A 72089-nucleotide genomic window follows, 5' to 3' on the forward strand; every position below is an offset into this window, starting at 1 on the left:
TTTCCTAAATGTATTAATACAACATTTGAATGAAGAGCCCCATGTGCTAAAAGTGGGAAGTTAACTAAGAGTGAAAAATAGGAGTCAAATAAGTACTAAACTTTCTCACTGGTGAATATAAATTGTCCTTGGCGATTACTGAAAGACCTCCAGACATTTTGTTGTGTTCTCCTAGGCATTAGGGCTAATCAGCAAATTGCTTGACATCTCCTCAGGGAGAGCCTCAAAGGTGAGGGAATCCATATATTGTTCTCACAGATGTGTAACAAATAGAGGAAGGAGTCAACACAGAAACTTCATTACAGGTAAACGTAATATTTCATGTGATACAGTATGCTACCAGTATCCACAATATTTCAGTGACATTTGCCAAGTTCCACCTTAATTCTATGACATAGAATCTACATTGATTATGGGATGAGGATGGGGTGGGAACTGAAATAAATTACATGTATTATATCCTACTTGACCAGCTCCTCACTTACCCATCACTATAGCCCTGACAGAGACATAAAACCACAGTCCAGAGAATATGTTTATATGAGGAAGAAAATCTCTTTCAGGTAAGTTACTATCACTATTAGAAACAAATAAACATTAGAAAACTCCACAAAACTATGTATTTAACATTTGAGAACTCTTTCCAGGTAAGATAGACTCATTGAATTATTGACTCTTCGTGAATCTTTCCCCAAAACTGTGCACACTGTTTTCCATTACACATGGTCATAAAGCGTTTTAATAATCCACACTATTGACCCAGATTAACCCTTAGTAGTTGCTGTTCAGTTGCTAAATCCTGTCTGACTCTCTGCGACCCCATGGACTGCAGCATGCTGTGCCTACCTATCTTCCCCTGTCTCTTGGAGTTGGCTCAAATTCATGTTCATTGAGTTGGTGATGCTATCTAACCATCTCATCCTCTGCTGCCCTCTTCTCACCATAAATGAAGGCATTGCAGAAACTGAAATTACAGACATATATGTCCTATACACGGACATACATGTCCTATAATAGTCAGGTATGTCCTGGTATGATTCACCACATAAGCAAATTTAATTCCCACTGTGGTCCATTATGCATTTCTTATTCATACACTTATTCATACCTGTCAGGTGTGCTAAATTTGAGTCAGTACCATCTGAAGGAGAAATATCTTTCACAGACTATATTTTGAGTAGTGGGTTATATGAATGTTGGGAATTTTTGGATTGAAAATTTATTGTATCTTTAGTATATGCATTATATTCTAGATAGCATATTAAAAAGCAGAGACACTACTTTGCCAACAAAGGTTCACCTAGTCAAGGCTATGGTTTGTCCAGTAGTCATGTATGGATGTGAGAACTGGACTATAAAGAAAGCTGAGTGCCAAAGAATTCATGCTTTTGAACTGTGATGTTAGAGAAGACCCTTGAGAGTCCCTTGGACTGCAAGGAGATCCAACCAGTCCATCCTAAAGGAAATCACTCCTGAATATTCATTGGAAGGACTGATGTTGAAGCTGAAACGTCAATACTTTGGCCACCTGATGCAAAGAACTGCCTCATTTGAAAAGACCCTGATGCTGGGAAAGACTGAAATTGGGAGGAGAAGTGGACAACAGAGGATGAGATGGTTGGATGGCATCACCGAGTCAACGGACATGAGTTTGAGTAAACTCCGGGAGTTGGTGATGGACAGGGAGGCCTGGTGTGCTGCAGTCCATGGGGTCGCAAAGAGTCAGACACAAATGAGCAACTGAACTGAACTGAACTATATCCTAAGATTGATGAATTTTTAAAATGCCATTATGTGGTTATATCTTATAAAGAATAAAAATAGACCTTTAAGGAATAGTGCAATAATTATCCATAATACCTAAAGTTTTATGATTGCTTAGCTTCTCAGTTTTGCTTTGTTATCTATATTTGCATATGACTGTCTAGTTGTCTGTGTTTCTTTTTTTATTTATTATTAATTATTATTATTACTATTATTTTATCTAGTTGTCTATGTTTCTATACCTATACTATAGTGTTTGTCAACCCGGATACTATTGTGACTACTGGCTCAATAATGTTACAGGCTGCATATTTGACATGTTAAGATATTGAGCTCTTTAACTGACCTATAAACATTAGAATCCAATAGCATTTCAACTCTCACTTATGAGAGCCAAAATGTCTCCGACAGTGGAAAAATATTCTTGGGGGAACAAAGTCACTCTAATTGAGAATAGCTGATCTACCTTCGTACTTCCTTCTGTCTCTATTTATGTATATTTTAATGTGTGGCAGGTGGACTTACTTTTAAATATTCTAAACTGGAAATTTAAATTTATCTTACTTACCAGTTCTGCATACTAGCCCATCTAAGAGGATATTTTACACCAAATCTATTGACCCTGCTGCTGTGTCTACCCAGAACAGGTTTCCTCATAAACCTGGATGGAAACACATAATGGAACCGTGCTGAGCGAATTCATCCTCAAGGGGATCACAGACCGCCCCGAGCTGCAGGCTCCACTGTTCGGGCTCTTCCTCATCATCTACGTGACGTCCGTGGTGGGCAACTTGGGCATGATCATCCTCACTAAGGTGGACCCCAGGCTGCAGACACCCATGTACTTCTTTCTCAGACACCTGGCTTTCACTGATCTTGGTTATTCAACAACTGTGGGCCCCAAAATGATAGTAAATTTTGTGGTGGATCAAAATGAAATCTCCTATTACTTTTGTGCTACACAGCTCACGTTCTTTCTTGTCTTCATTATTAGTGAGCTTTTCATTCTGGCAGCAATGTCCTATGACTGCTACGTGGCCATCTGTAACCCTCTGCTTTACCCAGTGGTCATGTCGCAAAGGGTGTGCCAGGTGCTGGTGGCAATGCCGTATCTCTATAGCGTATTTGAGTCTCTTCTTATCGCTGTAAAGATATTTGACTCATCATTCTGTGGCTATAATGTCATCAGGCACTTCTACTGTGACAGTCTCCCCTTGTTATCTTTGCTCTGCTCAAATGCAAATGAAATTGGACTGATTACTCTCATCTCAGCTGGTTTTAATTTGATTTTCTCTCTTCTGATAGTTCTTGCGTCTTACTTTCTTATTCTTGCATCCATTCTCAGGATGAGCTCTGCTGAAGGCAGGCGCAAGGCTTTTTCTACCTGTGGGTCTCACCTGACGGTAGTCACAGTATTCTACGGGGCTTTAATATTCATGTATGTGCAGCCAGAGTCCAACCATTCATTTGACACAGATAAAATGGCATCTATATTTTACACTCTCATTATCCCTACGCTAAATCCCTTGATTTATAGTTTTAGGAACAAAAATGTAAAACATGCCCTACAAAGGATGTGGAAAAGACTATGCAATTCTTTCTCTTCAGGCTTCTGTACAATATGAATCCTATACTTTAGGTGATGGGCTTCAAGATGTTCTCTGTGTGTCTCTAAAAAGAATAAAAGTATGGAAATGTTCAGCACATATTTAGAAATTGCCTTCCAAGGGCTAATCATACTTCTATGTGCTATATATACATTAGCACCCAGAGCGGGGAAATATCTGCCTTTCCCAAGGGGAAGAGATGAATTACAAATATAATTAAGCAACTAGCACCATACCTTAGAATGAGTTAGGACTCTGCAAGGGCAAGTAAAGAGAGTCAAATGAGGAACAATAGCATATACAAAAGGATTCAAAGAATTTTTGTTATTCCCAACTATTAGAATAAATTTCCTAGTGTCTACATGTGTTTGTGCATGTACATGTGGTTTTATGTAAGCACATACTTCTGTTTTCTATTCGCTGTACTTTTCTAAGGCATGTGTTAAAATTAAACTTATGGTGGTTTCTAGGAGGCTCAGTGTAGTACAGTGATTTGAATTCATCATTCATCTCAATTGATACAGATGCTCCCTTATCACGTGGAAGATATTAGGATCCTGCTCTGCTCTGGTCAGTGAAGTTGATTTTATACATGAGCCCTAGAAAGCCCTTAGACTCAGCACATTTAGCAATTCAGTAACTCACAACATATTTATCTAAATCAGACCGTTTCTCTGTAAATTCACGTTCAGTCGCTCAGTCATGTCCAGCTCTCTGCTACCCCATGGGCTGCAGCACACCAGGCTTCCCTGCCCCTCACCAACTCCCAGAGGTTGCTCAGACTCATGTCCATCAAGCCAGTGATGCCATCCAACAGCTTCATGCTCTGACGTCCCCTTCTCCTCCTACCTTCAATCTTTCCCAGCAGGGGAAAGCCTTCAATCTTTTCCAAAGAGTCAGTTCTTCGCATCTGGTGGCCAAAGTACTCTCTGAGCCAGATACATTTTCTTAATTGTTTTTCACAATATTCTATACTTAAAAGTCACTAAGAGAGTGGGCCTTAAGTATTTTCACCTCAGAGAAAGGAACGGTAATCATGTAACATGAAAATGTTAGCTAGTGCTAAATTGTGGCCATATTGAACTATATAAATTCATCAAATCAACATGTTGTGGACTTTAAATTTATACCATATTAGCTGTCAATTATGTCACAACAAACCCAGAGGGAAAGAAGGTAAATTTCTTTGAGAGTTTGCCATGGAAGCTTTGAGTTATATTTTTATATTTTATTGGGATCTTGATTCCTATCTGCTTTTTGATCAAACAAGATAGTTACATTTCCTTATCTGTCTGAAAAACAAAAATATTGCTTATTTAAAATTGGTGTTTTAATTATTTTTGTACTTTTGCGTAAGAGGTCTACTCTATGCTGAACTAGCTTTGTGCCTTTGTTATGGGATAACCTTCTTCAGTATTGGTTCATAAGAGTGTGTAAAAACTCCTTTACTATATATGTATGCATATATGTGTACTATATTATACATTGTATTTAATATATTTTATTATATTCTATAATTTTTATTCTATTGTTTGATTGCCATGATTTGATCATCTCTTTGTAGTAAACACAAGACAAAATTCCATGATTTGGTCAATATTTCTAAGACGAATGTAATAAGATATGTGACAATTTGTTATATATATAATATGTATAAAAATATCCTCTTCTAAATTGTCACTTTTTTGTTTAATTTTTTATTTTTAACATTTATGAAATTGTATTTACATCATATAGAGACTGTACTGTTCTTTGTTCATCATCCTTAAAAACTCAAAAACATTTTCACTAAATCAAGAAAAAGGCAAGTAGGACTAATTTTTCCCATGATATTGACATTTTAATGGAGGTGGTATTCAATATGGTAAAGAAAAAAAAAAAAAAACAGTCCATATTGGAAAGAAGGAATTTAAACTGTTTATTAGTACATGATGAGATTGTACAAGTGGAAATCTAAACTATAAAAGAAAAGCATTGAATTAAATGGTGAATTAAGAATGTTTCAAAGAGAGATCAGTACACACAATAATTTTTATTTCTATATACTACAAATGAAAAATTAGAAATGGGACTGTTAAATGTTGTTATTGTTCTGTCAACAAATCGTGTCTGACTCTTCATGACCCTATGGACCGCAGGACGCCAGGCCATTCTTTCCCTCATTATCTCCTGGAGTTTGCCAACCTCATGTGCATTGAATTGGTGATTCCATCCAACCATCTTATCCTCTGTCACCCTCTTCTTCTTCTGCCTTCAATTTTTCCCAGCATCAGGGTCTTTTCCAATGAGTCGGCTCTTCACATCAGCTGGCCAGAGTTTTGGAGCTTCATCTTCAGCATCAGTCCTTCCAGTGAATATTCAGGGTTGATTTCCTTTAGGATGGACTGGTTTGATCTCCTTGCAGTCCAAGGGATTCTCAAGAGTCTTCTCTAATACCACAGTACAAAGGCATCAATTCTTAGGCTCTTTATGGTCCAACTCTCACATCCATACATGACTACTGGAAAACCTTGTTAAATTGTTAAATACCTGTTATAAATTCATCATAATTATGAAATGTTTAAAGATACATACAAAATATGCAAGCCTGTATGGTAAAAATTAGAAAATATTCCTGAAATATATTAATGGAGGCATAAACAAATGAGATCTTACCATATTTATTTACTGATTTATTCAATATTAGGTAAATATCACAATTTCTCAAATCAAACACAATTAAAATTTAAGCAGAAATTCTTTTTTGATAGGAATTGAGAAGCTGAAACCAAAATACATAAAGGAGCTAAAATCAAACCATACAGAGCAAAAGATCTAGAATAGCTGAACTAACTTTAAAAGCAGGAATAAACTTGCAATATTAGCATTAAGACAAACAGTAATGGTATACAGCCTTATTCCAAAGCTACAGTAATTTTTTTAAAAGTCTGCTCCTGATATAAAAATTTGCAATATATATCAATGAAGAGATATTGATAGATCAGAAATAGATTCATGTGTGTATGAATAATAAATGTTCCATAAGTTAAAGAGAAAAACAGAAAAAAGCCATTTTGTGGAGAAAGCATAGACTTTCAAGTTCTCCTCTCATCTTGTTTCTGTCCTGAGACCTTGTAACCAGTGGGGGCATTCCCTCTGGTTTCTGCTGGCTGAAGATGCTGGTTATCAGACTTGTATCAAGGCAAGCCAGCTGACTGGGGCCAGAGTCATGACGTGAGAGGCAGCATTCCCTTGTCCAGCCATACCGGTTCTCAGGGGAGTTACCCTTAAGAACAAGTTCCAATCCATAAGAGAACTTTGTCACTCTTATCTTCATTGCTGGAAAATATCCAGTTCTGGAAAAATCCAATCCCAGTATTGCCTACCTGTTGTCATAGCTGGAGGCACACAAAGGACTTTGCTTTCTTAGGCTATCTTTGGAAAGAACTTTGGACCTTGGGAGAGGAAGCTACACATTTTGCCTTTTTTTAGAATGTCTCTTGCTTCCATAGATAAGCCATGTCATCATTGTTTAGTCACTAAGTGTGTCTACTCTTTATGACCCCATAGACTACAGCCTGTCAAGCTCCTTCTGTTAGTGGGATTTCCCAGGCAAGAATACTGGAGTGGGTTGCCATTTCTTTCTCTAGGAGATCTTCCCGACCCAGGGATTGAACCTGTGCCTTTGCATTAGCAGGTGGGATCTTTACCACTGAGTCATCAGAGAAACCCATACAAATGCCATACAAAGGCCTATTATTAATACTTTTGAGTTAATAAAAAGGCTTGGGCCTTCCCAGGTACCTCAGTGGTAAAGAATCCTCCTGCCAATGCAGGAGACCTGGGTTCAGTCTCTGGGTCCAGAAGATCCCCTGGAGAAGAAAATGGCAACCCACTCCAATAATCTTGCCTGGAAAACCTCATGGACAGAGGAGTCTGACAGACTACAGTCCATGAGGTTGCAAGAGTGGGAGCCACTTAATGACTGAGCAAACGAATGGGTGAATAAACAAAGTGTGATTCTTAAATACTCAGTGAGTGCAATCACTTATATGCTAAAGTGGACATATATCTTTAAAACATGAGTTTGAATACTCCAACTTTGTCTTTAGGTGTTACTTTCATATTGCATTTGACCTGCAATGAGCTTTCAGTACAAAATTGATTGCTGAGATAAAGCAGTGAAGGCTCAAACAAATCACATACCTCATTGGATGACATTCAAATTTAGAGTCAATGTTCTAAAAAATCCTATCCTAGACACTTAAACCAAAACATGGGTAGTTGGAACATCATCAGATTATCAGATTATTGTTAAATTAAAGAAAACGTGGATGTCTCAAATTGATAAATTAGCATCTTTTTATTAATGGAAATGTGCAAGACACTGGGCTCATTGAAATTATTGCTTTTATATTCCCAGAAAAGTGAAAGTGAAACTGTTAACTGCTTCAGTAGTGTTCAAGTGTAAGAAAAAAAAGAAAAAGAAAAAAAAAACACTAATAAAATTCATAGAAATTTCAAAGAAAGAAATGAAACATCCCTATTTGCAAAAGATATGCTTTCTAATAGATAATCTCCACAAAACTATGGAAAGTAAAACAATCTGGAAAACATGAGTTCACAAAGAAGACAAGATATATGATTAACAAAAATTATATAAAAATATTTATATATACATATAGGTATTAATAAAATAAGACGATTTATAGTCACTTTATAGCTAATGAAAATGGACATAAAAACTATCAAAGCTTGCACAGGATCTGTATGTTGAAAAGTATAAACCCCAATTTTAAAAATCAAAGGAGATTTGAATAATTTAGTAGCTATATTTAGCTCAGATCTGTATACTTAACATAAAATTCTTCCCAAATTGATCCATAGATTTAATGCAAACCTAAATAAAATCTCAGCAAGATTTAGTGCAGAGGTGATTTTATACTGCATTTTATTGAAAGGTTAAGGGCAGAACATAAATGAAAACACATTTTAAAATTTAGTATAACTAGGAAAAAACACTCCTTCATGTTAGGATTAACTATATAACCAAATAGTCAAGATTTTGATATTGGTAGAAACACAAACATATAAATTAATGGAACAGAATAGACAACACAGAAATAGATTTTTACAAATAGTTCAACTAATTTTTCCTAAAGTTGCAAAGGTAATTCAGAAGAAGGGGTGTAGCCTTTTAAAATCATTGTGCAGAGGTAGTTAGGGATATGGGGGGAAAACTAAGCAAGCAAGTAAATAATGTTGACCTAATACAATAATTAGCTCAAAATGAAGAACAACTTGACTGTCAAATGCTAAACTATGAAATACTTGGGGCTTCCCTGGTGGCCCAGTGGTAAAGAAACTGCCTGTGGTGCAGGAGACTCCAGGTTGGGAAGATCCCCTGGAAGAAAACGGCAATCCGCTCAGTATTCTTGCTGGAGAATCCCATGGACAGAGGAGACTGGCAGGCTGCGGTCCATGGGTTCACAACAGAGTCGGACATGACTTGGCAACTAAATAACAGCCACAAATAAAATATTTAGATAAAGCAATAGGGGGGAATCTATATCTAGGATCTAGGTCTGGTGAAGAGCTCATAGCATGCATACGTGCTCAGTCCCTCAGCTGTGTCCAACTGTTTCAGACCCCATGGTTTGTAGCCCACCAGGTTCCTCTGTCCATGAGATTTTCCAGGCAAGAATTCTGGCGTGGGTTATCATTTCCTTCTCCAGGGGCTCTTTCTGACCCAGGAATAGAACCTGTGTCTCCTGCTAGGTAGGCGGATTCTTTACCACTGAGCCACCTAAGAAGCCCATATTTAATTCCCTATTTTTCAATAACGAAATAGGACAATGTTTAAACATTTCTATACCATCATTCATTTGAGAAGACCACTGTGGACTTGCAGACTTAATGGGCCTGCTCTAGAGATAGGTTTAATTAAGAGACTTCTATACTACGAAAGGAAAGTTAACCAAGAGTTTAAAAAAAAATAAGGTAGGAAAGAATAAAGAGGAAAGAAATAATTGCCCTAGAAAATTGAAAAGCCAATCTCCAGACATTTTGCTGTGGTCTCAGGACTTTAGGGATGATCAGCAAATTCTCTGACACTCCTCAGGGAGAGTACCAAAAGGTGAACGAGATCCATAAATTGTCCCCCTTAGCCATGTGAGAGCCACATGGGGGAGTCACGACAGACTTCACTGCAGGTAAAGTGACAGAGTGTTTCATGTGATGCCGTGTTTCCAACATGCTGACAGCGGTTCAGTGACAAATTCAAAGTTTCACATTAATTCACTGGCAACGCCTGAGCAAAATGAACCATTTCTGATTCAGTTCTCTCAGGAATAGGACTCCTCTTCTGTCTTTTCATATTAATTATTTGAAAATATTCGCATATTTACAGACTAAACTCTGAAAAGCATTTCTGAAACATCATCGTGATGCCCATTTATACCAATAACGATATCTCCAGTGGAAGGCAAAACCAAGAGTAAGTAAAGCAAAACTAAAGATGCGTGAGGGTGTCCGTGGTGGCCCAGCTGGTAAAGAATCTGCCTGCAACAACCCTGGTTGCTTCCCTGGGTCAGGAAGACCCCCAGAGAAAGAAATGGCAACGCATGGCAGCATTTTTGCCTGAGAAACCCGTGGACAGATAAGCCTGGCGGGCTGCAGTCCAGGGGTTATAAGAGTCAGACACGCTTTAGCAACTGAAACACCACCACTGCCAAAAACACATGAATATTTAGAAACTGGCAAAAATAAGAAGCCTCATGTATTCAGTCTCTCATTGTGATGTTCTTCTAAATGCTTATTCATTTAGTGCTCTGGGTATTTTTTGGTGACTGTTTCAATATCATTTAATATTTAATGATTATGTACTTCAGTACATAAATATGATTATTTCTGGATCCCTTGATGAGACAAAAGAGCATTTCCTCCTTACAATGAGATGTGGAAATTGCTATTTGGTTATTAGCAGGCTTTTAAGTACCTAGTTTTATGGCAATGGTGCAATTATCAGCGTGTCCTTTAATTTCAAGTGTAATCTGATCGCAAATTAGATAAAACTATCTCACAGGGCACAACTTTAAAAAATTGACAATCAGGATTTAAAAAAAATGTTAAACTATGAGATAGCTATTTGGGTCTATCCATAGAATGATAAAGCTGTGACAAAACAACCAAAAACATTTCTATCATTTCTTACCTTTACAGGAACATTGGAATTTACAAAGTCTGATTTTTTTTTCAGCTTTTCAGCTTGCAAAACGAAGACAAGAAAACAAGATTTATACTACTTATTATTACATTTATTGAAGATATTCCTCTACAGTAACTGTTGAGTGATATACATTTCATGTTTCTGATATTAGAAAATTGTTTGCATCAAGTCCAGGTAGACTATCAGGAGGTCTTAAAATTGTAAACAATATTTTAAGTGAGCAAAATGCTAATTTCATGTAAATACTTTTATATTTAATGTTATAAATTTTTAAACTAATTTTCTTACAGACCACTCAGAAACTGCAGTCACTGATAATTTATTGTAACCAATGTTATTTATATTTTTTAAAGGAGGTGTTTATGTTTTGCACCTAATAATCCTCTTACCTTGATCTGCCATTTAGCTCCTACTCTTGTGAGTTGGTTGCTTAGATGTATCTGACTCTTTGAGACCCCATGGACTGTAGCCTGCTGGTTCTTCTGTCCATGAAATTCTCCAGGAAAGAAGACTGGAGTGGGTATCCCTTCCATTCTCCAAGGGATCTTCCCAACCCAGGGATTGAATTCAGGTCTCCTGCATTGCAGACAGTGTCTTTATCGTCTGAACCACCAGGGAAGCCCACCTCTTATTCTGGTATATTCATACTATGTTTATTATTATCATATTCAGATGCACTTTTATTTGATTTTATAAAATGTTGATTTGTGTTTTGTGTTACATTATCATTTGGTGGAGTTTTGTGACCTTAAAATACAAAAAAAGTTAAATAACATATAATCCATGTATATCTATTTAATGTATTTTATTCACGTCTACAATATTGTGGGGGGCTTCCCTGGAGGCTCAGTGGTAAAGAATGCACCTGTCAATGCAGGATCGATCCCTGGGTCAGGAAATGGCAACCCACTCCACTAATCTTGCCTGGGAAACCTCAGGCACAGAGGAACCTGGCAGAATACAGTCCATGGGGTCACAAAGAGTCAGAAAGGAGTTAGTGACTAAACAACAGCGTCATTGTGTGACATAGTAACCTTACACATTTTTTTTTTTTTTTAAAAGCACAGCATCTTCTTTTCCAAACGGAGTTTTTAATGAATCTTCATTATGCGGAAAAAATGCCAATGGCTCCTCTTTCTTTCCATTTGCTTAGATCTCCTCGCATTCTCCTGGGTTCTTGCATGACAATGTATATTTGAATTGTTACATACAAATTAATATATGCCAATTGTAGTGAAAATGTTCCTAGGGAAAGATTATGTTTTAGGAAAATTTGCATCATAATGAACTTTCATTTTTGCTATCATAATAAATCAAACTAGAACATAAAGAACCCGCTTTATGGACTTCAGAGGTCCAATTTTAGTCCTGCAGAGGGGAATAGTGAAGGGCCTGGAGTAAGTTAAATGTGCTCCATTCTACTTGACCTAGTCCTCACCTATTGATCATTACATCACAGACTTGACAAATAAGACAGCGTCACAGTACAGAAGAACTGACACACAAATTTATAAAGAAACTCTCTTTGAGCTAAGTTATTGCCACCATGAAAGATGTATATATATTTGTTTTTTATCTGATTTCCAGGTAAGCTTAAACATATTGAATCCTTTAATCTTCATTTTTCTCTCCCAACCACCCTGTAAAGAAATATCAGTTTTGCATAAGAAAATAAATATTTTCAGATAAATTATTTGCCCAAAGTAATCATTTGTATATAACAGAAAATATAGCAGAGATTATATATATTTACTGGAGAAGGAAATGGCAACCCACTCCAGTACTCTTGCCTGGAAAATCCCATGGATGGAGGAGCCTAGCAGGCTATAGTCCATGAGGTCCTGAAGAGTCTGACACGACTTCACTTTCACTTTTCACTTTCATGCATTGGAGAAGGACATGGCAACCCACTCCGGTGTTCTTGCCTGGAGAATCCCAGGGACGGCGGAGCCTGGTGGGCTGCCGTCTATGGGGTCGAACAGGGTCGGACCCGACTGATGTGACTTAACAGCAGCAGCTGCAGCATATCTATATACATATATGTCTCACATGTTTTTATAGAGGCGTAATTCTCACTGTAATCTATTATATTTTTCTTATTTATACAACTGTCCAATATTTGTTGTCTGTTCACTATTTCAGTCTGTATCACCTGAACAAAGGATTTTGAGGGCTAGGCGTTGAAGTAACAGGTTCTATGAAAGTGAAGCGAAAGCGTCCAACTCTTTGCGACCCCCAGGCTCCTCTGTCCGTGGAATTCTCCAGGCAAGAATACCGGAGTGGGTAGCCATTCTCTCCTCCAGGGGATCCTCCCAACCCAGGGACCAATCCCGGGTCTCCCACATGGCAGGCAGACTCTTCACCATCTGAGCCACTGGGGAAGCGCACTGTGTTCTTTACGCTTTGGAATTTATGGCTTTACATTTTTATCATAATTCTCACATAGTTGAATAATACAATTCTTATATGTGCTAAGCGATATGATTAAGTGGTATTATCAAGTATAATTCATAAATATCACAATGTGGTTGAATTACATAAATGAGTAGTAGAAAACTTTAAATGTGTATCATATAAGTTTATATACGTATAAATTTATAGATGAATCACACTTTTAACTTTATTTCATTTCTAATGTACTTCTATGCATACATTTCTGTATCTTTATCCATGTGTCTATAGGTATCCACACCTACATGTGTATCTATATGTTTATATGGGGCTTCCCAGGTGGCCCTCGTGGTAAAGAATCTCCCTGCCAAGGCAGGAGACATAAGAGACACAGGTCCAGTCCCTGGGTCAGGAAGATCCCCTGGAGAGGGCATGGCAATCCACTCCCGTATTCTTGTCTGGAGAATCCCGTGGACAGAGGATATTGATCTATCTCTGTGTTTATGTCTAGGTATACCATCTATGCCTTTCTTGTTTTTCAGCTTTAGCACTGCTGAGATTTTGGGATGATAAGGGTGCTATGAGATGTTTAGAAGCATAACCGACCACGGACCATTATGCGCACGCACTGCTCACCTTGCACTTGCAATAACCAGTGTGTCTTTCAGATGTTGACAGCTGTTATTTGCTTAGTAAAAGAACTCCTATTTGAGAACTAATGAATATCTCAGACTCTGTCTCTATCTTTATTTATGCATATTATTATACATAGGATATGGGATTTTAAAAAATATCCTGTTTTGGGAAGTTAGGATGTATTTTACTTATACAAGCTTCACATATGAAAAATCTGCCAGGTGATAATACATGAAATCTGCTTACTATGCTTGATGTCTCCACCCAGAATACATATCCTGATAAAACTGCATGAAAACACAAAATCTTACTGTGCCAAATGAATTCATCCTCACGGGAGTCACAGACCGCCCCGAGCTGCAGGCTCCACTGTTTGGGCTCTTCCTCATCATCTACGTGACCTCAGCGGTGGGCAACTTGGGCATGGTCATCCTCACTAAGGTGGACTCCAGGCTGCAGACACCCATGTACTTCTTTCTCAGACACCTGGCTTTCACTGATCTTGGCTATTCAACAGCTGTAGGACCCAAAATGTTGGCAAGTTTTATTGTGAGTCAAAATTCAATCTCCTATTATTTGTGTGCCGCCCAGCTGGCTTTCTTTATCATGTTCATGATTAGTGAACTTTTTATTCTGGCCGCAATGTCCTGTGACCGCTATGTGGCCATCTGTCACCCCCTGCTCTACACGGTCATCATGTCACAAAGGGTGTGCCGGGTGCTGGTGGCAATCCCCTACCTCTATAGCACATTCGTGTCTCTTATAATCACTGGAAAGATTTTTAATTTGTCCTTCTGTGGCTACAATGTCATCAAACATTTCTACTGTGACTGTCTCCCCTTGATATCTTTGCTCTGTTCAAATACGCAAGAAATTGAACTGATCATTCTGATCTTTGCAGGTGTTAATGGGATCCTCTCCCTTCCAATAATTCTTATGTCTTATCTGCTCATCCTTGTAGCTATTCTCAGGATGAACTCTGCTGAAGGCAGGCACAAGGCTTTTTCTACCTGTGGATCCCACCTGACAGTGGTCACTGTGTTCTTTGGGGCTTTGATATTTATGTATGCACAACCAGAGTCTAGACACTCCTTTGACACAGATAAAATGGCATCTATATTTTACACCCTTGTTATCCCCATGTTAAATCCTTTGATCTACAGTTTGAGGAACAAAGATGTAAAATATGTGCTACAAAAGGTGTGGAATAAGCTTTGTAACAGTTCCTCTTAAAGCCTACGTACAATTCCTATCCTTTAGGTTCTGGGCTTCCTTTAGATTCCTGTCCTTTAGATTCTCTATGTGTCTTTAAATGGAATAGTGAGCACAAATAAGTTCAATGTACTTTTAGAGATTGCCTTTTACGTGCCAGTAGCACTTTAATGTGTTGTACTTACACTAGCACACAAGAAAATATCTGCCTTATTTGACTAAGAGAGATTAATCATAAATATAATTAAATAAATGTTATTATACATGAGAATTAATGAGGACACTACAGATATTCAAGCAGGTAAGGAAAGTGGGCATGCTGTGTGTGAGAAAGGAAGAATGGTAGATATAAAAAGTGAGCTTAAATGATTATTGCTTTTCTCTTTTTCTTTGATATAAATTTATTTATTTTAATTGGAGGCTAATTACTTTACCATATTGTATTGGTTTTGCCATACATTCTCAGCTACTAGAATGAACTTCCCCGTGACTATGTCTGTATTTGGGCGTATGCATATGTTTTTGTGTAAGGATAGCTATCTGTTTGAGCCCCCATACACTTCGAAGGCATCTGAAAAATTAAACTTCCCTGGAAAAGGACATGGCAACCCACTCCAGTATTCTTGCCAGAAAATTCCATGGACAGAGAAGCCCGGTGGGCTACACTCCATGGGGTCACAAAGAATTGGACATGACTGAGAACACAGCATAAAACTTAAACTTACTGTGGTTTCAAGGAGGCCCAGTGTAGCGCGATGATTGGACCTCAGGGATTATCTGAACTTTCCCAGGTGTTTCCATACTGCATGGAGGAGGCTACAGTCCTGACCTGTTCTCATCCGTGAAGTTGCTCTCATACATGAGCCCTAGAAAGCCATTAACTCAGCACAGTTTGCAATTCAGTAACCCACAAAATCAGCACAATGTTTTATTTCAACCAGTTCGTTCTCTGTAGCAGTGGGCATTCCAATCAAGATCAATTTCCTTGATTACAGTTAGCAATCTCTACTGTATGCCTGAAGGTTAAGAGAGCAATATTTAAATGCTTTCATCACAAAAGAAACGGTAATATGATGGAGGTATTGTTGGTGGTGGTGTTCAATCGCCAAGTTGTGTTCAAGTCTTTGCAACCACATAAATCTCAGCACTCTAGGCTTCTCTGTCCGCCACTGTATCCCATCTTTATTGTTTAGTTGGTAAGTCATGTCTGGCTATTTGAGACCCCATGGACTGTAGCCAGTCAGGCTCCATTCCATGGGATTTCCCAGCCAAGAGTACTGGAGTGGGTTGCCACTTCCTTCTCCAGGAGATATTCCTGACCCAGGGAGTGAGCCCGCATCTCCTGCATTGGCAGGCAGATTCTTTCCCAATGAGCCACCAGGGAATCCTAGAGCTTGCTCAAATTCATGTCCATTCAGTCAGTGATGCTATGTAATCATCTTATCCTCTGACACTCCCTTCTCCTTCTACTGATGGAGGTATTACATCATGCTAAGCTATAATCATGCTGCAGTGTGTAAGCATATCAAATAACATATTGTACACCACAAACTTACACAATGCTGTAAGCCAATTATATCTCAGTGATGCAGAAAAAATAAACCTCTTGAGGTCTCCCATGGACACTTTCAACTTTGTATTTATAACTTTTGGAGATTATGATTCCTAACTCTTTCTTTTTGTTTAATGACGTTGTTCAGCTGGTAAGTCATGTCCGACTCTTTGAGATCCAATGGATGGCTACATGCCAAGCTTCCCTGTCCTCTGCCATCCCCCTGAGTTTGAGCAGACTCATATCATTTGAGTCATTGATGTTGACTAACCACCTCATTCTCCACCATCCCTTTCTCCTCTTGCCCTCAATCTTTCCCAGCATCAGGGTCTTTTCCAACGAGATTACTCTTCCCATCAGTTGGCCAAATTATGTAGCTTCAGCTTCAGTGTCAGTCCTTCCAATAAATATTCAAGGTTGATTTCCTTTAGAATTGACTCATTTAATATCCTTGCACTCCAAGAGACTCTCAAGAGTCTTCTCCAGCACTATAATAGGAAAGCATCAATTCTTCAACTCTCAGCCTTCTTTATGGTACAACTCTTACATCTGTACATGACTACTGGAAAATCTATAGCTTTGACTATATAGACCTTTGTTTCATGAGGTTGTTGCATTTCCTGATGTCTGTGAAGGTCAAGAATATTTCTTATTTAATATTTGTGCATCTTTACATAAGTGGTCTATACTATACTGAATTAGGCTTGCTATCTGTTTCATGGGGTGACTTTCCTCAATATTGGTACATAAGAGCTTATGATATATTTTTATTAAGATCAATTTGATAATTCTTCTTATAAGAAGCAAAAGAAGGTAATTCCATGGTTTGTTCTATGGTATGTTTCTAGTGAAAGTGTATTAAGATAAGTACCACTATATAAATGTTATGTCTTGTGAACTCTTCTACCCTTCTAAATTTCCAATTTCATTGGTTATATTTAGTATTTTAAACACTCATGAAACTTTATTTGCATCATAGATTAAACATTTTTTTTCCACCATCATGGATTAAATTCTTTATATAGTCAATTAAAACCAAATTAAAATTATTTATTGGAATAAAAAAATAATTGTAGGTACTCTTTCAAGTGAGGTAAAATGTAAGGAATTTATATAGTTGATTTTTTAATTATTAAGAAAAATATGTACTGAATATAAACATGCCAAATATAAATGTAGAAAAATTTTGGTTTTTGGAAAATGTATGTTGGACAAAGATACAGTAAAATGATTACATATTGATAACTTCTGAGAACATGAAAATGTTTAAATTAATATTTTTGGATATATATTTTTCTAAATTATCTTCAGTGAGTAAGTGTGACTTTTATAACAGAAAAAAGTAGAAGAATCTAGTATCTGGATTTGAGAAAAATAAACTGTGACTATATATATATCCCAATATCCCATTTCTAAAATAAATCTTGCTGTGCATTGTATAGTCCCTCAAAAGATGAACCAGAAAGAGAACAAAATATGTAGAGTTTTACAGTTTGCTAATATATATTTTTTTCATTTTAAATGTTGTTCTTCAGTCACTAAGTCATGTCTGACTCTTTGTGACCCATGAACTGCAGCACATCAGGCTTCCCTGTCCTTCACTATCTCTTAGAGTTTGTTCAAATTCATGTCCATTGAGTCAGTTATGCCATCCAACCATCTCATCCTCTGTCACCCTCTTCTCCTGCCCTTAATCTTTCCCAGCATTAAGATCTTTTCCAATGAGTCAGCTTTTTGTATCAGGTGGCCAAAGTATTGGAGTTTCAACTTCAATATCAGTCCTTTTAGTGAATATTCAGAATTAAGTTCCTTTGTCTTTAGTTTTCCTATTTATATTTAGTGATGTTCCTATAATTGCTACTTTTAGTTCAGAATAGCATGTAAACATTTATGTGATCAGTTGCTCCATTGTGTCTGACTCTTTGTGACCCTATAGACTAGCACACCAGGCTCCTCTATTCAAGGAATTTTCCAGGAAAGAATACTGCAGTGAGTTGCCATTTCCTACTCCATGGGATCTTTCCAATCCAGGAATTGAACCCAATTCTCTTCTGTCTTCTGCATTGGCAGGCAGATTCTTTACCACTAGGCCACCTGTGAAGCCCAAATAAGCAATTAAGCCTACCCATTTCATGGATCTTAATTAATCTCATGATGACTCCTGTCTACATGTACAATTACTAAATAAAATATATATGGTTTGGTCCTGTTAATCTTTTGTCAATCTAATTATTAATCCAGGCAAAAGCTACTGTGTAAAGATTTTTTCCTCCCCTTTAGCTATTGATTCATTTATTTATTTTTGTGTCATGGTCAAAGCTCAGAAACAGCAGAAATGTCCATCTATGTGAAGTCAAAAGAACCTAGAAGAGTAGAAGAGAACTTTCAACACAAAAATGCAATCACTTTTAAGTGAGAGTTCATGGTAGCTGTATTCATCATAGTAGAAAAGTGGAAAGAGCCCATAAGTCTTTCCATAAGTGAATGTTTAAACAGATTATCATCAATATCATGGAATACTGCTCAACAATGTAGGGAACAGATGATCTATACACACAAAAGTGCCAAAGAATCTCAAGAGATTTATGTTGAGAGAAAATTCCAATCCCTATTTTCTGTATGAAAAAGTGTAGCAGTGGAAAAGCTTAGTGATGACCAAGGGTTGGGAATGGTGGCAGAGGAGGAAAGAGGTATGGTTATTAAGGCAGGCGCAGGCAGCTTGTGATGACACAGGTGCTTATTGGAATGGGGTAACAGACTGTGATAACTAAAACGGTAGTTTATGCAGTGAAGAAAAAGAAAAAAGCAGAAGTTGTAAACAGCCTGTGACAGAAGCTCACGATGAAATAAGAAGTGCTGCGGTGAGCTTGGTCACTCAGTTGTGTCTGACTCTTTGTGACCCCTGGACTGTAGACACCAGGTCCTCTGTCCATGGGATTCTCCAGGCAAGAATACTGGGGTGGATTGCCATTTCCTTCCCCAGAAATAAGAAGTAACAGTAAGTAACTAATTTCTGTCTCTGAGAGGTAAGTAAAAACAATCACATGGGCAACAAATCAAGGAGGAAACATCTCATATTAGCATAATGTATTATTTTAATTTCCTAAATATATTAAATATTGTAATAAAACAATGTTGAAAATTTCTCCACAGTCATACATTTGAGAAGAACCTGTGGAAATACAGACTCTCGGTTTGAACGCCCTATAGATGCAAGATTTAATCAAGAGTCTTGTGTGCTACAAAAGGAAAGTCAACCAAGATTTAAAAGATATATAAATGTATGTATATATATGCAAAAAAGGAAGGGGGGGTGGGAGGAAGGAAGTCAGGAAGTAAGGAAGGAAAGAAAAATGTCCCAGACAATTAAAAGACTATCTCTAGACATGCTGTTTTGCTCTCAATACTTTAGGGATAATCAACAAATTACTTGGCATCTCCTCAGGGAGAATCTCAAAAAGTGAAAGAAATCCATAAATTCTTCTCACTTAGCCATGTCAGGAATACAGGTGAGAATCATGAGAGATGCTTTTACAGGTAAAATGACAGGATATTGCATGTGATGCCTCATTTTCAATATCAACAATGTTTCAGTGACATACTCAAAGTTCCAGTTTAGCTCAATGGCAAAGCCCAAGCAAAATGACACCATTTCTGATACCGTTTTGTTTGTTTTCCACTACTCCATAATTCCTGAGCAGGAATAGGACCTCTCTTCCTGTCTTTTCATAATAATATGTTGCATGCTAGTCCATAGGATGACAGGCAAAATGCTGAAAAGCATCTTTGAAACATTACCATGATATTTGTTTTGCATAAACGATGATATCTCTAATGGAGGGCAGAGCGAATGACACATAACAAAAGAGATGTGAATGTTTAGAAATCAGGAAAGTTCAGAAGCTGGGGGTCTTGTCTTTCTTTTTTAACTCTTTCTGAATTCTTAGTTAGTTAGTGCTCCATGTGCTTTTTTGTGACCGTCCCTCAACATAATTTAATATTTGATGATTATTTTAATACATGTAAAAGTATAATTCTTTCCAGATCCCTTGATGAGGCAAAATGGAATTCCCACCTCACACAGAGACATAGAAAACATTATTCGCATATTAAGAGACTTTTAAGTAGTCAGTTTTACGGTAATGGTACAATGATCAACATGTTCTTTGATTTCAAGTGAGATCTGACAGAAAATATATAATTATCTCATGAGGTACAGCTTTAAAAAATTAATTGGTATTCAACAAAGATATTAAACTTTGAGAAAACTGTTTGGTTTTTGTAAAATGCTAAACCGTGAGAGAAAAGCAAAAACACTTCTATCTTTTCTCATATTTACAGGAAAATTGATATTTGCCAAGTTTGTATTTTCTCACTGTTTCATATTTACAAAACAAAGCAAAGAAACAAAAACAAGTTTCATATTCAGTTCAGTCCAGTTTAGTTCAGTCGCTCAGTCCTATCTGGGAGTTTGTGATGGACAGGGAGGCCTGGCGTGCTTCTTAATAAATATATTGAAGATATTTTTCTAAAATTATTCTCTAGTGATGCACATTTCAGTATTTCTGATATAAGAAAAGTATATGCATCAAGGCAAGATTGGTGATTAAGAGGTCATAAAATTGTAAGCAATATTTTGAGTGAATTAAATGCAGATTTCATGTAATCATTTTTACATGTAATGTTATAAAATTGTGCTTTTATTCTTTTTCTTATAGAGATCCTTTAGAGATTACTGTCACTGTTATTTTCATTTTAACCTGTATCTTTTCTATTTCTTTAAAGAAACATTCAGGCTCACAATATTTTAAATTTAACAATTATCTACCTCAATCTGCCATCCACTTCTTACACTGCTATATTCTTGATGTGTGTATTATTAGGAACTTCAGATATATTTTTATTTAATGATATAAAAATAATTATGTTTTGTATTATAGTTTGAAGGAATTTCTTTGACGTAAGATGTAAATTTACAATGGCATGCAAGGACCCGTGTGTAGCCATTCTGTATGTATTTTATCCCATCACCCTAGCACATTATTACGCACATAGGGACTTTGAACATGTTTTTATCATACTGAGCGGCGCTGTGCTCAGTTGCTGAGTTCCAGGTGACTGCGACCCCACAGACTGTAGCCTGCCAGGCTTCTCTGTCCATGGGACTTTCCAGGCAAGAATACTGGAGTATGTTGCTGCCTCCTTTCCATGGGATCTTCCTGACCCACGGATTGAACTCATGTCTCCTGCATTGGCAGGCAAATTCTTTAACACTGAGGCACCGGGGAAGTCCCCTTGCCGGGGTCCAGCCTCGGCAGGATCCAGGGGATGCTCTCAGAATGAACGGCGTCGGTGAGAGAGAGGGAGAAGACACGTGAGACCAGCCTTGATGGGGCCAAGTCTGCGAGGGAGGGAGAGAGAGAGTGACCAGACGGGGTGTTTGCAGGGTCTGGCAGAGTCTGGCAACGCTTTATTTTTTACCGTGGCTTTTAAACCCTAAATTAGTACATTTCTAAGGGGGAAGATAGTTTAACATTACATCAGCTTGTTCTTCACGAAACCAGGGTGTTTTCTGCATGCTTCTTTGTTTATGAGGGTCTTGTGCATTATCTTCTGGCCTTGGGGCCTACCGACAATTTATGACCTAGGTGAATGCAAAGCTGTTTTCCGTAATCTATTCTTTAATGAACACAAAGGTCAGTCCTTTTGCAGAAGTTATCAGTTAAATTTATCTAAAAGGTTTACCACACAAAGACTCTGCAGCTCCAGTGAGGCAGCCCCTGTTTAGCATTCCCAGTTAAAATTAGCAATTTTAAACTCTTATTTTTCTAAATCTTTAACTATAACCACTTTTAGAATAATATTTTTATGTTTTCTAATAGGTCTTCCTCACCCCCGAAGGACTCTGTGCCTATTAGGGCCTTTATGTGATCAGGTTCTTTATGCTGTTTTATGATTAGGGTATTATAAGCAATCATGCATATTAGTACCAAGGGCATAAACGCATTTGCCAAATGAACTAAAATACCAGCAAAGGAGTTTAAATTAAAACACTCCTTTCACCCTGGATAATCTCATAAAATACCACCACCCGGGGAACTTACTGATTAAAGTTCTAAATTGATTCTTATTTGGAAAGAGATCAGGGAAGGCCTTCTGCCTATGTCACGGAAATTAGGGAGTAGTCTACTGAAGCAGGCATCAGAAAGACAGATACCATCTTTACGGTGAGCGCCGGGGGCAGCTTTTCGGAATCCCTGAAAACCTGATCCGCCTTGCCCATCAGGTTTTCTCCCTCCTAACCTTGTCATGGGTGGGATCTCGTGTGCCGGCTCCTGGTACCCTTTTAAAGTATAGCATCTCTTTACTCAAAGCAATTTATGATATTCAAGATATGAAAACAACGCTAATGACTTCTCTTTCTTCCAATTTGCTCAAATTTCCTCATTTTACCCTGGGTTCTTGCATAATAAAGTACATTTGAATTCTTACAAGTTAGTAGAAGTCCATTATAGTGAATATGCCCCTTGGGTCAAATTAATATTTTAAGAAAATGTATATCAAAATAAAGTTTTATTCATATTTTATTAAAATTAAAAAATTTTACTAAAATTTAAAAAATTTAGAAGATAAAAAAATCCAAGCACTCTGATGGCCCAATATTATTTCTGCAGAAAGGGCAAGACTTGGAGTAAATTGTATGTATTCCATCGTACATTATATAATCCTCACCTGTTAATCATATTGCCTTGACAAATAAGGTATGTCACAGTGCAGATGAATTTACATACATAAAGAAGATCTCTTTGAGCTAAGATATTGACTCCATTTCATATATATATATATATATCTTTAAACCAATATGTACTTGATTTCCAGGTAACATAAAGACATTTAATTATTTAATCCTCATTTTCCCACCCAACAATCCTGTAATTGTATTGGTTTTGTATATGAAAATAAACTTTCAGATAAGTTGAATAATTTGCCCAAACTAGCCCTTTTTATATACATAAGGAAATTTAATACATAGATTCTATCTATCAATCATCTTTCTACCTACTTATTATATGTCTTATATGTTTCTTCACAGAAATACAAATATGTCTCACTGCAATCTATTATAGTTTTCTTATTTATACAGCTGTCTAAAATGTGTCAAGCGTGTCAACTGTTTCAGCCTATGTCAATTGTGCATAGAAGTGTATGGAACTCTGTGTTGGAGTAGCAAGTTCTATAGATTTTCTGAATTCTGGTTTTAAAATTTTACAATGGATAGTATTTAATTGCATCATAATTTATTATATAATTGGCATATGCATCATCATATTATTAAATTTAATTTATACATGTTACTGCTGCTGCTGCTGCTAAGTCGCATCTGTCATGTCTGACTCTGTGTGACCCCATAGATGGCAGCCCACTAGGGTCCGCCGTCCCTGGGATTCTCCAGGCAAGAACACTGGAGTGGGCTGCCATTTCCTTCTCCAATGCATGAAAGTGAAAAGTGAAAGTGAAGTCGCTCAGTAGTGTCTGACTGGTAGCGACCCCATGGACTGCAGCCCACCAGGCTCCTCCATCCATGGGATTTTCCAGGCAAGAGCACTGGAGTGGGGTGCCATTGCCTTCTCCATACATGTCACTATGTAATTGCAATTATATAAATGACTAGATATAAATTATAGGAAGTTTATAAGAACAGCACAATAATAGTTTATATATGTAGCCCTCAAATTCATTTCTTAACTTTTTTTTGTCCTATCTATGTCTGCATCTCTACATCTATATATGTATATATGTATCTATTTATCTATCATCTATCTATAACATCCTGGTTTTTCAACTTTAGTACTATTGATATTTTAGACAGATATGGTGTTTTATAGGATGTTTAGAGGCATCACTGACCTCTAATCATCATATGCTGGTAGCTTCCACATTCCACTTGTAACAATTAACATGTCTTCTCAATTTTGACAAATGTCCTTTGGCTAGTAGCATAATTTCCAGTTGAGAAGCAGCAACTCTCTTTGTCTCTCTCACTATATATTTTATTGTAGGTAGGAAGATGAAAGTGTTAGTTGCTCGGTCATGTTTGACTCTTTGCAACCCTGTGGACTGTATCCTGCCAGACTCCTCTGTCCTTGGGATTCTCTGGGCCAGAATACTGGAGTGGGTTGCTATTCCCTTCACCAGGGGATTTTCCCAATTCAGGGATTGAACCCAGATCTCCTGAACTGCAGGCAGATTCTTTACTATCTGAGCCACCAGATGAGTTTATTTTTAAGTATCCTAAACTGGAAAGTTTAATCTGTTTATACTAGCTTTGTATAGTGAAACTCTCCCAGGTGATGATACATAGAACCTATTGACTATGTTGATGTTTCTACCCAGAATAGGTTCTCTAATAAACCTGAATGGAAACACACAATGGAACAGTGCTAAATGAATTCATCCTTATGGGAATTACCAACCACCCTGAGCTGCAGGCTCCATTGTTTGGGCTCTTCCTCATCATCTACATGATCTCAGTGGTGGGCAACTTGGGCATGATCATCCTCACCAAGATGGACTCCAAGCTACAGACACCCATGTACTTCTTTCTTAGACACCTCGCTTTTACAGATCTTGGTTATTCAACAACTGTGGGACCCAAAATGTTAGTAAATTTTGTTGAGGATCAAAATGTAATCTCCTATTATTCTTGTGCTATACAGCTAGCTTTCTTTCTTGTGTTTATTGTTAGCGAAATTTTTATTCTGTCAGCAATGTCTTATGACCGCTATGTGGCCATCTGTAACCCTCTCCTCTACCCAGTCATCATGTCACAAAGAGTGTGCTGGGTGCTAGTAGTGATCCCCTATGTCTACAGCACGTTTGTGTCTCTTTTCGTCACCATAAAATTATTTAATTTATCTTTCTGTGGCTACAGAGTTATCAGTCATTTTTACTGTGACAGTCTTCCTTTGTTATCTTTGCTCTGCTCAAATACACATGAAGTAGAAAGGATTATTCTGATTTTAGCTGGATTTGATTTAATTTTCTCTCTTCTGGTAGTTCTTGTGTCTTACCTTCTCATCCTCACATCCATTCTCAGGATGAGCTCTGCTGAAGGTAGGCACAAGGCTTTTTCTACCTGTGGATCCCACTTGACTGTGGTCATAGTGTTCTACGGGACTTTACTGTTTATGTATGTGCAACCAGAGTCCAGCCATTCCTTTGACACTGATAAAGTGGCTTCCATATTTTATACTCTCGTTATCCCTATGTTGAATCCCTTAATCTATAGCTTGAGGAATAAAGATGTAAAATGTGCACTACATAGGATGTGGAAAAAAACATGCAACCTTTTTTATTAACATGCAATACAATTTCTATAAACTGGTTATGGACTCTAAATTTTGTTCTATGTGCCTCCAAATTAAGTAGTGAGTATAAATATGTTCAACAATTATTTATAGATTATATTATATATACTAGGCACTTCCAATTGCTGCAAAGAGATTAATGAAAAAAATATTTTAAAAAAATGCCTTGAGCACAAAAGGCCAATTTTGTACATAAATTAAGTACATGTTAGTAGACTGTGTTAGATGGATATGGACAAAGAAATGACTGTTCAGGTTTCTGAATGTTTTCTCATCTTTTGGAATAAAATTACGGCATATTGTGTGTGTGTCTGTGAGTTTTTTATTTTCTTTTGTTTTTGCCTTCTTACTTTTCCCCAATATGTTTCATCTGTGTATTTGAAGTTATCAATCACATTTATTTTCTCAAATACCCTTATTCTTTACATTGAGAGTCCACATTTTTTATTGTCAATTCCTCTGATTCCTTATAAGAATCTATTCATCTATTAACTGAAAATATGTTGCAATTCAGCAATTCATAGGTCCAACTGCAGCCTGATTTTGTCTCAATCCATACATTTTGTTGAAATCACAGGACATTTAAATCAAGATAAACTGTGGGATCCCTCAGGAGCTCCCAGATTGGTACTTCTTACTCTCTCAAGTAGTAATTCTTTCTTCATAACTGGTAGTTTGGTTGAAAGGGTAGTAAAATAATTTTGTCTTTTTGAATAAAAATATTTATCCATGTTTAAAAGTAATGTTCTACTTTTTTTGCATTCTTGAGTAAGGGAAGTACTGATGAATTAATTGTGTTGGCTCTCTTTCCTTGGGTTGATGCTTCCAATTTTTATCAACAGTGTTTATGCAGTAAGTTTTAACTGACTTTCAGTATTTAACTGCACAATTCATTATTCTGCTTGTGGGAAGCAAAGGGAACCGATCTCATTGTTGGCACTCTGCCATATTTCTAAGGCCTGATACATGGCAGGAATACAGCTATCTTGCTTTTTATAAATGACTTCTACATTTTCCCGTGTGCTACCTTTAACTCTACTTAATAATTCTGCAACTTTACTGAGGCTATTAGTCTACAATATATGCTTTGTTCAGTATCTTGCAATAAAATTATTTGTTTATCCCATGAAGTTTAATGAAAAACCTTCACTGGAATACAATTTTTAAACAACATGACACAAAACAACCAATATATCTTTTAATAAATATATATATATATATATATATATATATGGATAAAAAGATGGTATATCCAGAAAATGGATGATAGCCTTTTAAAAATGGTAATGATAACCCTGTATGTGAGACAGCAAAAGAGACACAGATGTATTGAACAGTCTTTTGGACTCTGTGGGAGAGGGAGAGGGTGGGATGATTTGGGAGAATGGCATTGAAACATGTAAATTATCACATGTGAAATGAATCTCCAGTCCAGGTTCGATGCATGAGACAGGGTGCTCAGGGCTGGTGCACTGGGATGACCCAGAGGGATGGGGTGGGGAGGGAGGTGGGAGGGGGGTTCAGGGTGGGGAGCCCATGTACACCTGTGGCAGATTCATGTCAGTGTATGGCAAAACCAATACAATATTGTAAAGTAATCAGCCTCCAATTAAAATAAATAAATAAATAAAAACATGTGCTGACGTTATTGGTAGTACAGAGGCAAAAACAAACAAATAAATAATGCTGACCTGAACCTTATAAAAATGCACTCAAAATGAAAAAAAAAAAAAAAAAAAAAACACTTCAGTGTAAAATGCTAAAGCATAAAACATTCAGATAAAGCAATAAGGGAAAATCTATAACCAAGACCAAGGGCTAGTGAAAAGTTTGTATGACGTCAAAACAATCTAGATAATCCAAGCAAAAATGATTGGAAGATCTAGTCATTTCTCAAAATAAGGCAGACAGATGGTCAAGAGACATATGAAAATATGTTCAGTGTTGCTGATTGTTAGAAAAATGCAAGTCAAAACTTCAATGAGATATTACCTCACATCAGTCAGAATGGCTATCTTCAAAATATCCACAAACAGTAAATGTTGGAAAGGGTGTGAAGAGAAAGGAACCCTCCTAAAATATTGGTGGGAATATAAATTGGTACAGAAATTGTGGAGGACAGTATGGAGGTTACATAAAAGATAAAAATAGAGCTACCATATGACCCTGGAATCCCACTCCTGGGCATATACATGGAGAAAAATATGATTCAAAATATATGCACAACCAAATGTCATTGCAGCACTGTTTACAGAAGTCAAGACATAGAAGCAACATAAATGTCCAAAAACAGAGGAATGAATATATATACACATATATACAAAGGAATATTACTCAGTCATTAGAAGATCAAATAAGGCCATTTGCAGGAACATGGATGGACCTAGAGATTTTTCAGTTCAGTTCAGTTCAGTTCAGTTCAGTTCAGTCGTGTCCAACTCTTTGTGACCCCATGGATTGCAGCACACCAGGCTTCCCTGTCCATCACCAATGACTCGATCTTACTCAAACTTAGTCCACCGAGTCAGTGATGCCATCCAATCATCTCATTTTCTGTTGTCTCCTTCTCCTCCTGCCTTCATTCTTTCCCAGCATCACAGTCTTCTCCAGTGAGTCAGTTCTTCGCATCAAGTGGCCAAAGTATTGGAGTTTTAGCTTCAGCATCAGTCCTTCCAATGAATATTCAAGATTGATTTCCTTTCGGATTGGCTGGTTTGATCTCCTTGCAGTCCAAGGGACTCTCAAGAGTCTTCTCCAACACCACAGTTCAAAAGCATCAATTCTTTGGTGCTCAGCTTTCTTTAAAGTCCAACTGTCACATCCATGCATGACTACTGGAAAAATCATAGCTTTGACTAGATGGACGTTTGTCAGCAGAGGAATGTCTCTGCTTTTTAATATGCTGTCTAGGTTGGTCATAACTTTCCTTCCAAAGAGCAAGCGTCTTTTAATTTCATGGCTGCAATCACCATATGCAGTGATTTTGGAGCCCCACGAAATAAATTCAGTCACTGTTTCCCCATCTTTTTGCCAATAAAAATACTAGAGTAACTAGAAAAATACATTGAAATTTTATATGTAAATATTAACATAAATATGAGCAATATGCTAAAGGAATGTAAAGACAAGATAGGAAATGTTAACAGATAATTGTTTTCAGTTGCAGACTAGCCCCCATACATGGAGGGCAAATAGAGACAGCAGAAAGAATCTGACCACTCCAGATGGAAGGTGGCAGGTTTAATAAACAAAGGAACTTAACAAATGAGCTTGTCTTGTGAGACCAAATTTTTTGTAAATCGCCACCCCTGCCTGCCTGCTAGAATCTTGAAATTTTGTGGAGAAACCTTAACTGGATTCAGTCATATATTCAGTCCAGATTATTCAGCAGCACCTTCCTCTCTCAGGGCTGTGTCCCTAAACAATGCCTGTTACAGGAATGCTGAGCAGAACATATATTCCAAGGGTGAGGAGGCAGTGAGGAGCATCCACTGTCTCGGTCCAGCTCACCGTCAATGCACAATTATATCCTCTGGAATAACTCCTCAAACAAGCTGGAACCTATTGGAATTTCTACTTTTGTATACGTAAAGATAAGTTAGTATCTTTAAAGTAGAAAGGTAGAAAATGCTAAACTGCTGTGGGGCAGTGGTCCAACTAACAAACTTTAATGCTACATAATTTTTAGAATCCTAATTTAAGGCTTCAGTGACTGTAAAAATACTTATTTTTAAATGAACTCTAATTTCAACTGGAGACTGTTTTCAAAACAATTGAGAGATTCCAGTCCTCCACCCCCCCCCACCCCCGCCCCGGGCGTATTTACCTAATCTGACGTATATTCCTGGGTCAATGTATCCAAATCAGGAATCTCTGATGAGAAAATGGAAACCTGTAAAGAATATGTTGGCCAGCACTAATATGAAAAATGGGAAATTGAAAGAAATTCAAAATTGTGCCAGGTTCTTTCCATGAAGCATTTTTGATACTGTAAATGGTTTAGAGACACAGACTAAACCTGTGAAAGACAAAGTCAAGTGTATTTTAGTTGTATCCGTGCATTAGAAATAAAAGAACTCCATCAATGTGCATTGATTATAAAACTTATATGAAAAGTATAAGGAGTCAGTCAAGAATAGCTAAATCCTTCTGAAAAAGAAGACCAAGGGGCATGTCCCGGTTCACGCACATACTAAGACACAGTGGCTAGAGTGTTTGATAAACTGTAATACTGGCACAGGAATAGATCGATAGGACACTGGAGCAACGCTGATTGGGAATTGTTTTCCAGATACATATGAATCCCTAAATTAGGAAGAATTGATACAAAACAGAAAATAGCTGCTCTTTTTGATAAGTGGTGCTCATATATTTGTGTATTTGTATATAAAAGCAAGGGAAAATGCAACCTTTTTAGATGATAATATATCTCATTAGACTCAGGTTAGAAAATACTAACTGTAAAGAAAAATATATATATAATTTTAACCTATGCTGAAATTCTACACGTTTTTGTTGTCAAAATGGGCTTCCCTCATAGCTCAGTTGGTAAAGAATCCTCTTGCAATGCAAGAGAACCTGGTTCCACTCCTGGGTCAGAAAGATCCCCTGGAGAAGAGAAAGCCTATCCACTGCTGTGTTCTGGCGTGGAGAATTGCATGGACTGTATAGTCTATGGGATCGCAAAGAGTCAGACATGACTGAGCGATTGTGCTACTTTCACTTGTCAGAAGAAGATATAAAGACAAGACAAACCTTGATGGGAGAATATATTTCTGATAGATGCAACTAACAAGAAGTTGGAATCCAATCACATCACTCTATGGCAAATAGATTTGGAAAAAGGAGAAACAGCGACAGGTTTGTTTTTCTTGGGCTCCAAAATCACTGTGGTAAGGGACTGCAGCCACCAAATTAAAAAATACTTGACCCTTGAAAGAAAATCTATGACAAACCTCAGCAGCATATGGAAAAGCAGAGACATTACTTTGTTGGCAAAGGTCAAGTTATAGTTTTCCCAGTAATCATGTACAGATGTGAGTTGGACCATAAAGAAGGCTGGGTGCTGAATAATTGATCCTTTTGAATTGTGGTGCTGGAGAAGACTCTTGAGAGTTCCATGGATAGCAAGGAGATCACACCAGTTAATCCTAAAGGAAATCAATCCAGATGTGAAGTGTTGCGGTCCTTTAAGGGACCAGAACCTGGTGGTCTGCAGTCGACGATAAGAAAGTGAAAGAAGGAAAGAGGCTAATATTCCCTGGGTTACGCAGAAAGCCAATAAAGCCCTAGGACAGGGCTTGTACGGCTCATGTAGGCACAGGGTGCCCTCCCGAAGAGGTTTGAAAACCTGGGCAGGAAAATGAGCTCGACAGGCTTCCATGCTCCAGAGAATCAGCCAGAAACACAGAGAGAGAGAGAGAGAGAGAGAGAAGGACACGGGGACCCAAGTCTCTAGAGGAACAAGGGTGCTTTATTGAGCTCTGTGTGAGTATATATACCATATTACAAGGTAGCTTCTTCAGATAAAGATCAAAAGACCAGACTTTACAAGTTACCAAGGAAACAAGGAGTAATAGAGGCCTTAAAGCCAAAAGACAATCCGTATCAAAAGAGGGTCGGAAATAAACACTTCCTCCATCTGGAAAAGCTAATGAAGGGAATCCTATGCGTGCATTCCATCTCTCGATCTCAGTCCTGGGATGCCTGCCACTCAGCTCTTTCCTGACAGGAACTGATGAGGAAGAGAGGACTCAGGAGAGACAGGAAACAGCACCCAGGAATCCTCCTGTTAAACATTCCCTGACAGTAAGGAGCTGACTCATTTTAAAAGACCCTGATAGTGGAAGGATGGCATGCCCCCTGCAAAATGTATGTGCAAAGACAACTATTTTTACAATATTTTGTTATTATTTTTCATAGAAAATGTAAAAATTGCTTTTCCTGCTTTAAATCCTGTCATCCTTGCTAGCATATTGACTATGACTTCATTGTGAAGTATGAACTAGTGAATGTAACCTTGTTTAACTATTTTAAACATTCCTCATTTGTTTTAAAAAATCCCAATCTGTAGCTTTCTGATATCAGTAGTTAATAAAGACTCTAAAAATACAGAAAACTGTCCATAGTATAACTAATTTTTATATTCAAAATTTATTGCAATATTATTCACAGGACCTTTGATAATAGATAATCATTTCTAAAATGATGCGGAGTTTTGAAGTTATATAATCAAGTAAACCATCATTACAGAATAGAAACTCTTATCCAGCAGTAACACCCATCATATGATTTAAAGATTGCTAGAGTTTTTTCTTTCTTTCTTTCTTTTTTAATCTTAAAAGAATATGAAGTAGATTCTGAAAATCAGAGATGAATGGGTAGGGTGCTGAAAAAGTTCTGAATTATACCTACTCTCAAATTCCAAATATGTATCTATCTTTATACTAGGGTTTTCTTTTTTTAGGAAGAGAACACTACTGCAAATTGAAAATTACAATGGTGTCATTTTCCAACAGCCCATCTTTTTTGTTGAGGTCATGGATGTCCAAGAACAGGAAGAAAAGTAATAAAATCACTATTAGAAAATTTCATTTGGAATCATATTCTCCTTTTTAGCTAATGTAGGGATTTACCAATATTTAAAATTTTAATACAAGCTTTAAAAGGAAAATAAAATACCACGTGTAAAATTATTTCAATTTTCTGAATCAATACATTTAATATTTTATAAAAGTATTTAATTCTTTATATCTCCAATAGTATACACATATTCACAAACTTTGTTTTCCAAATTTCAGAGAAGATGTATGTAATTCTATGAATTGATAAAATAAATTTATCAAAATCATTTTATTAAAAGCCATTAGTGCAGATATTAATAACCTGAGTATAGGCTTTTTAAAAATTCATTTATGCATAAAATCACTTTTAATTTTTAGTCTCATTTTCTTATATGAAAAGGACTATATAGAATGAAATAATTTGTCCTATACTTAGAAACTCTAGAATTCATTGTATTCACGTGGATGTTGGTGAAGGAAGAATTGATTGACTGCTATAGGGCTAAATAACATGAAATTAGCATGACAAATGTTTTATTTCTATGACCCTTCTCACAGCACCCTTTACCTCTTTGTTTCTCAGACTGTAAATCAGCGGGTTTAACATGGGAATCACTAGTGTATAGAACACGGAAACCACCTTCTCTTGTTCTACAGAATACTGGGAACTTGGCTGAATGTAGTTAAAACTCAAGGTGCCATAGAATATGGTGACAGCGGTCAGGTGAGAGGCACAGGTGGAGAAGGCTTTCTGTCTGCCTGCTGCTGAGCGGATCCTCAGGATAGCAACAGCGATGAAGGCGTAGGAAAGGATCACAATCAAGAAGGTGGCCAAGGCAATGACTGCAGAGAAGGTGAGGAGCAGCAGCTCGTTCATGGAGGTATCAGAACACGACAGCTTCAGCAGTGGGGGAACATCACAGAAGAAGTGACTGATGACATTGGACCTGCAGAAAGACAGTCTCCCAAAGCTTATGGTGTGTGTCAGTGAGTTAATCAATCCCCCAATGAGTGATCCAGTGACCAGTCCTACACACCTCCTCTTAGACATGGCTACAGTGTAAAGCAAAGGGTTGACAATGGCCACATAACGGTCATAAGCCATCACAGACAGCAAGCAGCCTTCTGTGGTGATGAACACCCCAAGAAACAAATGCTGCACTATGCAGGCAGAGAAGGAGATGGTTTGCCTCCCAACTAGGAAGCTGATCAGCATTTTTGGTGCAATAACAGAAGAATAGCAGGCATCCACAAATGAAAGGCAGCTGAGGAAAAAGTACATGGGTGTGTGGAGCTGGGGGGTGATTTGGATTAAGAAGATCATGCCCAGATTCCCCACCAAAGTGACAGCATAAATCACCAGGAACAATACAAAAAGAGCAACTTTCAGTTCATTGTCTGTCAGTCCCCAAAGAATAAATTCAGTAACAACCGTAAAATTCTTTGCAGCCATTTGTTAATCCCTTATCTTGAAATCTGTAAGTAAAAAAGATGTGGGGATTAGAATGTACACAGGAGTATCTGGTGTTTAATATATTAAAGACTCAGAGAAATCTATATAGGCCTCCATCCTTGGAAAAATAAATTGTTTTGCCGAACCAAGCTTGATTAGACTGTTTTTTTTCTTTTTTTTTTTTCATTTAGTGCTAGTTATAATTCTACTCCATAAGCAAGTATAAGAAAATTCATTTTGGCTCTCGAAAATCTAATTCTGTCTCCAATTATGAGAAAATGATTCTGGCTTGAGAGATACTGATGGAAAATATAAGGAATTTACAAAATTAAACTTAATCCTTCTTTAAAGCTCTTCATTTTTAAGGAAGGAGTAAATTACAAGAAGATCTTTAGTCATCTGTACTATTAGCTCCATGTTAGTCTATAAAAGCACCATGATACAGCCAGATAAAAGCAAAGCTGTGAGATGGAGTCCTGACCTCCAAAGTTGCCATGATGCTCTTGAAGGTGCATACATCTCTGGCCTTTTATGATGCTTCATTGTAAGCATCCCAGAGAGAGACCCTCAGTGAAACCACAGAAGAGTGAGACTCAGAGCATAGAAAATGAGGCCTTGTCTAAACGGAGCAGTTAAAAGATGTGATATAGTACATGGGGCTTTTTAGCTATATCTGTTGCTATATAAATTTCTATACATAATATTTAGCTAATTATTTATTATAAACTCACATATATATATATGTATATACACACACATATACATAGAAAAGATAAAATGTAAAATGTGGAATAACACAATCGTTTGTTGTTCTGGAATTTTTTGTAGCCTTTATATAATTCTAGATATAAAATTGAAGTGCAGTGAAGTGAAGTGAACTCTCTCACTTGTGTCTGACTCTGTGGCCCCATGGACTGTAGCCTACCATGTTCTTCCGTCCATGGGGTTCTCCAGGCAAGAGTGCTGGAGTGGGTTGCCATTTTCTTCTCCAGAGGAACTTCCCGACCCAGGGGTCGAACCCGGGTCTCCCGCATTGCAGGCAGACGTCTGTATCTATATACGTGTGTGCTGGGCTCTGCCTAGCCTTTCAGTTGTGCCCGAGTCTTTGCGAGCTCAGGGGCTGCTGCCCCCAGTCTCCTCTGCCCGGGGCATTCTCCAAGCAAGAGTGCCGCAGGGGGCGGCCGTTCTCTTCTCAACCCAGGGCTGAATCTGGGTCTCTCTCTCTCTCTCTGTAATTGATTAATTATATTTTACTGATTAATTATATATATAACACTATATATATATATATTAGTAAAACAGCACTCTGAAGTGAAAGTCACTCAGTCACGTCTGACTCTCTGCGAGCCCAGGGAATGCATCCAGCCAGGCTCCTCCGTCCTTGGAATTCTCCAGGCAAGGATACTGGAGGGGTAGGCATTTTTCTTCTTGACCAGGGATTGAATCCGGGTCTCCTGCATTGCAGGCAGATTCTTCACAGTCTGAGACACCAGGGACCACTATGGCTTTCTAAATCCAGTTTCTCTTCTTTAGATAGATTGGTTACTTAGGCTTTTTAGTCTATTGTACCAGGCTTCTATGCTACCTGAGGGTTCTGTCATTTCGGACACTTTTCAACCCCATGGACTGTAGCCCACCAGATTCCTCTGTCCATGGAAATTTCCATACTAGAATACTGGAGGGAGTTGTCATTTCCTCCTCCAAGGACTCTTCAGGATTCAGGGATGGAACCTGTGTTTCTTTTGCCTTCTACATTGACAGGCAGATTCTTTGGCATCATACCACCTAGGAAAACCCACTATGTTTATATAAGAATCAATATATCCATAAGAGGATAGGGCTCTCCATATATTTTTAGATACAAAGAAATAAACACAATGACAAAATTTGACTTATCTATGTCAATTCTGTTTATTTATTTTAATAAATATTTCAACTGCCACAAATAGTTGGCATCAGCCCAACCTATGATTAAAATATGTTGCTATCATTTATTGATTTATTGACTTTGGGAAAGTCATTTATCTTCTTTCATACTAGTATAATCACACCTACATCACATAATTACTAAAAATAATAGATACTCTGGGAAAAATGCTAGGTTTTGCTTTGAGTTAATAATAAGTGCACACATTATAAGACAGATAAATAGGAAGGTGGGGATATAAGTAAGTAGATAAGCAATATATTGATAGAGAATCACAATGTGAACAAATTTAATGTGCATGCAGATGAGTATAAATCACAAAAAAAGGTACAACACATCAGTAAATCTATTAACATTTCCCAAATTTGAAATCTTTAGTTCATTCTGTTTAAAAATATGATGAAATAGAAATGGATGTTTTAATATTTTCTTTCATAAATTTGTAGCCTAGAAGTTTTCACAATTGCTAATATGTTACTCAGAAACTATCAAAACATTTGCCAAAATGCATGTTTTTCAAACTGTAATGTTAAATCTAGACATTTCAAAACAAAATGTAGCATTAGTTCATCACATCTGAGCTATCTAATTCAGTAGTTAGTAACTTTATATGAATGTTTAAATAGAAATTAAACATAATAAAAATAGGTAAAATTCTACACTCTGATTTAGTCTCAAGTGCTCAATAGTCATATATGACTGTATAGCCACTATACTGAACAGTGCTAATTAGAGAACATTTCAATCACTGCAGAAAGACTTGTACTGATTAGAGCTCTCATCTAACTCTCTAATTCATCTTTCTAAAGTATAAATTAAATAGCATTGTCTCAAGGAAAGATACTTTACAGATAGTTTTCATTGTAAGCATAATTAAAAAGGATTTCCAAGTGAAATTTAGAAATTAAATTATATTACTCATCAGGCAGGCCTCTCTCTGTAAAACATAAGACAATATTGTGAATAAAACTAGATGATACAGGTGGAGTGGATAGAGTGAAGTTGGTTTAAATGACCTCTAATATTCTTAACACTCATGATTTTATCAGATTTAAAATGATTTTTCTAAGTGATGTATTAAAATATGGGAAAAATTTAAAAACCAAAGAAGGAAGTCAATTATTGTAAAATAAATATAACTTACCAAAAGAAAATATTTTAAAATTTCAGCTTTAAAAACTTCATGTTGCTTTCCATGTTTTCTTTTTTTAAACAGTATTAAAAACAATAACTAAATATATATAGAAGTTTTCTCCAAGTAAAACAACTGAAGGCAAATCATCATTAATACAGAATAAATATAATAACAAAGTAACAAATTTTCAACGTTTTTTATTTTTGCTCTAAGAGAACAAATTTGAATAGCAGGTACAACTAAATACATATACACAGGCACTTTTTACATCAGCTCCTAATGAGTTCTACTACAGCTTAAATGTTACCAAGTTAGCAAATGAAACCTTGGGGAACACAGCTCTTGAGGGAGTTTACACTTTCCCCTGATTCATTGAAGTCCTAAAGTGTGTAATTAACTAAAACACTATAAAAAAATTTCAAACCCATTAAGCTTGGAGGATTCTTGAATTCAGTAAAATTTAAAAAGAAAAAAAATTGGAAAAAATTTGCTCCACAGAACAGAGATTTACTAAATGACAAATGGTCAAGTATCACTAGGCTTGTTATTTAGATATGCAAGATAAGGAAACCAAAAACTCAGTTAATTTTGAAGATTCTTTAAAAGCATCATACATAGAGAATAAAAAAGTGAATTTCTGGTGGTTAGATTGCTGATCTCTATTTTCAGTTTAACTTGGAAAATGAGTTCAAAAGAATCCTTCTAGAACTCTGGTGAAAATTCAAGACTTACATTCATCAAACTAATATTTACTGAAGAACAACATATTCTAAGCATCATTTAGAGATAAACGGGTTATCATAAATGGTTCAATCTTCACTTTTAGAAAGATTGGAGAATAAATACACTCCCGACGACACTTAGATTATCTAGACATCTATAACTAAAATAGAACATTGAGCTTAAAATTGATAATTTAAATTAAAAGATGGATGATCACCATGGGGAAAAATGAGCAAATGCTCAGTTTAGACAAGCAGGGAAATTGGTCGCATGCATTTTCCAAGGGCCTTTGTCAATCTCTGTAGCCAGAATCTTGGAATTTATTAACTCTGCTGCTAAAAATAACTGGAAAATTAGAGACAGACATGTAACAAAAGTTTTCAGATATTTGATAATTGGTGGCCCACGACAGAAAGACTGTGATTACTGGCCCCTGATATGGAATGGTGGTGGGGCACAGGAAGACCGTGACAGTCATGCAGAGATGAAGACCCTGAGTCAGACCCGGAAGGGCTACAGTGCCTGGAAAATGCAGGGCTGAGCACTCGGGTGGAGACACCTAAGCAAAGTGATTTCATATCAGCATGAAGTTGGCCTGAGACATTTCCGATGCTTTCTAAATTGCAGCTATTGAGACTGTATAAAGCCAAATCAAGAACGGGCATCCCTCATAGATCAGTTGGTAAATAATCTGCCTACAATGCAGGAGAGCTGGGTTCGATTCCTGAGTTGGGAAGATCCCCTGAAGAAGGAAACAGCAATCCACTCCAGTTTTCTTGCCTGAGAATCCCATGGACAGAGGAGCCTGGTGGGCTACAGTCCATGGGGTCACAAGAGTCGGACACAATTTAGTGACTAAAGAGAAAGTCAAGAACAGCTACTAGGAAAGGAGGAACTGCCAGGAATTTGTTCCTTGAAAACTAGCAGTTCTCATAGGGTTGGGTCAAATTTGTCAAATCTTACTGAAGAATGTCATTGAACATCTAGAGCTTTCAATAAAGACACCTGAAGAGAGAACTTGCTCCAGAGGAAATAATCCACTGTACTCCATGTAACAGAACTCCCAAAAGGATTAAGCAGATTAGTAAGCAAATAAAACTGTCTGGTAAAACAAAACTTAACAATTTGATGAAAGAGAGGGAAAAAACAAACAAAAAAAACCTATGGATTCAACTGAAAAATTTTCCCAATGTCCAGCATCCAAAGAAACATTTGCATCTTAAAGAAGCAGAAAAAATGCTATCCATAGCCATGAGAAAAATAAATCATCATTTCTAGATCCAGGAATAACAGAGATGATGGAATAGGTAGTGAAAGTGTTAGTCACTCAGTCGTGTCTAACCCTTTGTGACCCCAAGGACTGCAGCCCGCCAGGCTCCTTCGTCCATGGAATTTTCCAGGTAAGAATACCAGAGTGGGTTGCCATATCCTTCTCCAGGGTATCTTTCCAACCCAGGGGTTGAACCTGCATCTCCTGCTTTGCAGGCAGATCCTTTACCATCTGAGCCACCAGGAAAGCCACAGAATAGGTAGACAGGAACTTTAAAAGCAGTGATAAATATTTCTAAGAATCCAAAGGCAAATATAAATATGAAAATTAGAACTAAGAATTATAATAGAAAACCAAATTGAGTTACTAAGGTTCAGTAGACTATCAAGTATGAACATTTTTCTGTGTATTTGTTTAAAGTAGATTAGACATTGAAGAAATAACAGTGAATAAGTCACAAAACAATAGAACTATTTGCACTTAAGTACCAAGAGATTAAATAGAAATGACTAAAAATTTAGACATTTAACAAGACTAAGAAAAATACTTATATACAGAGAAAAAAAAGAATAATAAACACAGATATTATGAAAATGCACACAAAGAAAATGGACAAGCATATTTAAAAACACCGGAAACATAGCAAACAACAATTTTATGCCAGATATAAACATAATTTAGAAACTTAAAGAAATATACATTTTCTTTATCTGCTTCTGGTAATGACCAGGTAAATTTTGATAAGCCATCACATCACAGTTAAAAACTTTGAGAAGAAAAGAAATAGCCAACCTTGAAAGTACTGAAGGCAGAAAATTAAGCAGATTCTGAAATGCATTAGACATTCATTAATGGAACAAGTGATTTTCTCATTTTACAAATTCTGTTTTGAGAAGGGCTTGATCTTGCAACAAATGAATACCTTGTAAATAGCCCACAGTCTTTCTGAGCTGAACAACAGAAAAGACAGAAGTGGGACAAACAGTCAAAGGGGGAGAAAAAAGAGAGAGAGAGAGAAATGAATTCTAGGAAGTTTTAGGAAGGAGAAGGCCAGGGAAGGTGAGATTAATATCCTGTGTACACAAGTTGTCAAGTTCACTGATCCTGAACCATGAAAGTGTGAAGCAGACTCCATATGCTGGACAAGGATAAAAATATGAAGCAATATTTGTATTACAACGCATGAGAAAATCAACTCTCTTGATTTTATTTGTGAGGTGGAGGTGAGGGAGGTGGGAGGGGGGTTCCGGATGGGGAACCCATGTACACCCTTGACTAATTCATGTCAATGTATGCAAAAACCACCACACTATTGTGAAGTAATTAGCTTCCAATTAAAATAAATTAATTTTAAAAAAGAAAAAAAAACATTTAAGAAAAATACAACAATATTCAGACATAGCATGATATTACAATATATCCAAGATAAAATCCAAAATTTCTTGACATGCAAATGCACAAGAAAATTCGAACAAGCCATGAAAGGGCAACAGAAATGGATTCTTTCTTCTTTTTCTCCCTCTCAGTCGTCAGAGAGTTCTGCGTACTTTGAGTTGTGGCTTAACTTTTCAGTCTCCCTTTCCCATTTCATCCCCAAGTCTCCTTTATATTTAAGAGGCTTCCCTGGTGACTCAGTGGTAAAGAATCTCTGCAATGCAGAAGACACAGGAAATGCGGGTTTGATCCTTGGGTTGGGAAGATCCCCTGGAGGAGGGCATGGCAGTCCACTCCAGTATTCTTGCCTGGAGAATCCCAAGGACTAAGGAGCCTGGCCACTACAATCCATGGGATCACAGAGTCTGACAGGACTGAAGCCCCTGATCACACAGGAGCAAACATGAGAAAGGGTTTCCTGCCCTCCCTAGCGGTAGCACAATTCTTGTTTGTATCATGCAGAATCTTGGGTCAAATGACTAAAACAGTCAAATGCATAGAGGAAAATCTGAATAAATAGTTTTATCTAGCATAGACATAAAATCTCAAAAATATATTGATGAAAAAGAAAAACAACCAAATTAAAATGAACCAAAATGTAGATGTCTTAAAAGAAGATATAGAAAGACCGACAGGTTATACAGAAAAGTGTTTATTATTGTTAGTCATCAAGCAAAAAAAAAAAAATCACAATGAAATAATTTTTCACCAATTTCTATTTCAAAATTTTAAAAATTCTAATCAAATATTGGCACAGATATGCAGAAAATGGAACTCTCATGGATATTTGTTGGTAATTTAAAAGACTACAATAAGTTTTTGGAAGGTTTCAAATTTCTTATAAGCTTAAAGCATGCATTTATCTTGTGATCCAGTAATTTCACTCAGATCTGACTGTGAGAAATCAACTCATCTGTCCACAAACATAGTTGAATGGAAATGTTTATACTAGACTTTTTATAATAACCCAAAACACAAATATCCATCAGTAGTTAAAGAATGGTGGCGCATGTATGTATTAGAATACAATGTAGCTATAAAAATCACAATGCAGATAAATTTCAAAATCCCTGTACTAAGTGAAAGATACCAGAATGACAGTATATATTGCCTTATTTTACTTATATGAAATTCAGAAACAGGGATAATAAGTTTATGGGAAGAAACCAGAGCAGCAGTTGCTGGAGGTGGAAGGATTTTGTTTGAGGTGTTAAGGGGTGAGGAAAATTTCCCTATGATGGAAATGGTCTAGGTAGGGTGTGTAAAGCATCAGAGAAATTTCTTTGGTGTTGAAAGTATTCTATCTATTGATTTAAGTATTAAGAAGAAATAAAACCTTTTCCAGCACTTATCCATTTGTACAATTTAGATCCATCTTTAACTGTATATGAATTTCCCTCAATTATTGTATGTATAGAAATCATAGAGGAAGAGGGCATGGATAAAATTTATGAGAGGGAATCTAATATTTTATATTAGGTTTTATTCTTGATGAGGTTGTACTGAACATTATCCAAGCACGGTTGAATCTCATCTCAGGCCACACTACGGTTGAGACGATCATCACTGTAAGATAGTGCATCTCAGTGACTGTTATGGTTGGCCATAAGGAAGGACAAGACAAGGATATATCATCCATTTAAAGATGAGGGTTTAATTTCGAAGCATCTGGTTATCAATTATATGGCTTTGGTCAAATTATCTGGTTCTCCTAAACTTGATGTCCTCTGAATATGGAAATAATACCTATCTCATATAAATTAAATGATATATTTTTAATCCAGTGTTCAGTACATATTTTTACTTGAGTAACACACTTAAAGAAAAAAAAAGTATGTGATGATGATAATGTCATTTAAAATTTATCATGGGTTTTGTAATTGTTCCAGTTTTACTGGAATAAAGCCGATTGAAGAATTTTCACTGCTACTTCAATCCCTGCCTCTGTGTGAGGGGATATGTACTTTTACAGAGCTCTCCATGAGCTGTACAGATCATTTATGCTGTTTGGTTTCTTTCCTTGAATTATCCCTTGCACTTTTTTTTTCAATTGGGAATATGTAGAACATCATGAATAATTAGCAGTCACCACAGGCAATTTTTAATAAATGCTCAGAAGATTTAGGTGTAATCATCTGAATAAATGATACTACTTCTCTGGGATCGTCACAGAGGAAGAGAAAAGGTATATATTCTCCTTATCCAAACAAAAACTAATTTTGGAGAAGAAAATCCAATTCTTCATTAAAGGTGAGTGGATAGAAGCTGTCAGTTTTGGTTATCACCTGGGTGTTGGTCATTTCCTAAATTTTCTGGCCTCTGACCATGGACTCTTATGACCGCTAATGGTCACTGAGAGCTAATTCCTTACTTGACAAAAACATTATCATCTCTCTTTTTATCTGGAGTAGTATGGAATTTTTAGAGTATTAGATCTTGACTAGAAATAATATATTCACTTGATTTCTAAAATGTGAAAGTGCATTTGGATATTTCATGGGATGAAAAAGTTAGAAATATCTGAAAAAATCATCACTGATCTCATCTATGAGAATCTATTAACATTAAGATTCATGTAGATAAAATATAGGATGCCCAGTTATATCTGAATATTATATAAAAGAATTTTTAGTAGATGTCTTTTGTACTGTTTGGTAATTATTATTCATATAAACATATCCAATGCAATATTTTAAAATAATACAATTAAATTATGCATTATATATTATAATATTTTTAAGATATTTGCAATATTTTAAATGAAAACAATTTTAATAATGTATAATAATGATATAAGTCTTTATGGCATTTCCCTGGTGGCTCATATGATAAAAATCTGCTTACAATGCTGGAGGGTTTGATCTCGGAATTGGGAAGATCCTCTGGAGAAGGGAATGGCTACCCACTCCAGTATTCTTGCCTGGAGAATTCCACAGCAAAGGAATCTGGCAGCCTATAGACCTTGGGCTCACAAAAAGTCGGACACAACTAAGTGACTAAGTTTCAAGTCCATATATATATAAAGATAAACCATATGTATGAACTTTTACGTTTTTTAGTTGTCTGCTTTTTTCCCCTACTGGTTGCTTGTTACTTGATTTGTGCTTTTTTGATTGCTTGCTTGTATTCAGGAAAAGTTTTACAAATTGAATAAGTAGACTGGCAAATAAATAGAATGATTTAAGAGTTACCGAGAAAGCCCTGTCCCTCAGATAATTCCTAACTGCTATCATCATGTCTGAAGATTGAAAAGTCAGTCATTCTTTTGCATAATTTTTGCATTTTGTATGCCTTAATTCCCTAAATGGAAGTGCATAAAATGCTGCACCAAAATGACTTTAGATATTCTTTCCTGAAATAGAAGAATGGACAGGATATCAATACCTCTTTAAGATTCTAGCAGCTGCTAGTTCTAGTAGAACTAGAAGTGAGGTTGTTGGATCACATGGGGAACTTTTAATCAACAGATATAAAATTACAGCTTTGCAAGATGAATAGGATAAAGATAAGCTGTACACCATTGTGTACATAGTTACATAGTTAATAATACTGTACTGTACACTTCAAAGTATTTTAATGGGGTAAATTCTCATACTAGAATGAGCAGGGTAAAAGAATCAAGACATCTTCAGAGGGAGGTAATCACTGACACTGAAAATGGAGATCAACTCAGTAAACACTAAAATAATTCTTAGCAAACACTGAAGACTTCAAAGGGAGCTGGAATTTTGGATTGCCTTAACTCAGTTATGACCAACCTAGACAGCATATTAAAAATTAGAGACATTACTTTGCCAACAAAGGGCCATCTAGTCAAGGCTATGGTTTTTTCAGTGGTCATGTATGGATGTGAGAGTTGAACTATAAAGAAAGCTGAGCGCCGAAGAATTGACAATTTGAACTGTGGTGTTGGAGAAGACTCTTGAGAGTCCCTTGGGCTGCAAGGAGATCCAACCGGTCCATCCTAAAGGAAATCAGTCCTGGGTGTTCCCTGGAAGGACTGATGTTGAAGCTGAAACTCCAATACGTTGGCCACCTGATGCAAAGAGCTGACTCATTGGAAAATACCCTGATGCTGGGAAAGATTGAGGACGTGAGGAGAAGGGGACGATGGAGGATGAGATGGTTGAATGGCATCACTGACTCAATGGACATGGGTTTGGGTGGACCCCAGGAGTTGGTGACGGACAGGGCGGCCTGGCGAGCTGCAGTCCTGGGGTCGCAAAGAGTCAGACACGACAGCTCCTGAACTGAACTGAACTCAGAGTGTCTCCCATTCTGCAGGAAAACCTTGAGAGTAGAGTCTGAAACATTGGGTTCTTATTTATAAAATGAGAAGGAGCCTGAAAGCAGAATGGGAGTCAATGGGGAATCTGCAGACAGCATCAACTAGGAGAAAGGGATAGAAATGGCTCAGCAATCTCCAGTATTGCCTCCCTAGTCTTTGAATCAAACTGGCTAAATCAATACTAAAAATTAGAAAGTGCCACTGAGTGGCTTCAGACTCCAGCTAACCTTCCGACTGGCTTTGTAAGGGAGCAATATTTTACCCCCAGCCCCCCAAAATGTCTCTTTGGCATGTGGATTATTTTCAGCTGAAAACAATCAAGATCCAGAAGACTCCAGAAGAAATTTTGATCTTCCTCCTGATTGTCTAAAAAATACTAGATAAAGGGCTTGTTGATATCTGCAGAGGCAGTTCGCTATGTTTAGTCAGGGAAATGTAGGGAGTGCCTAGAGATCCAAGTCCACTCTGTACCACTGTCTCTACTGGACCCAGCAGATATCAGTTTATCAAGCATTTGTTTTTCCATCTCCATGCGAATTCCCTCCTGCTCCTTTGAAGTCCCAAACCACTACCTTCAACATCCTCTTTTGTCTTTAGCTGAAGACGGTATTTAAGGTAAAGACTTTGGCCATTTTGATGAGCTACTCAGTTTTCCTGAGTTGCTTCTATATATGCATGTTATACAACTTTTATTTGATTTCTTCCTGCAAATCTGTCTCATGGCAATTTAATTCTCAGAGCCACCAACCAGCCTAAAGAACTTAGGAAGATGGTAGAAGATAATTCCTTCCTCTCTGAAAGCTCTGATGAAATAAAAATACAGTCTAAGGTAAGTCAGAGAATTGTGTACATAATTTTTGTTTCTCTTCCTTTGGCATCATCTCTCCCCTCTATTGTGCACTGTGTATCTCTATTATGCCTCAATCAAACTTCCCATCAGCAGAAATATCTACTCAATAACAAAGAGACACATTCTCCTAGCACCAGCAAGATAAATCCTTATGAAATGACCTCCCTTCTTATAAGGGGCTCACCATGATGACCCCTTGTCCACCACTATCTGTACATGTAGATCTGGTTTGTTTACAGTGTCAATAATACATCAATCAATGAAGAGCTCTTCGTCTCAGAAAATTATTTGACTACACTTTGACCTTTAAAAGATAGAACAATTCCAGAACTTTCTGAGAGGTTATTTTAGGGTTATAATCCTTTCAGTTCAGTTCAGTTCAGTTCAATCGTTCAGTTGTGTCCGACTCTTTGCAGCCCCATGAATTAGAGCACACCAGGCCACCCTGTCCAACACCAACTCCCGGAGTCTACACAAACCCATATCCACCGAGTCGATAATGCCATCCAGCCATCTCATCCTCTGTCGTCCTCTTCTCCTCCTGACCCCAATCCTTCCCAGCATCAGGGTCTTTTCCAATGAGTCAACTCCTCGCATGAGATGGCCAAAGTTTCAGCTTCAACATCAGTCCTATCAATGAACACCCAGGACTGATCTCCCATAAGATGGACTGGTTGGATCTCCTTGCAGTCCAAGGGACTCACAAGAGTCTTCTCCAACACCACAGCTCAAAAGCATCAATTCTTCGGTGCTCAGCTTTCTTCACAGCCCAACTCTCACATCCATACATGACCACTGGAAAAGCCATAGCCCTGACTACATGAACCTTTGTTGGCAAAGTACTGTCTCTGCTTCTAAATATGCTGTCTTTGTTGGTCATAACTTTCCTTCTAAGGAGTAAGTGTCTTTTATTTTCATGGCTGCAATCACCATCTGCAGTGATTTTGGAGCCCCCAAAGTAAAATCAGCCACTGTTTCCCCTGTTGCCCCATCTATTTGCCATGAAGTGATGGGACCAGATGCCGTGATCTTAGTTTTCTGAATGCTAAGCTTTAAGCCAACTTTTCACTCTCCTCCTTCACTTTCATCAAGAGGCTTTTTAATTCCTCTTCACTTTCTGCCATAAGGGTGGTGTCATCTGCATATCTGAGGTTATTGATATTTCTCCTGGCAATCTTGATTCCAGCTTGTGCTTCTTCCAGCCCAGCGTTTCTCATGATGTACTCTGTATATAAGTTAAATAAGCAGGGTGACAATATACAGCCTTGACGTACTCCTTTCCTTATTTGGAACCAGTGTGTTGTTCCATGTCCAGTTCTAACTGTTGCTTCCTGACCTGCATACTGATTTCTCAAGAGACAGGTCAGATGGTCTGGTATTCCCATCTCTTTAAGAATTTTCCACAGTTTATTGTGATCCACACAGTCAAAGGCTTTGGCATAGTCAATAAAGCAGAAATAGATTTTTTCTGGAACTCTTTTGCTTTTTCAATGCCCCAGTGGATGTTGGCAATTTGATCTCTGGTTCCTCTGCCTTTTCTAAAACCAGCTTGATCATCTGGAAATTCATTGTTCTTGTATTGCTGTAGCCTGGCTTGGAGAATTTTGAGCATTTCTTTACTAGTGTGTGAGATGAGCGTAATTGTGCAGTATTTCAAGCATTCTTTGGCATTGCCTTTATTAGGGATTGGAATGAAAACTGACCTTTTCCAGTCCTGTGGCCACTGCTGAGTTTTCCAAATTTGCTGGCATATTGAGTGTAGCACTTTCACAGCATCAGCTTTCAGGATTTGAATTAGCTCAACTGGAATTCCATGTAATCCTTAGTCTGGTTCAAATAAAATTTTCTATTTAATTCTTAGATTAACTGATTAATTTTTTCATTGATAGAATCCAGAAGTTTCACCTGATAGAAGTTTCTGCCTTGGCCCATTTGCATGTCTCAGACTAAAGTTGAATATTCTATTACATTATAATAATTCTATCCTATATTTTATCTGATTGAGATTTTTGAACTTGAATTACTCCTCCAATTGAAATTCATGCTTACAGTGTTCCAGAATTTGCTGAAGAAGCAACTAAGAGAAAGGGAATCCAGATGGATTAAGTTAAGAGAAGTTCTAATTGTTTTTACTGATTGGTGATTTAGTCACTAGGTATCTGACTGTTTGCAATCCCATGGACTGTAGCCTACGAAGCTCATCTGTCCATGGGATTTTCCAGGCTAGAATACTGGAGTGGGTTGCCATTTCCTCCTCCAGAGCATCTTCTCCACCCAGGGATCGAACCTGGGTCTTCCGCATTGCAGGCAGATTCTTTGCCAATTGAGCCACCAGGGAAGCCCATGTAAATTTTATGAAATGTAGAAGGCAGCACTTAACAGTGAAACATTTTAAAAATTATGGTGTTATGCTTTGTATTGTACAATTGTACAATATATACTATACTGTGCAATTTGAGAAGTCCAAAAGAATTCTCAGATGAAAGTGGAAGTGTACTAAATAAAAATGTGATATCCTTGTATAGATTAAATAAAGTCTATATTTCTATGTTAATACCTATATGGCTATATGGTAATTTTTTTAATCAACAGATATTTTCCAAGTATCACGGACTCTATTTAATCTGTAGTAATCATGTGATTTCCCATGATTTCCTCTTTTTGGAAAGTAGAAGATTCTGTCATTTATTTTAGCTTCAAAATAAGATATGGAAATTACTTTTCTATCCCTTATCATGAAATAAAATATCTACTCTCTTTAAAAATATTATACTTAATTAAATGCCATCATGGGAAAACTAACCTATTTCATTCCAGAAAAGCTAACTGGATTAAATGGACCAACAGAATCGATCATCACTGACTGAATTCATTCTGATGGGGGTCACAAAGCAGGCTGAACTTCAGGCTCCCCTTTTTGGGGTCTTCCTCATCATCTACACAATCACAGTGGTGGGAAATCTGGGCATAATCATCTTAACTCAAGTGGATTCCCAGCTGCACACACCTATGTACTTTTTTATCAAACACTTGGCTTTCGTTGATCTTGGTAATTCCACTGTTATTTGTCCCAAGATGTTGGTGAATTTTGTTGTGGATCAAAATACCATTTGGTATTATGCCTATGCCACACAGTTGGCTTTCTTCCTTATGTTCATTATCAGTGAATTTTTTATCTTGTCAGCCATGGCCTATGACCGATACTTGGCTATCTGCAACCCTCTGCTGTACAATGTTGTCATGTCCCAGAGACTTTGTCATACGCTGGTAGGCATTCCATACCTCTACAGTGCCTTTCAGGCACTCATGTTTACTATTAAGATTTTTACACTGACTTTTTGCGGCTCTAATGTCATCAGTCATTTCTACTGTGATGACATTCCCTTGTTACTTATGCTCTGCTCAAATGCACAAGAAATAGAATTGTTGATCATACTGTTTTCAGCATTTAATTTGATCTCTTCCCTCCTGGTCATCCTAATGTCCTACATACTGATCCTGAGAGCGGTATTTCAAATGCATTCTGCAGAGAGCAGGAAGAAAGCTCTCTCCACATGTAGTTCTCATCTGATGGTGGTGGTTGTGTTCTATGGGTCTCTACTATTTATGTATATGCAGCCCAACTCCACTCACTCCTTTGATACAGATAAAATGGCCTCTGTGTTTTATACTTTAGTGATTCCCATGCTTAACACCTTGATCTACAGCTTAAGGAACAAAGAAGTGAAAAATGCCTTCCAAAGGGTCTTAAAGAATAAGTGCAAACTTTGTATCTAATATCCAATAATCCAATAAGAATTATTATTTTACTAAACTATGATTGAGGCATATGTCACTTGATGACATTTCTAAAAAATATATAACACCATTCTTCTTGGCTCCAGAGCAAAGGTTCATTAAAATGCACAGAGAAATAGATTGTTTTCCTTGTCCAGTTAATTTTCATACTTTAAATCTCAATGTAATCTCACTCCCTTCCCCACATTCTTTCCTGTTGATTCAATGTTTGCTTTAATGATTCCACAGAACCCCGGATAGAACACAAAGGAAGCTCTTATCAAACTCTACTTAGTAAACCATGTGTTTGTTTCTGCCAAGCTTTTTATTTGTTTTCTATGAAGGTTTCCTTTCAATCATTTTGCACTGTATTTCCTGAATATAAACAACTGTGTGTAGATAGAGTGAGTCTCTTACATACAGCAGACATTTGGATCATAATTAAAAAAAAAAAATCATTCTATTCACCTCAACCTTTGGGGAATTTATTTTCATTTAAAGTAATTACATTACAAGATTTCCTTGAGTTTGTGACTGAAACTAATTTGGGCATGCCTTACAGTGAAAGACCACAAGTCTGTTAAAATAATGATCATGGGATTGTGAGCTAAACAATCCCAGAGATCACACAGAACAAGAAGACATCAGTGTTCCAAACAGCCAGAGTGAAATCCTTGATCCACACCTGGGCATCCAGTCGAGATCTCAGAGGTATTATGAAAGCTACTTTGGACTCACATAGTTAGAAAACAAGACTCAAAAGGAGTTAGTTGATCCTTGTTTAAAACATTTAACATTCTTTTAGGAAGACAACAGAAAATTGCAGCACGCATTATCCTGTATTTCTTCACAGTATTTAGCATCTAGTCACAAATACTAGACAAATGTGAAAGCAGGAACATGTGACCCCCAACCAGGAGATAATTAAAACAGATCCTGAAATGTCAGTTAAGATATAATTAACAGGCAAGGACTTTACAGCGTATTATAAATATGTTCCAAATACTGAATCATTTAATAAAAACACTAAACTTAGGAACAAAATATTTATTGAATGAACATAACAACATATTGTGTACTGAAAAAGAAATGATAGCTACACTTAAACACATCACAATTATGGCACTCAAAGAGAAAAGCTAGAATACTGAATAAACACCACGTAATAGTTTCAGTGATCTGTAGAACAATAGCAATTTAAATACTGTATATTTAAGTGTAAGAAAGTGGAAAGAGAAGATTATATATGATTTAACAACCAATGAGAGAAATATTGGCCAGAATTTTTTCCAAACTTTATAAAAGATAATCTTAAGATATAAAGAGCTAACATGATTCTAAGCAGGATAAACAGAAAGGAAATTACACCAAGGAATGTCAAGTCAAGTTTCTGAAAACTGAAAATAAAAGCATTAATGACATAGAAATGAAAGATATAAATGAAGATGAACACATAAATAAAAGACTTACCACTGATCTTTTTTCAAAAATATAAAGCACTGTTTTGTGTCAGCCTACAATTATATATCCATCAAAAACATTCTTGGTTAACGAATGCTGTGTTATCAAATATTGCGTGATCTTTCTCTACAAAGTCACTTTTCATTTACTCATACACTGTGTGCATGTGCGACATACCTAATATGTGCATTAAATTGTGCAACTGAGATGCTGACAAAAGTATATTTAAGTTTTCCAATGTTTAGTGATATTGCATAGTTTGTTCAATTAGACCAGGGAATGAAATACTTTTGACTTTTCCTAATGAGACATTTGGAGAATAACTAACAGATATCCAAGGCACTCTCCCTAAGGTAATTATGTTCAATGTTTTCTTTTTTTTTTTTTAATCTTTGAATGAGATCAAAATTTTAACAAAATGAGTCTCAAAGGGATAGAAAAACACTTAAAAACATTCTGCAATAGACAATGAGGATTAAAACAGCAGAAAGTCAATGCAAATTCTCCAGTAAGGTAAGTAGTAAACACTGGCCTGCAAATTTCTCAGGGCATACAGATTAAACCCAGTCATCACCAAAGATCTTGAAGGCATTATGCTCTGCAAAACTGTTTATTCCCTTTCAGCATAATTTTCTGATCAACAAGATTAATGATGTGTGGGACAGACCTTTTGTATGGACTCTGATGCAATGCATTTAGACTATCTTAGTTTTCCAAATGAACTTAAAGTTCTACCATCTATTTTAACAAGGATTTTTTTCTATCCTTGCTTACCAGGTGCCTACCCTTCTCCATTTTTCATTGCCTGTGTACTCAGGATGACCATGATAGAACAGAAGGCCATGTTTGTGAGAATATCTCCTGAAGAAAGTTAATTTTATTTGAATCCTAATTGTGCCAGTTATTGTCTGGGCGATCTTGATTAAGTTACTTTATTCTTGACATGTAAATGGATTATGCTCATATAGTAGACCCTTGAACAATACGTTTGGACTATGTGGGTTCACTTATATGCAGATTTTTTTTTTTTTTTAATTTTCTCAGCGTCTACACCACTATGTTTACCAGTGATGGATGGCCAAATCTATAGATAGAGTACCCCCAGTGGATAAGGAAGGTGGACTGTGGGACTGTAGCATCTGTAGATTTTGCTATCTTCAGTGGATGCTGGAACCAATTCCCCACAAGTACCGGGGACAACTGTGCTATTTATTTTCTAGAGTTGTTGTATGGAACGTGTGACTTAATACATGCAAAGTCCCTGGCAAATGATCAGTTCCCTGTCAGTGCTTGGTATTCATTTGCATTCTTCTTTCCAGTGGATCTATTTACATGGATCTCCATAAATAACCAGATTCATAAATAATCAGAATGATCAAGCCCTTTTTTTTTTCAGAAGAGAGATGTGTGATTGGAAGATCATTAAAGGTGATTCAATTGTCAGAAACAATTAATATGGCAAATGAGGATTAAGATATTAATAGCAAAATTTGAAAATTAAAACATTATAGCATTGGATTTTATATTGGATAAACAAGCTGAGGTTATAGTAAGTGAAAAACATTGAAATTTATGTTTAATTGTCAGGTTTTCTACTCACCACATAATTCATCAATCTACCAACAGAGAGTCTTATTATTATGCTTTGCAACTTTGAACAGATAAGACAATTGTCAATAATATAAGGTTTATTGTTTGAGTGTAGATGTTTGTTTTAAAAATTATCTGAACATTTTTAAAAAGTTCAAATATAATAGATCTTTTGATAAATTTTAAAAAACCATGTAAAAACAAGTAGGCCATAGAAACTATCAAAGCAATCATTTCAAAATGTCTTGTCTCTTTAAAGCAAAATTTCCCAAAGTTTCAATGAATGTGTTTTGTGTTGACCTCAGCCTTTTGATAGTGATTCTATCAACTAGGATTGCCTGTGGGCACTCAAGTGGGCCCTATTATTTGTGGTGAGCTGCACAGACATTTCCCTGGTCAGAGCTAACACTGTGGCTGGACCAGCACTTGTGACTCTTTTATGATTGCAAGATGCATCTCAGTATCAGGTAACTTTGAAAATCAAGTCTTGTTACTCACATTCTGGAGGGTACATGACACGTCCAAGGCCACACAGAGAGGTTGAGGGAAGGAAGAGAGAAAGAATGAGGGTAAGGGAGGATAGCATGGTTCTGCTTTTATTGTGATCAAGGGCGGGCGCCTACAGTAAATTATTATTGGTTAATTTAAAACATAAGAGCAGGAATTATTAAATTCAGAAAGGGAAAAGCAGGATCAATCAAGCTGGCAGTTACTTATATCATTCAGGGCTTTCTCAAAGGGGAATTTCATGGATAGGACAGCCCAGCTACTTATCTAATTGTTTAGCTAGAAATATGCTTATTTGAGATGTGTATCTATGAAATCTATTGTCTCAGCAATGAAAAGGTTAATATCAGAACTTACACAGCAATTTAAAAAGCTGATCATTATGCACTTACATTACAATGTGAATATAGGTAGGTGTAGTCTTGATCTCATGGGAAGATGAATCTGTATTTATAATTATAGACAAAGAAAATGACTCACATATCATGTATTAAATTCCCCTAGATGATAGCATTGCAAATACAAAGTATTGATTTTACACGCAGGTAACCAAGATGGACCCCTTGGAGAAACACAATCATACTGCCAGGCGCAAGGGGACTGAGTTTGTTCTCACGGGGATCGCAGACAGTCCTGAGCTGCAGGCGCCTCTCTTTGGGATCTTCCTGGCCATCTACCTGGTCACAGTGGCAGGCAATCTGGGCATGATTATCCTGACGCATTTGGACTCCAAGCTACACACTCCTATGTACTTTTTCCTTAGACATTTGTCAATTACTGATCTTGGTTACTCCACTGTTATTGGCCCAAAAATGATGGTCAACTTTGTGGTGCACAAAAATACGATTTCCTACAACTGGTGTGCTACCCAACTGGCGTTCTTTGAGATTTTTATTATCGCTGAACTCTTCATTCTATCAGCAATGGCCTATGACCGCTATGTAGCCATCTGCAAACCTCTTCTCTACGTGGTCATCATGGCACAGAAAGTGCGTTGGGGGCTGGTGCTTCCTCCCTACCTCTATAGCATCTTCGTGTCACTATTTCTCACCATTAAGTTGTTTAAATTGCCCTTCTGTGGCTCTAATGTCATCAGCTATTTTTACTGTGACTCTGTCCCTCTAATTTCTCTGCTCTGTTCTGACACACGTGAGTTAGAATTGATCATCTTGATCTTTTCAGGCTGCAATTTGCTCTGTTCCCTCTTGATTGTTCTTGTGTCCTACATGTTCATTCTCATGGCCATTCTCAGAATGAACTCAATTAAGGGGAGGTACAGAGCCTTCTCTACCTGCGGTTCCCACCTGACAGCGGTGGTCATGTTCTATGGAACGTTACTGTTTATGTACCTGCAGCCCAAGTCCAACCATACTTTTGCTGTTGATAAAATGGCCTCTGTGTTTTACACTCTGGTGATCCCCATGCTCAATCCGTTGATCTATGGCCTAAGGAACAAAGAAGTAAAAGATGCTCTGAGGAGAACTTTTACTAATCAATGCAAAATTCCCAACTAATATCTTAATACAAGTTGAAAATGTGGGTCCAAAATCATTGCATAATGCTGTCAGTCCAATGAAAGCATCAAAAATAAAAATGTTTACCATATTGTTTCATCTTTTTCAGGATAAAATGCCTCCTTTCATATATCCCAGTACTCCTCTCCATGTCACCTGAATAAACATGGTACTCAGATGATTAAGTCTCAAGTGATTTTCAAGGTCACATTGGAATCTATATTATTTAGAAATAAGGAAAACCATACCAAATTTTTGGTCAAATTCAGACTTGAAGAGGTTAAAAAAGTATTTATTAGTAAAAATGGAGTACAATGGAATAAAAATTAGTGATATATATGTTCAAGCAGGCACTGTACTAAAGGTAAAGAATACTAAACCATGAATAATGTGCAGATTAGACAAGAGGCAAGAAAGTGAATAAGCTTATGATTATAACAGAACGAGTTATTTCAAGAACATATGCAGTATAGAAAATAAAGTGTGCCTCTCAGAATTAAATCAGTCTGATTGACTTAATATCTTCTATCTCAAGGATACAGTGGGGATTTTGGAAGATATTTAAATTAAAAACTATGAGAAGACTACTGGCTAACTCTGAGTCTCCCCTGACAGAGTCACACGCTATAGTTAGTTTTGGTTTATGTTGGCCTCCTGATAAAACTTTATTTAGGACTAGCAGAGTCAAGAAAAATGAGTTATTTGGTCATATTCTTGTTGTTGCAGTTTTTCAATCACTAAGTTGTGTCTGACTCTTTGACACTCCAGGGACTGCAACACACCACACCACCCTATCCCTCACTATCTGCCAGAGTTTGCCCAAGTTCATGTGCATTGAGTCAGTAATGCTATCCTACCGTCACATCCTCTGCTACCCTCTTCTCTTTTTGCTCTCAATCGTTCCCAGCATCAGGGTCTTTTCCACTGAGTCTGCTCTTCACATCAGGTGGCCAAAGTATTGGAGCCTCAGCCTCAGCATCAGTCCTTCCACTGAATATTCAGGGTTGATTTCCTTTAGGATGGACTGGTTTGATCTCCTTGCAGATGAAGGGACACTCAAAAGTCTTTTCCAGCATCGCAATCTGAAAGAATCAGTTCTTTGGTGCTCAGCTTTCTTTATGGTCCAACTCTTACATCCATACATGACTACTGGAAAAACCACAGCTTTGACTATATGAACCTTTGTCAGTAAAGTGACGTCTCTGCTTTTTAATACACTATCTAGGTTTGTAATAACTTTTCTGCCAAGGAGCAAGCATCTTTTAATTTCATGGCTGAAGTCACTGTCTGCAATGATTTTGGAGCCAAGAAGAGAAAATCTGTCACTATTTCTACTTTTTCTTCTAGTTGCCATGAAATGATGGGACTGGATGTCATGATCTTTAGTTTTTGAATGTTGAGTTTTAGACCCAGAGGGATCGGGTAGAGAGGGAGGTGGGAGGGGGGATCGGGATGGGGAATACATGTAAATCCATGGCTGATTCATGCCAATGTATGACAAAAACCACTACAATATTGTAAAGTAATTAGCGTCCAACTAATAAAAATAAATGAAAAAAAAAAAAACCAGCTTTTTCACCCTCATCAAGAGGCTCTTTAGTTCTTTGCTTTCTGCCATTAGAGTGGTATCATCTGCTTATTATCTGAGGTTGTTGATATGTCTCCCAGTAATCTTGATTCCAGCTTGTAACATTCAGCTTGGCATTTCATGTGATGTGCTCTGCATATAAGTTAAATAAAGAGGATGATAATACGCAGCCTTGTTGTGCTTCTTCCCCAACATTGATCCAGTCAGTTGTTCCATGTAAGGTTCTAACTGTTGCTTGTTAAATCCCATACAGGTGTCTAAGGAGACTGGTCAGGTGGTCTGGCATTATCATCTCTTTAAAAATTTTCCACAGTTTGTTGTGATCCACATAGGCAAAGGCTTTCAGTTAATCAATGAAGCAGAAATAGATGGATTTTTTTTTTCTGGAATTTCCCTTGGCAATTTGATCTTTTGTTTCTCTGCCTTTTCTAAACCCAGATTATAATCTGAATGTCCTTGATTCAAGTACTGCTGAAGCCTAGCTTGAAGGATTGTGTGTATACAGTCATTTACTAAAGCGACATAAATATTTTGAAAATTCATAGCAATGATAACCTAGGTTAGAGACAACTGATACACTCTCGGGCTAACCGACCTTTCGTCATGTGTATCTTGCTTTCTTCATCAGCTTGTACACACAGACCCAGTATTTTGCACGGACTCTGTGCTAACAAAATGCTTCACCTTTTGTACTTACTCAGGGCTTCTCTGGTAGCTCATGACAGAGAATCTGCCTGCAATGCGGGAGAACTGGGTCCAGTCCCTGGGTGGGGAAAATCCCCTGGAGAAGGGAATGGCCATCCACTCCAGTATTCCTGCCTGGAGATTTCCGTGGACAGAGGAGCCTGGTGGGCTACAGTCCACGGGGTTACAAAGAGTCAGACACGACTGAGCGACTAACACACAACAAATGAACAGATTCCTTATACATTAGAGCTACCCTAGCTGTTTGAACAGACAGTTATTAAAAGGTTATAGACACTACCCCAGTTATTTTGATTCATTCTAGCATTCAAAGTGAAAATTTTGGGGTATTAAATCAAAATGTGAACCAGAGTCTCTTTATCTTAGACCCATGTATTTTATTTATTTGTCCTTTCTTTAATGTACTGTGATTTACTTTATTAAGAAAGTGTTACCACAAAAGGAAAATAAAAAACTATCCCTGTGAGATGATGGATATGTTAATTAGGTGATTATGATAATATTTCACCTTTATATATGTATATCAGAATATCATATTTGCACACTGAAAAAATATACAAATTTTATTTATTAATTTTAACATTATAAAGATAGAAAAAATTTGACTTTTTAAAATAAATCAATGAAATAAAATATAAAAAATTAAATTAAAAAGCACACCATTGCATTCTCCAAGAACATTAATTTTACTTGCTACAGTACCTTTGGACCCTGTCTGTAAGTACATTTGTTGTCATGAATAAATTTTATTTTCTAGAGCAACACTCTATATTGTACTGTAGATATTTTTGGTCATATACTTTCCCCAACTTATATCATTTCCTTTAGTTTTCACAATCCATAAGTGAAGTTAAATAATATTAAAAGCATCTTTAGTTTCACCCACATAGGAAAGCCTTAAAAAACCATGATACATTATATTCCCTACAATTTACTTTCCTAATTTGAGAATGCATCACATTATTCTTCTTAGTTAATAAAAGTTTCTTTTTAAAATTCTTATTGAAAATTAATATGGTAATACATGGCTATTAATAAAGTGATATGTGATACAATACTATTATGATGATATTAAGTTAGTGCCTTAAATTGAGTTCAGCAGGACAGACTTCAAGAGGCGAGATTTCTATAGCAGGACCCTGAGAAAGATCATGTTTGTCAGATTGTGACACTTCATCACAGCATGCAACTGTGGAGTATACATTGATCTCTTTTTGTTTGGGTATTCTTCGACTGATGGACCTAGTTGTTTGCAAATTTTTATTTCTTTGCCACTATAAAAATTGCTGTAATAAATAGCTTTGTACTTATAACATGATACACTGTTGCTTTTTGTTTATAAAATAGATGCATAAGTGCTCTTCCACATTCTAACTGTGTTGTGGTAAATTACCTATTTGCATAATAATTTAAAATAAAAAATAAAATGCTAATAAAAAGTACTATGCTTTGTGATAGAGTGTGGACCAATTCACTGTAAAGAAACATTGAGCAACATTTCAGGATGGTGAAAATTCTCTCTTATTGGGAGCAGAAGTAGCAAGCCATCATTTTTCAAGGTCAGACATACACACTTCACATTTTTTTATTTTCTATTGTGCCCAAAATATACCCTATTAATGTCTTTAAAATGCAATATGACCTTTTCAAAACTATTTTTACTTTTTTAGACACTTTTCTAGAATTTTTATATAATCCATATAGGCAAAGATTTAAAGGATATATAAAAGTATATTAAATATATATCTATAACTCATTGCATAAACTTCCAAATTGTATACATAGTTTACAGTATTTCTCTATACTGATAATAGTCTCATGACAATATTAACTTAATACCTTGAACTGACTTCATCAGAACAGACTTCAAGCAGCAAGGTTTCTACAGCGAGACCCTCAAATTATGTTTTTTAGATTGTGACACTTTTTCATTATTGGGCCAGGCAGAACCTCTTCTTTTTATTTATTTTTTCTTCCAAGTTGTTGTGGGCAGAATTGTGTCCCACTAAAATTTGTATGTTGAAGGCTCAATCCACAGTATCTCAGAATCTAAGTGTATTCGGAGATAAGGCTTTTTTTTTTTTTTTTTTTTCGGAGATAAGGCTTTTTAAAGAAGTAGTTAGTTAAAACAAGTTACTAAAGTGAACCCTAATCCAATATCATAGGTGTCCTTATAAGAAGAGGCTAAAACACATAGAGAGACCCCAGACACTTCGATGTACCCAAACCGAGTGACAATCACATGAAACTACAGCAAGAAGGGGACCATCCATATGCAAGCCAAGGAGAGAGGCCCCAGAAGAAATCAGATCTGCTAACCTCCTACTCGTAGACTTTATTTATTCATTTATTTTAAGGTTTTTTGATATGTGTGCTTATTTGCTCAGTTGTGTCTGACTCTTTGTGACCCTTTGGACTGTAGCCCTCCAGGCTCCTCTGTTCGTGGGATGTTTTAGGCAAGAATTCTGGATTGGGTTGCTGTTTTCCTCCTCCAGGAATATTCTGACCCAGAGATTGAACTCGTACTTCCTGAATTGGCAAGAGATTCTTTGCCTGCTGAGCCATCAGGGAAGCCATTTTTATATGAACTACTTTTAAAATCTTCATTGAATCCGTTACAACATTGCTTCCATTTTATGTTTTGCTTTTTTTGGCCCATAGGCATGTGGAATATTAACTCCTTGACCATGGATAGAACCCACACCCCCGGCGTGTGAAATCTTAACCAGTGGACCTCTAGGGAAGTCCCTTGATCATGGGCTTTCAGACTCCAGAAATGAGAACACATATTTTTTTTATCTAAAGAAATCTGTTTTTGGTATTTTTGTTATAGCTGCTTAAGCAAATGAATACATTTTTCATCTTTATTTATTTATCCCACGAGGTGGGCTTCCCAGTGGCTCAATTGTAAAGAGTCTGCCTTTAATACAGGAGACACAAGTTTGATCCCTGGGTCAGGAAGGTCCCCTGGAGAAGGAAAGGGAAACCCACTCCAGTATTTCTTGGGAAATCCCATTGACAGAGGAGCCTGGAAGGTTGCAGTCTATAGGGTCACAAAAGATTTGGACATGACTTAGTAACTAAACAACAATAAAACCTTACTAGATAACCATCCCAAGGTATTTAGTGTGAATCTTTTCATGTGTTCTTACAAAATATACATGACTGTTCCATGTACATATATCTATACTTTATATAAATCACATTTTATCATTTACTCCAACTTCCAGCTTTAAATTTAAGGCCTAAAGGGGAAAATAATATCACACACACACAAACACACACACACACACAAGTGTTGTTGCAAAGAGAACTTAAGCCCCAAAGCTGATAATTTCTCCTGGGCATTTTTCTTTCTACATGATTCTCTTAGTTTTTAAATGCATGAAAATATATGTCTAAAGTATTTAGTGTTTAAAACAATTGTGTGCTAGGAAATTTATAGACTAAATAAAGACTTTAGTTTCAAATATTGTATTTGATCCTTGTCTAGAATTTATCCTCTACATTTTTTCACTGGAAATATAATTATAAAGAAAGGATTAAAATAATATTTTTAGTATAGAATAATTTTTGGAGGAGATAACCTCACTTTTAATATCCAATTTATCCTATTGAAATAATGACTGTGCTAAGTTGCATTCTTTGTACTAAAAGTAAGAAACAAACAGAAATAGTGTCATATGAAAACAAAATGTGTAGATGGAGTTTGTTTTTATTTCATTGTTAGTCCATTGGTTTCTAGCTCTTTGGTCTGCATTTTTGGGGTAATGAGTCGCTGAATACAACGAAGTTACTTTGATAGGTACACGTTAATCAGACGTCATGGAGTTGAACTCATTTCAATAATATAGGTCATACTGCCACCAAGAAAAAAAAAAAAAGAAGAAGAAGAGTTAAGAATGTCTGGCTGAACTCCTCGGGGGAGATCTTATGAAAGAGCAAATCCCAAATGGCATCTTCCCATAGGATGCAAAAGACAATTTGTGGATATCAGAATCACCTGTGTTTTAGTTAGGTTCTCAAAGGTTCATAGAGCGCCACCAACTCTCACCGACACAGTCACGTAGACATTCTCACTGAGAGGCTGAAACAGATGTGCCTTAGAGGTGGGTAGAAAATATTTACCTTATTTTGGTATAATGGTCTTCAAAAGATTGAAATCTACACCTTAAAGTGCATGACTTCACTTTCATTTTGGAAGGCGTCAGACATTACGTATGATCAAATAATACAATACTAAGTAAAGTTTATTTCTAAAATTTATAACATTTTTGGAGAAATCAGGTTATTAAAAATGATATAGCTGTTTATATTTCAAACTTGCAACTGGTAACATTAGATATTGTATACTTATACCACCATTGAAAAATGGATTTTTGCTCACTGAGATTATATCATAGTTTTGTTTCTGCAATATTAACTAAAATGAAAAATCCATCTTTCACAAACATACACACAAAAAAACTTGTGAAGGAAAACTGAGTACAGAATCACCCAAACTTTAAATGATGATTCTTTTTGAGAATACAGTGATATACCACCAATTTTCTCAAGAAAATTTCCATTGACTCTGGCAATATATTCAATACAGTAGAGGTGTATATATATATATATATATAAACACATAATATATAACCAATGCTATAATAATATATATTTAGATAAATCATCTATGTACAATAAAATTAGTCTGACAACATTTTACTCAAGAAGTTTTCAGAAAGAAGACTTCAGTTTGAAGAGACAGTGCATAAGCAGGATCAAAACATTAAGAACTGCAGACCCCTAAACTTCTGGTTTGATAGGACAAGGCTTTCTGTAATATTCTCAAGGAGAAAACGAAACCCAGGAGGAAAGAGAATGTTCATTTACTGGGATGTCTTTAGTTCAAGCAACCCAAAATAAAATATCTGAAATAAATTTACTTAAAAAAAAAAAAAAGAAAGAAAACAGCCTTATACTTTTATAGAAAAAATTTCTAAGTACATGGAGAAAATTACTACATATATAAATATGCATATATATATGTGTGTGTATAATTACTCCTTCTTAGTCATAAACATTGTTGCTAATTTAAAGATGATTTCCCTCTCTTTTAGGCTTCCTATTACTAATTAGTGCTCATAAGATTGAAAATGCCTAGAGTATGATCAGGAATGACATTTTTCAATACTACAAGTTCAAGTTTTATAGCCTTATTTGAGGTAACATTCATTTGCAGTTTCTGGTAGCATGGGTTAACTACTGCAAATGATGAGCAATCTTTTTTTCAGATAATAAGGTACCTCTCACCAATCTATGTATTTGAAGAATCAATATGAATATAGATACAAAAGACCAGAGATTCTAATAAAATCCAAATTCCCTATTTTGGCACATTATCTTCTGCCAGAAATACTGTAACACTGCTTAACTTATTCTTAAAATTTTATTTCTCCCTTCCAATTTCTACCCCTTCCAATTATACAATTTCTATCCTTTCCAATCATATAATTCATTATCTTTATAACAACAAGAATAATCTTTTTTTAATAATTTAAATCTGACCTTATTATTCACCTACATTAAAAACTATCAGTTTTACAATTTACTAGAAAAAAAATTCTAATATTTATTGTGATCTAAATTATCTGATTTTATGGATTTTATTTTCAGATTTCCAATATATCCTGGTATAAGTTAGTAAGATAAGAAAAATAATATGAACTTGGTTGTGGAATGTATTGAAAATGAAGCTAAAGATACTTCAATTATTCTAAGAAGTAAAGCCTAAAATGCATGAATTAATAAATCAGAAAGTTGTGTTACTGCCATTTGCCTACCAGCTAATCTGAGAATCATGGCACAGCGACCATTAAGGATAAGAGTCAATGACTGTGTTAATGACCCAGGGAAGTCTAGACCCAAGAAAGAAAAAGGGGGTGCTTAGGATGGCAAGGTATTATAGAAATTGCCAAATACTTCAATGTGGAAACTTGAATAAGAAAATTAGAGGATAAATAGAATGTTTGTGATCTAAAATAGTTGTTTTTTGAAATGCAATTTTACAATTTAAGATAAAGTATAGAACCAGTGAGGCATTAAACTTCAGTAGAAATACAGGAGCTGATATAACTTGGAAGTTTTTGTTTAGGCTGATAGCTGATATGTTTACCAAGGGAGATAATGGAGAGGCTGACAATTGTAGACAAAACATTAAAAATTATAAACATGGAGAAGACAAGACAAAAAAAAAAAAAATAGAGGCATGGTGGGGACAAGGGGAACACAGAAGCAATATTTTGTGGCTCAGTGTCTGAGGGCAAAAAAAAGCTAGAATCTCAAAATAGTGGGTTGTCCGCAGTGTAAAAGGGTGGAGATTGATTAAGGAACATATTAGAAATTTTTTCTTAGAAACTTTAACAAATAATTTTGAAATAAATGACAAAAATATAGTATACCTATCAAGGTTGACATTTTCTTAAGCACCTGTAAGACTAATCACTCCAAATGTGTCCCAGACTTAAATATTAATATGCCTGAATGCTTTATAAATGTCTTATAAGTACCTAAAACTTAATATGTTCAAAATATCACTTTGATCACTTCATTTTAAATCATATCTTTTAATATTTGAAAAATGTCAGGGGCAATGACCTAACTGTGAAAAGATCACAAGAGTCTTTCCTGTTCCTTCAGTTCAGTTCAGTTCAGTCACTAAGTCATATCTGACTCTTTGTGACCCCATGGACTACAGCATGCCAGGCCTCCCTGTCCATCACCAACTCCCGGAGTTTACTCAAACTCATGTCCATTGAGTCAGTGATACCATCCAACGATCTCATCCTCTGCTGTCCCCTACTCCTCCTGCCTTCAATCTTTCCCAGCATCAGGGTCTTTTCCAATGAGTCAATTCTTCCCATCAGGTGGCCAAAATATTGATGCTTCAGCTTCAGCACTAGTCCTTCCAATTCAGGACTGATTTCCTTTAGGATGGACTGATTGGATCTCCTTACAGTCCAAGGAACTCTTGGAGTTCTTCTCCAAGAACTATTGGAGTCTTCTCCAATACCACAGTTCAAAAACATCAATTCTTTGGCACTCAGCTTTCTTTATAGTCCAACTCTCATATGCATACATGGCCACTCGAAAAACCGTAGCCTTGACTAGATGGACCTTTGTTGGCAAAGTAATGTCCCTGCTTTTTAATATGCTGTCTAGGTCGCTCATAACTTTCCTTCCAAGGAGTAAGCATCTTTCAATTTCATGGCTGCTGTCACCATCTGCAGTGATTTTGTAACTCAAAAAAATAAAGTCAACCACTGTTTCCCCATCTATTTGCCATGAAGTGATGGAACCAGATGCCATGATCTTCTCTGAATGTTGAGCTTTAAGCCAACTTTTTCACTCTCCTCCTTCACTTTCATCAAAAGGCTTTTTAGTTTTTCTTCACTTTCTGCCATTAGAGTGGTGTCATCTGCATATCTGAGGCCATTGATATTTCTCCTGGCAATCTTGGTTCCAGCTTCATCCAGCTCAGCGTTTCTCATGATGTACTCTGCACATAAGTTAAATAAGCAGGGTGACAATATACAGCCTTGAGGTACTCCTTTTCTTACTTGGAACCAGTCTGTTGTTCCATGTCCAGTTCTAACTGTTGCTTTCTGACCTTCATACAGATTTCTCAAGAGGCAGGTCAGGTGGTCTGGTATTCGAATCTCTTGAAGAAGATTCACACATAAAAGGCTTTGGCATAGGCAATAAAGCAGAAGTAAATATTTTTCTGGAACTCTCTTGCTTTTTTGATGATCCAGGGGATGTTAGCAATTTGATCTCTGGTTTCTGTCTTTACTAAAACCGGCTTGAACATCTGGAAGTTCCCGGTTCAGGTACTGCTGAACTTTCCAGCTGCAGCCCTGGAGCGGCGGTTGCATAGCATGGAGCAGCCGTGAGGACATACCCCACATCCAAGGTCTGAGAAACTCCAGCAAGATGGTAGAAGGGGCAAATTCACGTTTAGAATCAAACTGCGTTACCTCCAGAGACACTCAGAGGGCTCAAACAAACCTTGTGTGCACTAGGACCCAGAGACCCCACAGAGACTGAGACAGAATGGTGTTTGAGCATCTCCTGCGGAGGTCCAGGTCAGCAGCGGTCTGCCGCGGGGGCAGGGGCTCTGGGTGCAGCAGACCTGGGCATGGCACAGCCCTCTTGGAGGAGGTCGCCAGTAACCCTATCAGAGAGCTGCCAGTACTCACACAGGACTGGGAAACAGACTCCTGGAGGCACAGACAGAACCTCGTGCACCAGGACCCAGGAGAAAGGGGCAGTGACCCCACAGGAGACTGACCCAGACTTGCCCGGGAGAGCCCAGGGGTCTCCGGCAGAGGCGTGGGTCGGCGGAGGCCGGCTGCAGGGCTGGGGGCGCTGAGTGTAGCAGAGTGTGCATGGGACCTTTTGAAGGAGGTCGCCATTATCTTCTTTACCTCCACCACAGTTTGGCTCCAGATAAATAGCAGTGAGGGAACACAGCTCTACCCACCAACAGAAAGTTGGATTAAAGATTTACTGAGCACGGCCCCACCCATCAGAACAAGACCCAGTTTCCCCCTCAGTCAGTCTCTCCCATCAGGAAGCTTCCATAAGCCTCTTATCCTTCCCCATCAGAGGGCAGACAGGCTGAAAACCACAGTCACAGAAAACTAAACAATCTAATCACATGCACAATAGCCTTGCCTAACTCAATGAAAATATGAACCATGCCCTGTAGGGCCACCCAAGACGGATGGGTCATGGTGGAGGGTTCTGACAAAATGTGGTCCACTGAAGAAGGGAATGGCAGACTGCTTCAGTATTCTTGCCTTGAGAACCCCATGAACAGTATGAAAAGGCAAAAATGTAGGACATTGAAAGACGAACTCCCCAAGTTGGTAGGTGCCCAATATACTAGTGGAGATCAGTGGATAAATAACTCCAGAAAGAGTGAAGAGATGGAGCCAAAGCAAAAACAATATCCAATTGTGGATGTGACAGGTGGTAGAAGCAAAGCCTGATGCTGTAAAGAGTAATATTGCATAGGAACCTGGAATGTTAGGTCCATGAATCAAGGCAAATTGGAAGTGGTCAAACAGGCGATGGCAAGAGTGAACATTGACATTTTAGGAATCAGTGAACTAAAATCGTCTGGAATAGGGGAATTTAACTCAGATGACCATTATATCTTCTACTGTGGGCAAGAATCCCTAGGAGAAATGGAGTAGCCATCATAGTCAACAAAAGAGTCTGAAATGCAGTACCTGGATGCAATCTCAAAACCGACAGAATGATCTCTGTTCATTTCTAAGGCAAACCATTCAATATCAAGGAGTTCAAATCTATGCGTTCTATGAAGACCTACAAGAGCTTTTATAAATAACATGAAAAAAAGATGTTCTTTTCATTATAGGGGACTGGAATGCAAGAGTAGGAAGTCAAGAAACACCTGGAGTAACAGCCAAATTTGGCCTTGGAGTACAGAATGAAGCAGGGCAAAGGCTAATAATGTTTTTCCAAGAGAATGCACTGGTCATAGCAAACATCCTCTTCCAACAACCCAAGAGAAGACTCGACACATGGACATCACCACATGGTCAACAACAAAATCAGGCTGATTATATTCTTTGCAGGCAAAGATGGAGAAGCTCTATAGAGTCAGCAAAAGCAAGACCGGGAGCTGACTGTGGCTTAGATCATTAACTTCTTATTGCCAAATTCAGACTTAAATTGAAGAAAGTAGGGAATACCACTAGACTGTTCATGTATGACCTAAATCAAATCCCTTTCCTGTTCCTAATGTAACACAAATTATGTCATAGATATTATCTTTTTTCTTCTTTCAATTGCTCAATTTGCCTCTTCTCTCTATTTCCAAGTTTTCTACTTTGGTTCTCTTGTTACCCACCTACCCAACATCCTATCAGTGTTTTACAATTTACTTAGAAGATATCTAAATATTTATTGTGACTTACGTTATCTGACTTACTAATACTCATTATTAATCAATCATTCTGGCCTTAAAGGAAAACTAGACTCTAATAAGTTCCCATGAAGCAAACAAACAAAAATAAAAGAAGATTTTCTATCTCAGGACAGCATCTTTAGGAAATACACTCTTTCTTATAATCCTGAATGTATTTCTTAAAGATTTCTGGAATCCTGGGATAATCTTCCTGTGATTTATTCAGTACTTGATTGCTTCTTATTTTTTAGGTTTTAGTTGAAATTTCACCCTCAGAATGGAATTCTCTTAACAACATCTAAGAAGTAATTCTCCCAGGTTATATTGATCCATCATTTTTGTGCAATTTACTTATGGTATTTACAGCAATCTACAGTTGTCTTATTTAAGTGTTTTATTCTAGCCCTTTGTTTCTTTCTCATTATTGCAATAGTAGGTCCAGAGGGAAGGGGCAAAAAAAGTAACTGAAACTTTAATATCTCGTGGAGCAAGTAGGAAACAGATAAGATTATATTGTTGCTGTTCAGTCGCTAAGTTGTGTCCAGGTCTTTGTGACCCCATGAACCGCAGCATGCCAGGCTTCCCTCTCCTTCACCATCTCCCAGAATTTGCTTAAACTCATGCCCATTGAGTCGCTGATGCCATCCAACTATCTCATCCTCTGTCACTCCCTCCTCCTCCTTCCCTCAGTCCTTCCCAGCATCGGGTTCTTTACCAATGAGTCAGCTCTTTGCATCAGGTGGCCAAAGTATTGGAGTTTCAGCATCAGCCCTTCCAATGAATATTCAGAGTTGATTTCTTTTAAGATCAACTGGTTTGATCTACTTGCTGTCCAAGGGACTCTTACAAGTCTTCTCCGGCACCACAGTTTGAAAGTTTCAGTTCTTGGACGCTCAGCCTTCTCGTATGACTGAAAGTAGTTAAGAGGAAGAATGATTTGGAGTCAGAAATGCCTAATATCAAATACTCAAAACTGTTTGGTGTTATTATCGCCTTATTTCTTCAATTGTTTTTATATCACTGCTTCATTTTTTATTTCATTGCAGAATTTTTTTTTTAATTTTCTTTAGGAGAAGAGTTATTAATAACTCTGGTCTTTTAGTGGTCAGGCATTTATGATACATATCTTTTAAAAATCACTTTACTGAGTTATGTTTGAGACAGAAGAGCTATATGTGGTTAATGTATAAAATTTGATGAATTTGAAGATACATATATATTAGTGATGCAGTTTCCAAAAATCTATGCCATAAACATATCCACCATTCCCAAAAGTATCATCCTGCCCATTTTATTATTATGGTTATTTTATACATATGCAAAAAGATAATTAACTTTTTGTTAAAGCGTAGATCTTATATTAAATGATGAAATAGTGTTGATTCTCTGGATCTAAATTGTACCTTTTAATATAAGAGACTGTGATAGAATATTTAAGGCCACAGACCAATACTGAGATCAATTAAAAGTGAGAAGGGACTATAATTGGCTTAGTTAGTAACAGGGAGCCATCCTTCAAGCAGATATTTCTAGGAAAATATTATATTATAATTCCATGCTGATTCTTTGGCAACTATAGGCAATGTAATTCTCAGAGAAGCCTAATGAAAATAAAATGTTTAGCATTATTACAGCAATGAAAATTATCAAAAGTGTAAAAATGACAGAATTTGCAATCTCAGTCTACATTGAATAAATGTTAGTACAAGGATGGAATAAAGAAAAGAGGACAGAATAGTGATTGGATAAATGGTACAGTGGTGAAGAATCCACCTGCCAATGCAGGAGACGTTGGTTTGATCCATGGATCAGGAAGATCCTCTGGAGGAGGAAATAGCAACCCACTCTAGTATTATTGCCTACAAAATTGGAGGGAGAGAGGAGCCTGACAATTTACAGTCCATGGGGTCACAAAAAAAGAGTTGGACATAATTTAGCAACTAAATAATATTTTTAAATGACTAGATCATGCATTATTCAGAAGAAGCAAATATTTTCAAATTAGAGATCACAAGGAACATTCAGTTTAGTTTAGTTCAGTTTCTCAGTCGTGTCCAACTCTTTGCAACCCCATGAATCGCAGCACGCCAGGCCTCCCTGTTCATCACCAACTCCTGGAGTTTACTCAAACTCATGCCCATCGAGTCGGTGATGCCATCCAGCTATCTCATCCTCTGTCATCCCCTTCTCCTCCTGCCCCCAATCCCGCCCATCATCAGGGTCTTTTCCAATGAGTCAACTCTTCGCATGAGGTGGCCAAAGTATTGGAGTTTCAGCTTCAGTATCAGTCCTTCCAATGAACACCCAGGACTGATCTCCTTTAGGAGGGACTGGTTGGATCTCCTTGCAGTCCAAGTGACTCTCAAGAGTCTTCTCCAACACCACAGTTCAAAAGCATCAATTCTTCTGTGCTCAGCTTTCTTCACAATCCAACTCTCACATCCATACATGACCACTGGAAAAACCATAGACTTGACCAGACGGACCTTTGTTGGCAAAGTAATGTCTCTGCTTTTTAATATGCTATCTAGGTTGGTCATAACTTTCCTTCCAAGGAGTAAGCGTCTTTTAATGTCATGGCTGCAGTCACCATCTGCAGTGATTTTGGAGTCCCAAAAAATAAAGTCTGACACTGTTTCCACTGTTTCACCATCTACTTACCATGAAGTGATGGGGCCAGATGCCATGATCTTCGTTTTCTGAATGTTGCGCTTTAAGCCAACTTTTTCACTCTCCTTCTTCACTTTCATCAAGAGGCTCTTTAGTTCCTCTTCACTCTCTACCATAAGGGTGGTGTCCTCTGCATACCTGAGGTGATTGATTCGTCTCCCGGCCATCTTGATTCCAGCTTGCCCTTCCTCCAGAACACCGGAAGCACACAAGTACTCAGGAGTTTCTCACACTCAGTGCAGAAGATATCGATATGATGCCATGATGTGAATCATGACTTTAAATATTTTCAAGCTAATAAGATATCCACAACTTAATAAAATTCAATGGATTGGATCTTTGGAATTTTCATAGTGTTGGATCATCTATTCAATTTGCCACACTCAAATATTCTCTTTAATAGATGATTTCAAATTTGACTTAATAGACCTAGAAACATGAATTCAATAAATTCTTCGAGGAAATCTCATCCAAGGGGTGCTTTTGCCATCTATTGACAGTCCTAGAAAATAATTCCTTTATTTCTAACCAAGTCTCTTTTTCTTCCATATAGATGACTTTCCAAACTCATACATGGCTAATGGAAATTTCACTCGAGTCACTGAGTTTATTCTCACAGGAGTCTCAGAACATCCAGACCTCCAGATCCCACTCTTCTTTGTCTTCCTGGTCATCTATGGACTGACCGTGACAGGCAACCTAAGCATCATCACCCTCACCAGTGTGGACTCTCGACTTCAGACCCCCATGTATTTCTTCCTCAGGCACTTGGCCATCGTCAATCTTGGCAATTCAACTGTCATTGCTCCTAAAATGCTGATCAACTTTTTAGTAAACAAGCATACCACCTACTTCTATGAATGTGCCGCCCAACTAGGAGGGTTCTTGGTTTTCATCGTAGCTGAAATTTTCATGTTGGCTGTGATGGCCTATGACCGCTATGTGGCCATTTGTAACCCCCTGCTCTACATGGCGGTGGTGTCTCGACAGGTCTGCTTTCTGCTAGTTTCCCTCACATACCTCTATGGCTTTTCCACAGCTATTGTAGTTTCATGTTGTGTATTTTCTATGTGTTATTGTTCTTGCAATGTAATCAATCATTTTTACTGTGACACTGTCCCTCTGATAGCTTTGTCTTGCTCTGATACTTCATTACCAGAAACAGTTGTATTCATATCTGCATCTACAAACTTGATGTTTTCCATAACTGTAGTTGTAGCATCTTATTTCAACATCATTTTGTCCATTCTAAGGATACGTTCATCAGAAGGAAGGAAAAGAGCCTTCTCCACATGCGCTTCACATATGACTGCTGTGTCAGTCTTCTATGGAACTCTGTTTTTTATGTATTTGCAGCCTCGAAATAACCACTCACTGGATATTGACAAAATGGCCTCCGTGTTTTATACACTGGTGATTCCCATGCTGAATCCCATGATTTACAGCCTGAGGAACAAAGAGGTGAAGGCTGCCTTGAGGAAATTTCTAACCAATTAATAATGTAGTGTTAGAACTCTATAGGTCACTGAAGAGATGGTTAAGATAGGCTACCACTTGTGGAATATAGTCTGAACAACATTAGAAGCTAAAGGAATGGATGATTTTCCCATTTTGCAATTTCTGTTTTGAGAAAAGGTTCTAGTCCACACCTTTCAAACAGAACTTTTGAATACAAACCCTTTTTTCTAATCTAAAAAGTGAAAAATTTGAGACAACAGCCACAGAAATTTTGGGGATGAATTGGAAAAAGAGCTAGTGAAAGTCAGATTCATACTATTTGTACCAAATCTGTGCAAGTCACTGGTCTCGAGGCACATAGGTGTGGAGATTTCAGTATCCCAGGAAAGATTGTGTGTGTGTGTGTGCGCTCACATGCTCAGTCATGTCTGACACTTTGAGACCCCATGGACTGTAGCCCGCCAGGCTCCTCTGTCCAGTGAATTTTCCAGGCAAGAATATTTAAATGGGTTGTCATTTCTTCCTCCAGGAGATCTTCCTGGCCCAGGGATAATACTCACGTCTCCTGTGTCTCCTGCAGGTGGGTTCTTTACCACTGGACCATCCGGGAATCCCAGAGAAGGCTAAAAGTATAAAGAAATATTTATGTAACCACTCATGAGACAGAGTTTGTAGTTTGACATACCTTGTTAATTTTTTCTAAAATAAAAAAAGAAAAGAACAAATAAAATCAACTCTCTTAAGATTATAACAATATTTAGAAGTCTTCATAGTACAATGTCCCCATGCCTAACATAGACTCCAAGACCCTGGAACATCAAAGTTATCAAGAAAATGAATGTAATCCTCGAAATGATGACAGAGAGTGATTCCGTGTTCTCCTGCTCGCTTCTGTCTTCAGTGTCAGTCTGTGCTCCTTAGGTTGGGGTTTCTTCAGCTTTATGTCCTCTCCTACCCACTTCATCTTCTTCATCCCAATCTGTTTTGTACACATGGAGCTGTTTGGTGGGAGAGACTGTTCTGCACTCTTTAGTGGTAGCAAAACTCTTCTTTGTAAAACTGCAAGATCATGGGCCAAAGTGGTAAACAGAAAAATAAAAAAAATAAAATAAAACTTCTCAAATTAAATTTGAAAAAGTAATTTTATCTATCACACTTATAAAAATTCTAAAAATAAACAAGAAGAAAAATCTCAATTAAAATGAACAAAATTTAGACATTTAAGATGGAGATATATGAATGAACAACAAGTATATAGAAAAGTATTCAGTATTATTAATCATCAAGTAAATGAAATGCAAACTCATAATACTATGTTTTCTCCTGGTTTCAATTTATAAATCTTTTTTTTTTTAATTTTGATTTCAAATATTGGCAAGTATGTGGGGATAGTATGGATTCTCATACATGGTTTTAAGTAATGAAAATGCAACAGTTAGTTTAGAAATCTGCAATTTGCT

The 72089-nt window shown here is 37.0% G+C and overlaps 7 protein-coding genes across 7 annotated transcripts; 6 read left to right on the forward strand and 1 right to left on the reverse strand.

The window, feature by feature from the left end:
* The first annotated feature begins 2429 nt into the window (after positions 1-2429).
* Positions 2430-3389, forward strand: LOC136175648 (olfactory receptor 8K3-like). The gene has a single exon (XM_065945898.1). It carries the CDS (start codon positions 2430-2432, stop codon positions 3387-3389), a length of 960 nt encoding a protein of 319 aa, XP_065801970.1.
* Positions 3390-13896: 10507 nt separating this feature from the next.
* Positions 13897-14838, forward strand: LOC136174682 (olfactory receptor 8K3-like). Its single transcript, XM_065944862.1, has one exon. The coding sequence runs from the start codon at positions 13897-13899 to the stop codon at positions 14836-14838; it is 942 nt and encodes a 313-aa protein (XP_065800934.1).
* A 9948-nt stretch (positions 14839-24786) lies between these two features.
* Positions 24787-25728, forward strand: LOC136174540 (olfactory receptor 8K3-like). Its single transcript, XM_065944718.1, has one exon. It carries the CDS (start codon positions 24787-24789, stop codon positions 25726-25728), a length of 942 nt encoding a protein of 313 aa, XP_065800790.1.
* Positions 25729-32817: 7089 nt separating this feature from the next.
* Positions 32818-33753, reverse strand: LOC136175153 (olfactory receptor 5J3-like). The gene has a single exon (XM_065945469.1). It carries the CDS (start codon positions 33751-33753, stop codon positions 32818-32820), a length of 936 nt encoding a protein of 311 aa, XP_065801541.1.
* A 14462-nt stretch (positions 33754-48215) lies between these two features.
* Positions 48216-49157, forward strand: LOC136175300 (olfactory receptor 8K5-like). Its single transcript, XM_065945630.1, has one exon. It carries the CDS (start codon positions 48216-48218, stop codon positions 49155-49157), a length of 942 nt encoding a protein of 313 aa, XP_065801702.1.
* A 4112-nt stretch (positions 49158-53269) lies between these two features.
* Positions 53270-59239, forward strand: LOC136175649 (olfactory receptor 8K1-like). The gene is made up of 3 exons (XM_065945899.1): positions 53270-54219; positions 55921-56033; positions 59184-59239. The coding sequence occupies exons 1-3, from the start codon at positions 53270-53272 to the stop codon at positions 59237-59239; spliced, it is 1119 nt and encodes a 372-aa protein (XP_065801971.1).
* A 10505-nt stretch (positions 59240-69744) lies between these two features.
* On the forward strand, positions 69745-70668 carry LOC136175159 (olfactory receptor 8J3-like). Its single transcript, XM_065945474.1, has one exon. The coding sequence runs from the start codon at positions 69745-69747 to the stop codon at positions 70666-70668; it is 924 nt and encodes a 307-aa protein (XP_065801546.1).
* The last annotated feature ends 1421 nt before the right edge of the window (positions 70669-72089 follow it).

The sequence above is a fragment of the Muntiacus reevesi genome, chromosome 9 (genome assembly GCF_963930625.1).
Source record: "Muntiacus reevesi chromosome 9, mMunRee1.1, whole genome shotgun sequence".
Lineage (NCBI taxonomy): Eukaryota > Metazoa > Chordata > Mammalia > Artiodactyla > Cervidae > Muntiacus > Muntiacus reevesi.

Excerpts from the sequence above, each read along its gene's own strand:
- LOC136175648 (XM_065945898.1), top strand. The coding sequence starts at position 2,430 with ATGGAAACACATAATGGAACCGTGCTGAGCGAATTCATCCTCAAGGGG.
- LOC136174682 (XM_065944862.1), top strand. The coding sequence starts at position 13,897 with ATGAAAACACAAAATCTTACTGTGCCAAATGAATTCATCCTCACGGGA.
- LOC136174540 (XM_065944718.1), top strand. The coding sequence starts at position 24,787 with ATGGAAACACACAATGGAACAGTGCTAAATGAATTCATCCTTATGGGA.
- LOC136175153 (XM_065945469.1), bottom strand. The coding sequence starts at position 33,753 with ATGGCTGCAAAGAATTTTACGGTTGTTACTGAATTTATTCTTTGGGGA.
- LOC136175300 (XM_065945630.1), top strand. The coding sequence starts at position 48,216 with ATGGACCAACAGAATCGATCATCACTGACTGAATTCATTCTGATGGGG.
- LOC136175649 (XM_065945899.1), top strand. The coding sequence starts at position 53,270 with ATGGACCCCTTGGAGAAACACAATCATACTGCCAGGCGCAAGGGGACT. Across the intron at positions 54,220-55,920 it reads TTTACTAATCAATGCAAAAT|ATTCAGCTTGGCATTTCATG; the intron begins TCCCAACTAATA and ends CCAGCTTGTAAC. Across the intron at positions 56,034-59,183 it reads GATCCAGTCAGTTGTTCCAT|GCATGTGGAATATTAACTCC; the intron begins GTAAGGTTCTAA and ends TTTGGCCCATAG.
- LOC136175159 (XM_065945474.1), top strand. The coding sequence starts at position 69,745 with ATGGCTAATGGAAATTTCACTCGAGTCACTGAGTTTATTCTCACAGGA.